A 72,089-nucleotide genomic window follows, 5' to 3' on the forward strand; every position below is an offset into this window, starting at 1 on the left:
CCGTCTTATAAAAGGGTCGATGGCGTATGCATACAACAGCGGGCTGAGTGGGCACCCCTGTCGGACCCCTGCCCCTACCTCAAACCCCTGCCCTCTCCACCCGTTAACCAGGGGAAAACACCCCGCATGCCGATAGAGTAGCTGTAATTGCTCTATCCAACCCTTCGGAAACCCATAGCGCTCCAGAATGCTCCATAGGACACCCCACTGCACTCTATCAAACGCTTTTTCCTGGTCGAGTGTTACCAACAGCCTACCATGCCCTCCCACTCTACTGCGTTCTACCCCCTCCCGCACCCACGCTGCAGCTTCCAAGACCCCTCTCCCTTTAACCCCACATGCTTGCGAGGCTGCTAGCAAATCCCCAGACACCTGCCTCATTCTCTGGAATAGCATTCGCGCAAAGATTTTTCGATCCGTATTAAGCAGTGCTATAGGCCGCCAGTTGGCCAGCATCGCCGGGTCCTTCCCCTTACTTAGTAGGATAAGAGCCGCCTCTGTCAAGGAACTAGGCAAGGAACCCTCCAACTGGGCTGCCCCCCATACCCTCACCAGGATCGGCACCAGCTGCTCCTTAAAGGCCTGGTAGAACTCAGTTGTTAGCCCATCCGGCCCCGGCGAGGTCTTCCTGTGGAGCGCCCCGATGGCTTCCTCCACCTCCTGTTCTGTCCACGGGTTCAAGAGGGCCTGAAGCTGGGGTCCCCCGTGACCTATCCCCGGGGTTCCTTCCACATAACACTCCATCTGCTCCATATCAATCTGCTGGGCTGAAAGGAACGCCGCAAAGTGGTCCCTCACTGCCCCCAGAATCCCCTCCTTGGTGTCCTGCAGGACCCCCTGTGCATCCCGCACCCCCTCCATCACCCTGCGCGCCCTCCGCTCCCGGCAGCATGCGAAGGGGTCCGGGCTACACATTTTCCCGAAGTCCCGCTCATACACCAAGGAGGTGTAGCGGTTGTACTGTACCTGCTCCAGGAGTGCTTGGAGATCATGTATTTCTTCCTCCCTCCCCCCTTGTGAAATCAATGTGTCCCTCTTTTTCTTTATTGCCATGCCCAACTTTGTCCTTTCCCTCCCCTCCCTTCTCGCCTGTCTGAGAAAGAATCCCCGCGTTCGTCTTTTCACTGTATCCCACCACTCCCCCAATGACTGAAATGCCCCCTGCACTGACACCTGATCTTCCAAAAACCGGCGGTACTCCTCCCGCACCTGCTCGCTACCTAACCACTTTAAATTTAGTCGCCATAACCCCCTCCCTGGCCTCTGCGCTGCCGCCCCCCCCACCTGAAGGAGGACCATGTGGTGGTCTGAAAAGTCCACGTCCACGGTTCGTGGACCCCCCAGACAAACCCCCTTCTTTACCAGGAATCTATCGATTCTACTTTTACACTGCCCTCGAAAGAACGTGAACCCCTCCTGTTCCTCACAGAAGGCCACATGCGCGTCTACCAGCTCCGCCTCCCGCATGATCCCTGCCAGCCTCACCCCGTCATAGCCCACCTGTACCAATCGTCCCCCACTATCCTTTTTCCGCAATATGGTGTTAAAATCTCCCCCCCAGACTACTTGGCGCGAAGTGTATAGGTAGGGCTTGATCTTCCCAAAGAGGAGCACCCTTTCCTTCTTGCTTTGGGGCCCGTACACATTCACCACCCTCAGTGCTCTATCCTCCCAAATCGCATCCACAACAAGACATCTCCCCACCCCCAGCTCCACCACTCGCTGAATATTCACCCGGTGGGACTTAAATAAGATCCCCACCCCACCATACCTCTCCCCCGCCAACCCCCACACCGAGGGACCCCACTTCCAGGCCCGCCTTGCCCGCCTGATCACCTCAATGGACCGCAGCCGAGTCTCCTGGAGCAGGAAGCAATCTGCTTGGACCCTCGCGAACCAGTCATACGCTAAACCCTGCTTCTTCGGAGAGGCGATGCTGGCCACATTCAGCGTGGCAAATGTCAACACTAAGCCTGCCATCCTCATTGCGAGTCACGGGTCTGCTCACTCCCAACTTCTTTCCTTATCTCCTGGGATACCCCCTTCTTACCCTGAAGCAGGTCCTCTGCTATGCGGTCTACATCATCCCCTGCCAGATCCCCCTCCCCCCCCCCGCAGCCGTCCTGTCTGCACCTTACCCCCCCCTCCCCCTTTCTTCCTTCCTTTCTTCTTTGCTCTATCCGGACCCACCCCCTGATCCCTCCCTCTCCCCTCTTCACCCCCGCCCCCTACCTCCTCCTCCGAGTCCTCCACCTCCCCCAAGTCCTCCAAGTCCTCCAGATCCTCCTCTAGCTCCACTCTGTCCCCCCAAGCCTGCACTTGGGCCTTCACCACCTGCCCGGCCCCCTCAGCTTTCCTCTTACTCCCCTTTCCCCTCCCTCCCTCCCTTCCCTCTTCCTCCTCCCTCACCCCTCCCCCTCCCCCCAGAGCCTTCCCGCCCTTCTTCCTACCACCAGTACCCTCCTCCAGTGCTTCCTCATATTTCCGTTTGCCCTCTCCAATCCCCCCTGCCGCCCCCTCTTCCTCCATTAACTCCACCTCTTCTCCTTCCCCCTGTTCTTCCTCCTCCCTCCCAACCTCCCTATCCTCCTCCTCCTCCTCCAACACCTGAAATCTGTTCCTCCCCCTCTTCCCCTGCAGCGACCCCTCCCTGCCCACCCCTACTTTCCCCCCCCTCCGAAACTTCCCTTTCCTCTGTGGCACTTGTACCCACTCCCCCTCTCCCCCCTGCTCCACTCCTGACCCAGCCCCCTGCCGCCCCCCCTCCTGCATCCCCTCCTTCTCCCCCCCTTGCCCCTCCCTGCCTATCACCCCCTGCCCTATCCCCTCCTCCATTACCCCCCCTCCCCGTCCCTTCCCCCACATATCCCACTCGTTATGGGCCGCCCTAGGGCAGTTCCGATATGCATGGCCTAACCCGCCGCAGAGGTTGCACCTGATCGCGGTGCAGTCCTCTGTGGCATGCTGATCCCCGCATCTTCCACACTTTACCACTGGGCATGACATGCTGAAGTGCCTAAACGAACCACATCTGAAGCACTGCCGCGGCTGCCCCTTGTAAAAGCACAGTATCCTGTCACGACCGATAAAGGCAGCCGAAGGAATGTGCTGGACCACATGGCTCTCCTGTCTCAATTTGACCAGGGCTCCCCAACCTCCTGCCCAAACCCTGCTTGGATCCGGTAACTTTGTAAGTGGGGATCTCAGCTCCGCGTACCTCTGTAGCCAGTAGGCTAAATCTGCCCCAGAGATAGACTCATTTCTCACGAGCAGGGTGATCTGCACCAGGTCCGGCTTGCTGACTGGAATGGCCCTGAGGTCCCGCCACTCCCCCTTTCCCCTCACCCCCTCGTACCTTTCCCAGAATATTTCCATCCCCCTCTGGGTCATGAAGCTCAAGTCATATTCTGGGATGTTGATGGGGTGTATACACGCGTAAAAGTCCTCGGGTATAAACCCCATCCCCATCACCAGCCTCAAGACCCGATCCCTGGAGGGCATTGCCCCCTCCCCTATCCATTTGAGCTGTACCACATTTCGCCGCTTAGGCAGCTGTCCACCCCCTGTCCCCGCTCCCCCCCAACCCCTCCCTGGGCCCTCAAAACCACCCGATCTCCCCCCCTCCCTCCTTCCCCCTCCCTGGACTACTGCCGCAAAGGACTTGGACCCCAGCCCCCACCGCCCCCCCTCCACACTTGTTCCAGCCCTTCCCTCTGCCTCCCCCCCCTTCTGTCCCTCTGCCCCTCCCCTCATCCCTCTCCCTTCCTCAATATCCACCGCCCCCTCCCCCTCCCGTTGTCCCCCGTCCCCTTCCCTCTCAGACAAACATCCAGCAACGTCCATAGTCAGTTCTGCGGCTTGGGCTGCCTCCAACTGATTGTCCTGCCCATCACCACTTCCTGGAACGTCCCTGCTCGTCCCTGCCACTGCAGGCTCCAGCCTCTGGGCTAATCGCCTCCTCTCCTCTGTCTCCTGGCGATACTCTGGCACCTGCCCAGTCAGGTCTGCAGCTGGCGATACCAGACTCCCTGCTCGCTCTGCCCCCGAACTCCCTCCAACCTCCGGCACCAGGGGCGAAGCCTCCGGAACTCCGCCGCTCCCCTTGGCTCCTCGCTCCCAGCCGTCCTGCTGGCAGGTCTGCTCCACCACCCGCTGCACATCTGTTAGACTTGCCATGTCCACTTCTGTAGTCAACGAAAGTCTCTCAACAATCGGGTTACTTCCCTCTTGCTTCTGGTGCAGTCCCTCCTGCGTTCTCCCAATGGCTGGCGCTTCCCGGGGGCATGGCTTGTCTGTTCCTGATTCCGCCACAGGCTGGCTGTTAGCACCCCCCGATTTCACCTCTTGTAATGGACAGCTGGTCAAATGAGCTCCCAGCTGCTGCCCGCTCCTATTCCTCTCTCTCCGACCCCTCTCCTGTAAACCGCCAGCTACTCCATGCTCAGGGAAGACATCCCCTGCTCCCGGACTTCGTGGGCGGGGCTTCTCCAGATGCCATGCTGCTTCGGTTTCCACTTCAGTCATTGCAGACCCGGCCAAAAATACCGGAGTCTGCCTCTGCTGACCCTTTTCCAACAGGGCCTCCTTCACGGCAACTGTCTCTGCTGTTTGCACAACTGCAGGTAAGCCCTCTGAGACTTCGACCACCACCTCTGTAGAAAACAGGCTGCTACCTGCGTCTCCCTCTGCTGCCTCCATTATCTGGAGTTTTGAAAAGTTACTGAGTTCTGTCCTCCCCTCCACAGGTAGGATCTCTACTCCAGCCCCCACCTCAGAGCCATGTCCTGCCGCTGCCTCCTTATCCTCTGGCTGCTGGGTAAGTGCTCTAGACTGTGTTGCCAACTGTCTCATGTATTTTAAAGTGGGGTCACCTCTGAACCCAGACAACTCTTTTGAGTCTAATGCTGCTGAAGACACTGAAGCTTGCTGCAACTGTAGTGTTCCTGAACCCCCAGACTGTGGTATTGAAGCCATCCTTTCTCGGTTAACATAGAGCTCCCTCAAAGGATTCACAGAGCCCTTTTTTAAACAGTTCAACAAGTGTTCTTTTTTCCCCAACAACTTTGATATCCGGGCTTCCTCTTTAACATACATTTGTCTGTGCTCCGCTGGGGCAAATTTACACATAGTTCTTGCCATTTTCAGACGTTTTCCTAGCTCCACTACTTCTTTTTCCACCAGCTTAATTCGTCTTACAATATTTACCACACTACTTGCTGGATCATCAGGGTCATAGCTCACTTCAAGGAACTCCTCATCTGACGATCCACTCTCCTCACTCTCACTCTCAGCTGCCTCCAGCAAAGGCTTCTGGCAAACTTCCATCGCCTCTTCCTTCTCCCTTCCTTGGAAGCGCCCTTCTGGGGCCTGTACTATCTTCCTCCCCCCTCCACTGTCTTCTCGCTTACCTTCCGCAAGCTGGGCCATGGAGGGGGAAATGCTCTGGTGGCCTCCACTGGGCTGCTTCTCCCTTCGGTCCACTGGACTCCTTTCCCTTCTCCCGGTAGTCAAACCAGGGAGAGAGCCACTCCTTTCGGCCTTCTGGTCCCGGGCCCCAGGAGGCCCCATAGCCTGGGACTTTCCTGAGGCCTTCTCCCCAGGGACCCTCCTCATCTTTGGGGAGGGAGCTAGGTCTCACTCCCTTTCCACTGGAAGTCAGCAGAGCTCTCTAAAACACCTCCTTCCTCCTCAGCAGACTGGATGGACCGTACAGGTCTTTATCTGCTGTCATTTACTATGTTCACGTTACACTTGTAATCTAAGCAATGATTTTATTAATCGATTCCGTTCAATGTAAGTCTCATAGAACCTGAACTTATTTTAGGATAATGTGGGATATAAATGACATAAATCAATCAATCAATCAATCAATCAAATACAAAGGTATTTTCTAACGCTCTAATCGCCAGTGTACAGCGACACGACGACACGGCTACCGCCGCTTCATTAAAGGGCCCCTTAATTTTCTTAAATTTGCCGACTTTTGCTCATTTGTTTTGACCCAAAAGTGCTTAGTTAGTCCAAAAACGTATCACCTTATATTTGTTTTGCTTTTCTGAGCATGCTACTTCATGCATCTGTTAGAAGACCTGAGAATCCAGGTATCCTTTGCCAGTGCCCAATTAAGGAATAGGTATAATAGGTACGTGCCTAGGCCCCAATAGTTTAAAGAGGTCCTATCAGATATGCTGAGGACTCAGGAACCCTGGATTGCCAACTGTCTGGATTTTTTCAGAATTCTACAAATCTGTGAATTACCAGCCTCAAAATCAGAATGATGGCTAAAGTGTCTGGATAATTTTCATAGTTTAGCCCTCTGTAGCCAGGGTTGCCAAGAGACTGAGCTGGGCCCGGGGCATGACCGCCACTGCGCGACCCCCACTCCCCCCGGATTACTGCTGCAGCTGCAATGTTACCTTGGCTGAGGCCCCGCCAGCAAAAGAGGTCCTTCTCCAGCGCTGCTTTTCTCTCTGCCGATTGCCTACTCCTGTGGCTGCTTTTTCTCTCAGCGCATGCTTGGTTTCAAAACTGAGCGTGCACGCCCTGAGAGGAAACCAGTCGCTTAGCAAGCAATGGGCAGAGTGATGAGCAGTGCTGGAGGAAGACCTGGGTCCTCCCCAGCTTCCAAGGGGGGACCGGCGTTGGAGTTTGCTCTCTCCTGCTCCTGTTGGGACGCGATCACCCAGGTCCCATCATGAGCAGGAGAGAGAGAGAGAGAGACACTCCGGCACCAGGGAATTTTGCCCCACCCTGCAGCTATCCAATCCTTTCCCCTTCCAGTGCAGAGACTGTGGTTGGATCTAGCCAATGGTGAGGCTTCTAGTCACAGGAAGGAGGGGTCTGAGCTGCAAGAACTGGAGTAGGTAGAATCCACCTGCTGGTGCTTTGGAGAGAGCAGTGGAACCAGTGAGTATTGTGTGTGTGTGTGTGTGTGTGTGTGTGTGTGTGTGTGTGTGTGTGGAGGGGGGGGGGGGATCGTTGAAAGGGAATATAAATCTAAGAATGGGGAAAAGTGTGAAGGATCTGCTGCAAGGAAAAGAACTGGCAGCAAACACAGGAACTTTGCGTGATGATTTGGAGATGGGAATACTGCCTGAGAGAGTGCATGTCTCCTATAAATAGAGCCTCCCTTTGAAAATCTTCCCTTTGAAAGGCCAGTGCTAGAAACGAACCTGTGCGCATACAAAATGAAGGGAAGTTTTCAGCCTGGGGAATTTAACCAGCAAGCTATTAATTTTCCTGGGCAAATTCCTTTGAACACTGTCGTAATACTGCCTTCTCTCTGTCTATATCCTTTCATAAGCACAAAGAAAGTGACTTTTTTTTTAGTTTGCTTTTTCCATTTGAGAAGCTTTTTTCACACAGAAAACTATGGTTTTAAAGCGTTTCAGACGGCCGCTGACCTGTTAAAATTGTTTGGTCAGGGCTAGCGGTTAACATCCTGCAGCACTTAACTGGCTAAAAGTTCTGCTGAATATCGCGCTCAGCGCCGAACTCAAAGCCAGCCAAGTTGGGGGTGTACCAGGGGCGGAGCCAGTAGTTGGCCACTTGAATGCTGACATTCAGTCCTTAATCCCCGGATTCTATATAGTATGCCTAGCGTTCTGCGCCGAAATCGAAGCGGATTCTATAAAGCATGTGTGACTTAATTAGTTTAACAAGCCAATCAACATTGTTAACAGCACTTAACAAGCAACAATGAATACTGATGAGCTCATTTTCGAAAGAGGACGTCCATCTTTCGACACAAATCGGAAGATGGATGTCCTTCTCTCAGAGACGTCCAAATCGGTATAATCGAAACCCAATTTGGACGTCTCCAACTGCAGTCAGTCGCAAGGACGTCCGAATTTCAAGGGGGCATTTGGAGGCGTAGCGAAGGCGGGACTTGAGCTTGCCTAACACTTGGACGTCTTTGACCCATAATCGAAAAAAACAAGGACGTCCCTGACGAACACTTGAACGTTTTCACCCGGACGTGTTTTTATTAAGAATAAGGCACAAAAAGGTGCCCAAAATGATCAGATGACAACAAAATATGTCGTGCCAGCCTCAGATATCATACTCAGGTCCACGATAGCGCATGCAGGTCCCAGGAGCAGTTTTAGTGGGTACTGCAGTGCACTTCAGACAGGCGGACCCAGGCCCATACCCCCCCCTACCTGTTACATTTGTGGAGAAAACAGTGAGCTCTCCAAAACCCACCACAAACCCATTGTACCCATATTTCTCCGAGGACAAGCAGGCTGCTTGTTCTCACGACTGGGTTGACGTCCGCGGCAGCCCCCACCAACCGGAAGAAGCTTCGCGGGACAGTCGGCACGCAGGCCACGCCCACCGCGCATGCGCGGCCGCCTTCCCGCCCGTGCGCGACCGCTCCCGCCAGTTACTTTTTTTCCGCGACTGAGAGAGTGGTGCGTTTGCCTCTCTCTCTGTTCAGCCGCCGGATTTTCGACCGCGTTTACGCGGATCGTCGCTTGGACCGTTCGGTCCCTCTGTTTTGTTTGTATTGTTTTAAAGAAAAAAAAAAAAAAAAAAAAAAAGAATTTTTTTGCGCGTGTGGAGCACGCGCTCCCCTTTTTTCCCTCGCTTTCTAGCAGGGACGCCACGTTGCGGCCTAGTGGCCGCTCGGTCGGTTGATTTTTCCGTGGTGTGATTTTAGCCACCATTGCCGACTTTGACTTCGCCGACGCGATTTTTCCGTCGATGTCCTCGAAGGTCCCGAGTGGATTTAAGAAGTGTGGTCGCTGCGGCCGGCCGATCTCGCAGACCGACACCCACACTTGGTGCCTCCAGTGCCTCGGGCCGGAGCACAATCTCAAGTCGTGCGCTTTGTGTCTCGGTCTCCGGAAACGGACTCAGGTTGCGAGGCAAGTTCTGCGGGACCGTCTTTTTGGAACTTGCGCCGGCCCCTCGACGTCGACCTCGACGGCATCGGTATCGAAGGCCGGTTCTTCGGTACCGGTATCGATGCCCGAGACATCGGCACCGATGGCAGCGACCCCAGGAGAACAGGTCCCGTTGGCCCGCCGGTCCGCCGGTGAGAGTGGGGTTGAGAGGCCGCGTGGGCAGTCGGCCCCGGTCACTCCCTCAACTCGTGAGCCACGGGACCGAACCCTGTCGGACCCGGTACCTCGAGACCGAGGGGGATCGACCTCCTCCTCCTCCATGCCCTCCGGCGCCGGTGACGTGCACCGGAAAAAAGATAAGAAGCGCCGTCACCGGGAGCCCTCGGTGCACCCTGAAGAGGAGTCGACGCCGAAGCGTCATCGCAGAGAGGAGAGATCTCCGTCGGTGGTGGAGGTACCGACGCGTCGGGGTTCCGGCACCTCGGTGCCGTCTCCTGGCCCCCAGCAGCTTCTGGCACCGACACCCTTACCGGCCCCACCGCCTTTCCCGGCAGCGGGCCTGGACGAGTGCCTCAGAGCCATCCTTCCGGGGATCCTGGAAGGGCTGATGCGCCAGGCTGTGCCGGCGTCGGGGGTGCTTGCGCCCCCGGCGCCGATGACTGTGGCGCCGGCGAGCTCTAGCCCGGCGCCGGGGCTGTCGACACCGCCGCCGCTTGCGGTGCCGGTCTCGACCGCCACGCAGGTGGAGTCTCCGTCGACGTCGATGGAGGGAGCTCCGTCCCCGCCGGCGCGGGAGTCCACCGCTCGACGACACCGAGACCTTGGTGCCTCGACGTCGAGCCGGGCCCGGTACCGGACTCAGCTACATGAGCTAATGTCCGATACCGAGGATGAGGACTCGTGGGGGGAAGAGGAGGACCCGAGATATTTCTCCTCAGAGGAGTCTACGGGCCTTCCCTCGGACCCCACGCCGTCACCGGAGAGGAAGCTCTCACCTCCTGAGAGTCTCTCCTTTGCCTCCTTTGTGCGGGATATGTCTATAAGCATTCCCTTTCCCGTGGTCTCTGTGGAAGAGCCGAGGGCCGAGATGCTCGAGGTCCTCGACTATCCATCACCACCTAGAGAGTCCTCCACGGTACCGCTGCACAATGTCCTGAAGGAGACGCTGCTTCGGAACTGGGTGCGACCACTAACTAACCCCACCATTCCCAAGAAAGCAGAGTCCCAGTACAGGATCCACTCTGACCCAGAGCTCATGCGGCCCCAGTTGCCCCATGACTCAGCGGTCGTGGATTCTGCTCTCAAGAGGGCACGGAGTTCGAGGGATACCGCCTCGGCGCCCCCGGGGCGGGAGTCTCGCACTCTGGACTCATTTGGGAGGAAGGCCTACCAATCCTCCATGCTCGTGACCCGCATCCAATCTTACCTGCTCTATATGAGCATCCACATGCGGACCAATGTGCAACAGCTGGCGGACCTGGTCGATAAGCTCCCGCCGGAGCAGTCCAGGCCTTATCAGGAGGTGGTCAGGCAGCTGAAGGCGTGCAGAAAGTTCCTGTCCAGGGGGATTTTTGACACCTGTGACGTGGCATCTCGTGCTGCGGCCCAAGGTATAGTGATGCGCAGGCTCTCATGGCTGCGTGCCTCTGACCTGGACAACCGCACCCAGCAGAGACTGGCTGACGTCCCTTGCCGGGGGGATAATATTTTTGGCGAGAAGGTCGAGCAGATGGTTGACCAACTGCATCAGCGGGAAACCGCTCTCGACAAGCTCTCCCACCGGGCGCCTTCAGCACCCGCCCCCGCGGGCGGGCGTTTTTCCCGGGCTCGGCAGGCTGCACCCTATTCTTTTGCGAAGCGTAGGTACAACCAGCCGGCCCGAAGGCCTCGTCAGGCACAGGGACAGCCCCAGCGCGCTCGTTCCCGTCAACAGCGTGCGCCTAAGCAGCCCCCTGCGCCTCCACAGCAAAAGCCGGGGACGGGCTTTTGACTGGATCCATGGGAACATAGCCGCCCTACAAGTGTCCGTACCGGACGACCTGCCGGTCGGAGGGAGGTTAAAATTCTTTCACCAAAGGTGGCCTCTCATAACCTCCGACCAGTGGGTTCTCCAAATAGTGCGGTACGGATACGCCCTGAATTTGGCCTCCCTGCCTCCAAATTGTCCTCCGGGAGCTCAGTCTTTCAGCTCCCATCACAAGCAGGTACTTGCAGAGGAACTCTCCGCCCTTCTCAGCGTCAATGCGGTCGAGCCCGTACCACCCGGGCAGGAAGGGCAGGGATTCTATTCCAGGTACTTCCTTGTGGAAAAGAAAACAGGGGGGATGCGTCCCATCCTAGACCTGAGAGGCCTGAACAAATTCCTGGTCAAAGAAAAGTTCAGGATGCTTTCTTTGGGCACCCTTCTGCCAATGATTCAGAAAAACGATTGGCTATGTTCCCTGGATTTAAAGGACGCATACACTCACATCCCGATACTGCCAGCTCACAGACAGTATCTCAGATTCCGCCTGGGCGCACGGCACTTTCAGTATTGTGTGCTGCCCTTTGGGCTCGCCTCTGCCCCACGAGTGTTTACAAAGTGCCTCGTGGTGGTAGCGGCCTACCTACGCAAGCTGGGAGTGCACGTGTTCCCATATCTCGACGATTGGCTGGTCAAGAACACCTCGGAGGCCGGAGCCCTCCGGTCCATGCAGTGCACTATTCAACTTCTGGAGCTGCTGGGGTTTGTGATAAATTACCCAAAGTCCCATCTCCAGCCAACTCAGTCTCTGGAATTCATAGGAGCGCTGCTGAATTCCCAGACGGCTCAGGCCTACCTTCCCGAAGCGAGGGCCACCAATCTCTTGGCCCTGGCTTCGCAGACCAGAGCGTCTCAGCAGATCACAGCTCGGCAGATGTTGAGACTTCTGGGTCATATGGCCTCCACAGTTCATGTGACTCCCATGGCTCGTCTTCACATGCGATCTGCTCAATGGACCCTAGCTTCCCAGTGGTTCCAAGCCACCGGGAATCTAGAGGATGTCATCCGCCTCTCCACCAGTTGCCGCACTTCACTGCTCTGGTGGACCATACGGACCAATTTGACCCTGGGACGTCCATTCCAAATTCCGCAGCCCACGAAAGTGCTGACGACGGATGCATCTCGCCTGGGGTGGGGAGCCCATGTCGATGGGCTTCACACCCAGGGTCTGTGGTCCCTCCAGGAAAAGGATCTGCAGATCAACCTCCTGGAGCTCCGAGCGATCTGGAACGCACTGAAGGCTTTCAGAGATCGGCTGTCCTGCCAAATTATCCAAATTCGGACAGACAATCAGGTTGCAATGTATTACGTCAACAAGCAGGGGGGCACCGGATCTCGCCCCCTGTGTCAGGAAGCCGTCGGTATGTGGCGTTGGGCGTGTCGGTTCGGCATGCTTCTCCAAGCCACGTACCTGGCAGGCGTAAACAACAGTCTGGCCGACAGACTGAGCAGAGTCATGCAACCGCACGAGTGGTCGCTCCATTCCAGAGTGGTACGCAAGATCTTCCGAGAGTGGGGCACCCCCTCGGTGGATCTTTTCGCCTCTCAGACCAACCACAAGCTGCCTCTGTTCTGTTCCAGACTTCAGACACACGGCAGGCTAGCGTCAGATGCCTTTCTCCTTCATTGGGGGACCGGCCTCCTGTATGCTTATCCTCCCATACCTTTGGTGGGGAAGACCTTACTGAAGCTCAAGCAAGACCGCGGCACCATGATTCTGATAGCGCCCTTTTGGCCCCGTCAGATCTGGTTCCCTCTTCTTCTGGAGTTGTCCTCCGAAGAACCGTGGAGATTGGAGTGTTTTCCGACTCTCATTTCGCAGAACGACGGAGCGTTGCTGCACCCCAACCTTCAATCCCTGGCTCTCACGGCCTGGATGTTGAGGGCGTAGACTTCACTGCGTTGGGTCTGTCTGAGGGTGTCTCCCCGGTCTTGCTTGCCTCTAGGAAGGATTCCACTAAAAAGAGTTACTTTTTCAAGTGGAGGAGGTTTGTCGTTTGGTGTGAGAGCAAGGCCCTAGAACCTCGTTCTTGCCCTGCACAGAACCTGCTTGAATACCTTCTGCACTTATCAGAGTCTGGCCTCAAGACCAACTCAGTAAGGAATCACCTTAGTGCGATTAGTGCTTACCATTATCGTGTGGAAGGTAAAGCCATCTCTGGAGAGCCTTTAGTCGTTCGATTCATGAGAGGCTTGCTTTTGTCAAAGCCCCCTATCAAGCCTCCTACTGTGTCATGGGATCTCAACGTCGTCCTCACCCAGCTGATGAAACCTCCTTTTGAGCCACTGCATACCTGCCATCTGAAGTACTTGACCTGGAAGGTCATTTTCTTGGTGGCAGTTACTTCAGCTCGTAGGGTCAGTGAGCTTCAAGCCCTAGTAGCTCATGCTCCATATACTAAATTTCATCACAACAGAGTAGTGCTCCGCACTCACCCAAAGTTCCTGCCGAAGGTGGTGTCGGAGTTCCATCTTAACCAGTCAATTGTCTTGCCAACATTCTTCCCCAGGCCGCATACCCGCCCTGCTGAACGTCAGTTGCACACATTGGACTGCAAGAGAGCATTGGCCTTCTACTTGGAGCGGACACAGCCCAACAGACAGTCCGCCCAATTGTTTATTTCTTTCGACCCTAACAGGCTAGGGGTCGCTGTCGGGAAACGCACCATCTCCAATTGGCTAGCAGATTGCATTTCCTTCACTTACGCCCAGGCTGGGCTGGCTCTTGAGGGTCATGTCACGGCTCATAGTGTCAGAGCCATGGCAGCGTCGGTGGCCCACTTGAAGTCAGCCACTATTGAAGAGATCTGCAAGGCTGCGACGTGGTCATCTGTCCACACATTCACATCTCATTACTGCCTCCAGCAGGATACCCGACGCGACAGTCGGTTCGGGCAGTCGGTGTTGCAGAATCTGTTTGGGGTGTAAATCCAACTCCACCCTCCAGGACCCGAATTTATTCTGGTCAGGCTGCACTCTCAGTTAGTTGTTCTTCGTAGGTCAATTTCTGTTGTACCCTCGCCGTTGCGAGGTTCAATTGACCTGGGTTATTGTGTTGAGTGAGCCTGAGAGCTAGGGATACCCCAGTCGTGAGAACAAGCAGCCTGCTTGTCCTCGGAGAAAGGGTATGATACATACCTGTAGCAGTTGTTCTCCGAGGACAGCAGGCTGATTGTTCTCACCTACCCTCCCTCCTCCCCTTTGGAGTTGTGTGTTTCATATTTTATTGCTTGTCATTCAACTGGCGGGAGCGGTCGCGCACGGGCGGGAAGGCGGCCGCGCATGCGCGGTGGGCGTGGCCTGCGTGCCGACCGTCCCGCGAAGCTTCTTCCGGTTGGTGGGGGCTGCCGCGGACGTCAACCCAGTCGTGAGAACAATCAGCCTGCTGTCCTCGGAGAACAACTGCTACAGGTATGTATCATACCCTATAGGTGCCCCCCTTCACCCCGAAGGGCTATGGTAGTGGTGTACAGTTGGGAGTAGTGGGTTTGGGGGGGGGGGGGTTGGGGGGCTCAGCACGCAAGGTAAGGGAGCTATGTTCCTGGGAGCAATTTATGAAGTCCACTGCAGTGCCCCCTAGGGTGCCCGGTTGGTGTCCTGGCATGTCAGAGGGACCAGTGCAGTACAAATGCTGGCTTCTCCCACGCCCAAATGGCTTGCATTTGGACGCTTTTGACATGGACGTCTTTGGTTTTGAAAATCGCCGAAAGTCAGAAACGTCCACGTCTACGGACGTCCAAATCTAGGGATGTCCAAATTTAAGGATTTGGACGTCTCAGACGGTATTTTCAAAACGAAAGATGGACGCCATCTTGTTTCCAAAATACGGGTTTCCCCGCCCCTGGATTTCCCCATTTTGAAAGGACGTCCAAATCGCAACTTGGACGTTTCTTTCGAAAATGCCCCTCCATGTAACCATAATTTGAATTTGCATGCACAAATTGCTGAGTGCATTCTGTAATGCGGAGCGCCTAAATATGAATGTGTGCAGGCAAGAAGTGGCATGGTTATGGGTGGGGAAATGAGTATTTCATGGGTGTTTTAAAATTTATGGTGGTAGATATAGAGTATGGCTCAGTGTGTGTAAATCTACGTGCCGGGATTTTTGCCATTTGTTGGTGTAAATGGACGCACATAGTTTTAGGTGTTGGCATATCGACTAAGTGTATTCTCTATACTGCACCTAAATCTAGACACCCGCTTATAGAATACTAAAATATAGAATACTAAAAAATCAACACGCACATTCCTGAATCTCCACTTCCCCAGCTGCAAAGGACTAAAGTATAAATTAACACATTGCGTCCAGCTTTTCCTACATGAGTTCGCAGTTGTGGAATGCACTACCATTTGATGTGAAAACAATACGCGATCTAATCAACTTTCGGAAATCACTGAAGACTTATCTCTTCAACAAAGCATACTCCAACGATCCATCATAAGAACTGTAACGCATTAACGCTTTATCTGTTATTTCGAATATGACCTCTTCATACCGATTGCTTAATTGAATTATGTCACCCGTGTTCTTTATGTAATACTAATTGTATCTTTTACTCTGGAATGGTGACTGCCATGACGGAACAATGTAAGCCTCATTGAGCCTGCAAATTGGTGGGAAAATGTGGGATACAAATGCAATAAATAAATACACTGAGGTGGAAATGTTTTCCATATGGATTTTGTTAGGCGCCATAGGGACACTTTCCCTGCTACTTCTTGAGGAGTGAAATGTTTGGGGGGGGGGGGGGAAGAGGGCGATGATGAGTATAGAAGTAAATTGGGGAGGGGTCCCGGTAGGTGGGCCCATGAACATATGTTCGCCTAGGGGCAATATAGTGTTAATCCAGCCCTACCCTTAGCTATATTAGCGCATAGAGTGCTGGTCGGGTCTCACTAGAAAGCTATGAACCTAGAAACTCTCGTTCTGTTCCCTTGTCTGATACTCGCTCTGTGACTTTGAACAAGTCACTTTCTCTCTGTACTAAAGCCTCTATTGTAAACGCTTTGTGACAGCGGATGGGAGCCATTGTGAGGATGTAAATTATCTTTACCGATTTATCTACTCTTCTGGTTCCATTTAAATAGAAAAAAAAAAACGTATTCAGTAAAATATTCAACCTTCATTTAAAATGAGAAGAATTATAAATGCATTTTAAAAAGACGTAACTTCTGTTCTCAGCTTTCCAGAAATACAGGCTTCTTTCTGACCTTGTTTTGAAGAGACAATCCAACGCTTACTCTCATCCAGCATTTTTTCCTTTACCATTGTCTCCGGGATAAAAGTTAGCCTTATGAACTATGAATAGGGAATTATGAATAAACTTCAAAGCAACCGAAAGATATTTTTAAATTTCCAATCACAATAGAGCCGTCTCCGCTTTAATAATGAAGATAAGTGCAGCACCATTTCGAATCAACTGCTAATTAAAAGACCCCTTTCCCTCCTTCAAAAGGGGAAGTCGTAATGAACCTGGCATCCTAGCTTCCATTCCTAATGAGGAAGGCAAAGCCAGGTTAAGAACGAGCATAGAAAAAATAAGAGAAAGATTCTTAGTGGTCCGTTTACAATGCTGTGCTGAAAAGTGGACTTACTGTGCCCCTTAAACAGGTCTTTCTACTAAAGCCATTTTTTGCACAGCCGGGAAGTGGCCAATTTTCCATATTCTGAATTAATGATCGTGCGCTAATATTAAGAAACATAGAGGGGCATAATCGAACGGCGCCGGCCATCTATTTGGCCGGTGCCATAAAGCGGCGCCTCGATCGTATCATTGAAAAAAGATAGCCGGCTATCTTTCGTTTCGATAATACGGTTGGAGCCGGCCAAATCTCAGCATTTGGGCCGGCTTTAGAGATGGCCGGCATTGGTTTCCGGCGATAATGGAAACTAATGCCGGCGATCTCAAACCCGGCCAAATCCAAGGTATTTGGTCGTGGGAGGAGTCAGCATTTGTAGTGCACTGGTCCCCCTGATATGCCAGGACACCAACCGGGCACCCTAGGGGGCACTGCAGTGGACATCACAAATAGCTCCCAGGTGCATAGCTCCCTTACCTTGGGTGCTGAGCCCCCCCAAATCCCCCCAAAACCCTCTCTCCACAACTCTACACCACTACCATAGCCCTACGGGGTGAAGGGGGGCATCTATATGTGGGTACAGTGGGTTTTGGGGGGGTTTGGAGGGCTCCCATTTACCACCACAAGTGTAACAGGTGGGGGGGATGGGCCTGGGTCCACCTGCCTGAAGTGTACTGCACCCACAAAAAATTACTCCAGGGACCTGCATATTGCTGTCATGGAGCTGGGTATGACATTTGAGGCTAGCATAGAGGCTGGCAAAAAAATGTTTTTTAATTTTTTTTTTTGCATGGAAGGGGGTTGGTGACCACTGGGGGGAGTAAAGGGAGGTGATCCCCGATTCCCTCTGGTGGTCATCTGGTCAATTGGGGCACTTTTTTGAGGCTTGGTCCTAAAAATAAATGGACCAAATGAAGCCGGCCATATGCTCGTTAGAGCCGGCCATCTTTTTTCCATTATCAGCCGAAGCCGGCCATCTCATAAACATGCCCCCATCCCGCCTTCCATACCTTTCTGAAATACCCCCTTTAACTTTGGCCGGTTCTATGATGGAAAGCAGTTGGGGCCGGCCAAAATCGGCTTTCCATTATACCGATTTGGCTGGGTTCGGGAAATGGCTGGCCATCTCTCGATTTGTATTGGAAGATGGCCGGCGATCTCTTTCGAAAATAAGCAGGATAGGGATCCTTTTACTAAGCAGTGGTAAGTCCAATATGGGCTTACCACTCGCTATACCGGAAGTACCGCAGGGCTGCTGCAGCAGCCTGGTGGTACTTCCTGTTTATTTATTTTTGGTACATTTATACCCCACATTTTCCCACTAGAGCGAGCTCAATGTGGCTTACAATATTACAAAAGGTTACAATGCAAGGAGGGTAATGACACAAAAGTCAGAAGGACGGGAAAGAACATAACGATAGTACACGTTGGATAAACGGGTATAGGCAATGTGAGGAAGGTGGAGACTGAGCATTATTTGGAAGGATAAGCTTTCTCGAATAAAAATGTTTTTAAGGATTTCTTGAATAGCTGGTGGTCTTCAATCACTTTTAGATGTCTTGGTAGGACGTTCCAAGACTTTGGGCTGACGTAGGAGAAAGAAGATGAAAAGAGCAGTTTGGGTAATGTAGATTAAGGTAGGATCGAGCAGTCTCCGAAGCATTTTTTGATGGTAGATCTATCAAATCTAGCATGTAGGCAGGGGCTTCCCCATATATTATCTTGTGAGTCAATGAGCAGATTTTGTAGGTAATACGGTCTACAATGGGGAGCCAGTAAGGAGGAGTGGCCTAGTGGTTAGGGTGGTGGACTTTGGTCCTGGGGAACTGAGGAACTGAGTTCGATTCCCAGCACAGGCAGCTCCTTGTGACTCTGGGCAAGTCACTTAACCCTCCATTGCCCCATGTAAGCTGCATTGAGCCTGCCATGAGTGGGAAAGCGCAGGGTACAAATGTAACAAAAATAAAATAGATACTATTGGAGATTCTACATGGAATGTTGCTACTATTGGAGATTCTACATGGAATGTTCCACTAGCAACATTCCATTCCATGTAGAAGGCTGTGCAGGCTTCTGTTTCTGTGAGTCTGACATCCTGCACGTACGTGCAGGACGTCAGACTCACAGAAGCAGAAGCCTGTGCGGCCACATTGGTGATGTACAAGGGCCGACTTCTACATGGAATGTTGCTAGTGGAATAGCAACATTCCATGTAGAATCTCAAATAGTAGCAACAGTGGAGGAGTGGCCTAAGAGTGGTTAGGGTGGTGGACTTTGGTCCTGGGGAACTGAGGAACTGAGTTTGATTCCCACTTCAGGCACAGGCAGCTCCTTGTGACTCTGGGCAAGTCACTTAACCCTCCATTGCCTGCCGCATTGAGCCTGCCATGAGTGGGAAAGCGTGGGGTTCAAATGTAACAAAAATAAATAAATAAAATTAAAAATTAACAGCATAACAATAGTAAAATAACCAAGAATAAACCAAATACAATAAATGAGGTAAACTTGAAAACAGTAAATTGAAACCTAATACTAGAACTACCGTGAAACAGTATAAAAAATACACACATTTAACAGCACTGAGATTCAAATACCAGAGATATAACACAATGTTAGCATAATACTAATGATACACCTAATAAACATACATTGGAACATTCAACTAACATAGATATGATGCTGAAGATTTGCTACAATATGGCTTACCATATAGCTGAGGAACCATGAGCAGATATATGATGGGAATAAGATGTGTAGTACAGAGTCAGTTGTGATAATTTGATGGTTGGCTATACTCAAGGCAATTTCTTTGTATAGTTAAGCAAGAGATAAGGAACTGATCTAAATTACAGTGTGTGTAGCAGTGGCGTAGCAAGGGCGGGGCGGTGGGGGCGGTCCGCCCCGGGTGTCAATGGGTGGGGGGGTGCTCCGCTGGCGAGTCCCTACCAGCTCCATCCACCCCCCCCCCCGACACAGTCCCCACCTGCCTACCAGTTCTGTCCACCCGGCACTGTGCAGCGTGGCGCCTCACATCTGCAGCACTGCTGTAAAAGAAGAAAATCGCCTCGTCGTCGGCCCTTCTCTCACTGTGTCCCGCCCTCTGATGTAACTTCCTATTTCCTCAAGGGCGGGACACAGTGAGAGAAGGGCCGATGACGAGGCGCTTTTCTTCTTTTACAGCAGTGCTGCAGATGCGAGGCGCCACGCTGCACAGTGCCGGGTGCACGGAGCTGGTAGGGACTGTGTCGTCAGGGGGGGGGGGTGCGCCGTGTTGCCCTGCACCCGGGGAGGGGGGGTGCGCTGCAGCGATCCGCCCCGGGTGTCAGCCAACCACAGAACGCCACTGGTGTGTAGCAAGCTAGTCCAGGTACAGAATGAGTGTATAGTTGGTCACCCTATGTATTAAAGGCTTAGGAGAAGAGCCAGGCTTTCGCCTGCTTCCTGAAGTAGAGGTAGTCTCGAGTTACACGTAGCCACTCTTGGGAGTAAATTCCAGAGCATGGGGGCTACTCCTGAAAAGGCTCGCTGGCGGGTATCACATCGTACAATTTGTTTTGACGAGGGTAGAAATAGTGATGATCCTTGAGAGGTCCATAGAGGTCTTAAAGATGTGTAAAGGGTTAACTTATTCTTTAAGTACTCTGGCCCATTTTGTCTGAGGGCCTTGAAAATCAAACATATAGATTTTAAATTTAGCCTCTAAGGTACTGGTAGCCAGTGTAGTTTTTGCAGGAAGGGTGTGATGTGGTCACGCCACTTGCAGCCTTCTATCAGTCGTGCTGCAGCATTCTGAGTTAGTTGGAGCTGATGCAAACTCTTTTTGATTTGACCGTGGGATTGGAGACAAGGGAATGTGGTTCCTTTTCACGAAAGCGGGGGTCAGGGAAGAAGTGGGAAACTATAGCTAGTAAGTCTCACATCAGTGGTAGGAAAAATAATGGAGTTGCTGCTGAAGGAATCTGTTCTACAATCCAACAGGTTGCAGGATCCGAGGCAACATGGCTTTTACCAAAGAAAAATCCTGCCATCGAATGTGATTGATTTCTTTGACTGGGTGATCAAAGAACTGGATAAAGGGCATGCGCTAGATGTAATCTACTTAGATTTCAGCAAAACCTTTGGTACGGTTCCTCACAGAAGACACTGAGAGGGCTGAACTTAGGACCCAAAGTAGTGAGCTGGATTGGAAACTGGTTGACCGACAGGCGACAGAAGGTGGTGGTAAATGAAATCTGCTCGGAGGAAAGGAAGGTGAGTAGTGGAGTGCCTCAGGGGTCGGTACTGGGGCCAATTCTGTTTAATATATTTGTGAAGGGTTAGAAGGAAAAGTTTGCTTTTTGCAGATGATATGAAGATAGCCGATAGAGTGGATACCCCAGAGGGAGTAGAAACCGTGAGAAAATATCTCCAAAAATTAGAATGGTCAAAGATCTGTCAGTTAAAATTGTCATACTTAACAATCACAACTAAATGGAACTCTCTGCTGATCTAGACAGGCTTGCCATGAAATCTTTCATCTGCCTCCAAGGATGCTGCTGAAATTTGTGATACCCGATCTGTCAAGGCTACAGCAACATGGCTGGACATAAAACTAAGCGACTGTGGAAAAAAAAAACAACAGACTGAAACTACCTTATGTGGCTGCTTTGACACATTTCAAATGCAAGAATCAAGGCTAATGTACTGAAAACCAATCGGGGCATAAACCAGATTCCAGGATCAGTTGCATCATTCCCTAGTTAGCATTTCAAGCTTAGACTCCAAAGGCAAGCGATAAATTAACAAAACAGTGCTTTGTTGTGCAAAAGATCAAATCATATTGAAATGATTGTTATTCTGAAATTTTGTCCTTTTCCTCCTTAGAAGTATAATATCCTGCTCCCTTCCCAAGTCACATTATCTGGGGGAACTCAGGAGGATTCGTGCCGCCTCAAGGGTTGGAGGGGCTTCTCCTCTGATGTACACTGGCAGCATCTCATATTATCAATTTCATTCATTTATTGTTCTTATATACTACTACTACTACTACTACTACTACTATTAAACATTTCTATAGCGCTACTAGACTTACGCAGCGCTGTACAAATCAACATGAAAAGACAGTCCCTGCTCAACAGAGCTTACAATCTAAATTGGACAGACGAACAGACAGCTAGGGGTGGGGAAATTGCAGTGGTGGGGGTGATAAGTGAGGGTGTTGAGTAAGAGAGTCATGGCTAGTAGTCGAAAGCAGTAGCAAAGAGGTGGGCTTTAAGCCTAGAAGACAGCCAGAGACTGAGCCTGATGGACCGGCTCAGGGAGTCTATTCCAGGCATAGGGAGCAGCGAGATAGAAGGAACGGAGCCGGGAGTTAGCAGTGGGGGAGAAGGGGGACGACAGGAGACATTTACCCAGCGAACGGAGTTCACGGGGAGGAGTGTAGGGAGAGATGAGAGCGGAAAGGTACTGAGGAGCTGCGGTGATTTAACCAGAGCTGACATTGTGATGTCATAATGCCTCAGTCCACCAATGCCTAAGAGCCAACCTCATCAGTGATGTCACAATGGCTTGACTGTCCTATACTTGGCTCATACTACTACTACTATTAAACATTTCTATAGCGCTACTAGACTTACGCAGCGCTGTACAAATCAACATGAAAAGACAGTCCCTGCTCAACAGAGCTTACAATCTAAATTGGACAGACGAACAGACAGCTAGGGGTGGGGAAATTGCAGTGGTGGGGGTGATAAGTGAGGGTGTTGAGTAAGAGAGTCATGGCTAGGAGTCGAAAGCAGTAGCAAAGAGGTGGGCTTTAAGCCTAGAAGACAGCCAGAGACTGAGCCTGATGGACCGGCTCAGGGAGTCTATTCCAGGCATAGGGAGCAGCGAGATAGAAGGAACGGAGCCGGGAGTTAGCAGTGGGGGAGAAGGGGGACGACAGGAGACATTTACCCAGCGAACGGAGTTCACGGGGAGGAGTGTAGGGAGAGATGAGAGCGGAAAGGTACTGAGGAGCTGCGGTGATTTAACCAGAGCTGACATTGTGATGTCATAATGCCTCAGTCCACCAATGCCTAAGAGCCAACCTCATCAGTGATGTCACAATGGCTTGACTGTCCTATACTTGGCTCATACTACTACTACTACTATTAAACATTTCTATAGCGCTACTAGACTTAAGCAGCGCTGTACAAATGAACATGAAAAGACAGTCCCTGCTCAACAGAGCTTACAATCTAAATTGGACAGACGAACAGACAGCTAGGGGTGGGGAACTTGCAGTGGTGGGGGTGATAAGTGAGGGTGTTGAGTAAGAGAGTCATGGTTAGGAGTCGAAAGCAGTAGCAAAGAGGTGGGCTTTAAGCCTAGACTTGAAGACAGCCAGAGACTGAGCCTGACGTACCGGCTCAGGGAGTCTATTCCAGGCATGGGGAGCAGTGAGATAGAAGGAACGGAGCCGGGAGTTAGCAGTGGGGGAGAAGGGGGACGACAGGAGACATTTACCCAGCGAACGGAGTTCACGGGGAGGAGTGTAGGGAGAGATGAGAGCGGAAAGGTACTGAGGAGCTGCGGAGTGGATGCACTTGTAGGTCAAAAGGAGAAGTTTGGACCGTATGCGGAAGCGGATATACTGCTGATTATATACATATATATATATATATATATATTTAAGTGCTCTTTCTGGCTATAGTGACAATTATCTTCCTTCCCTTCACAATTCACAGCAGATCACAAATAAGAAATTGTCAAACAATAACTTCATAAAGACTTTATCAATCAGTGAAAATAAAATATGCAGCAGTATAGCATCACCCCCAGAGCCAGCTGTGTGCATGGGCAGGAATATATTTTGCACAGAGACGTGCAATCTTGCTCCCTCTGCTGCTGTTCATTGGAGGGAGTTTGTTAGCAAAGGGCACACATTTTATTTATTTTTGTTACATTTGTACCCCGCACTTTCCCACTCATGGCAGGCTCAATGTGGCTTACATATTGTATACAGGTACTTATTTGTACCTGGGGCAATGAAGGGTTAAGTGACTTGCCCAGAGTCACAGGGAGCTGCCTGTGCCTGAACTGGGAATTGAACTCAGTTCCTCAATTCCCCAGGACCAAAGTCCACCACCCTAACCACTAGGCCACTCCTCCACTGTTGCCACTAGCAACATTCCATGTAGAAGTCAGCCCTTGCAGATCACCAATGTGGCCGCGTAGGCTTCTGCTTCTGTGAGTCTGACGTCCTGCACGTACGTGCAGGATGTCAGACTCACAGAAACAGAAGCCTGCGCAGTCTTCTACATGGAATGTTGCTAGTGGAATCTCCAATAGTAGCAACATTCCATGTAGAATCTCCAATAGTATCTATTTTATTTTTGTTACATTTGTACCCTGCGCTTTCCCACTCATGGCAGGCTCAATGCGGCTTACATGGGGCAATGGAGAGTTTAGTGACTTGCCTAGAGTCACAGGGAGCTGCCTGTGCCTGAAGTGGAAATTGAACTCAGTTCCTCAGTTCCCCAGGCCCAAAGTCCACCAACCTAACCACTAGGCCACTCTTCCACTGTTGCTACTATTTGAGATTCTACATGGAATGTTGCTATTCCAACATTCCATGTAGAAGTCGGCCCTTGCTGATCACCAATGTGGCCGCGCAGGCTTCTGCTTCTGTGAGTCTGACGTCCTGCACATACGTGCAGGACGTCAGACTCACAGAAACAGAAACCTGTGCAGCCTTCTACATGGAATGTTGCTAGTGGAATAGCAACATTCCATGTAGAATCTCCAATAGTATCTATTTTATTTTTGTTACATTTGTACCCTGCGCTTTCCCACTCATGGCAGGCTCAATGTGGCTTACATGGGGCTTACATGGGGCAATGGAGGGTTAAGTGACTTGCCCAGAGTCACAAGGAGCTGCCTGTGCCTGAAGTGGGAATCAAACTCAGTTCCTCAGGACCAAAGTCCACCACCCTAACCACTAGGCCACTCCAGTAACACCAGTCCACCCCATAGCTCAGTTTCTGGAAGCGTTTTTCAAAGGAGACACTCATATGTTGTCTTCCCTGAGCAAGAACAGCAGCAACATGAAACTGTGAGAGAAATGTATGAACTGATGCTCTTCTTCTCTGTGTTTGGAGCGATTGATTATATGCACATAGCTATCAGGCTACCTGCGGGTAAACAGGCCATATTTCAGAACTGAAAATCTTTTCATTCCCTGAACATGCAGGTGGTCTGCAGTGAGTCACACATAATTGATGTGTCTGCCTGCTACCCAGGCTTTGCGCTGCATTGCCTACATTCTATTATAATAAGATCCTACATGAACATTTTGAGAATAACCAGATCACTGTGAGATGGCTTTTAGGTGAGTACACACCACCCACTCACATTCTCTACTAACAAGCCAACTCTTTCTCTCCCCACAGAACTCTTTCTGAATGCGTACAAAACATCCCTGGAAGCATCATGACTCAATTGTGTATTGATGTGATAACTCTCCCACCATCGAGCACACACTCACTCATTTCTCTTCTGCTTATACTCCTGTAGGTGATAGATGCTATCCCATCAAGACCTGGCTTATGACCCCCATAGCCAACCTCAAGGGGTAAGCAGAAGAGAACTATAATAAGCCCACAGGCAGATCAAAGCTGTAATAGATAGAACTTTTGCTCCAGGTACAAAATAAATACCTGAATATATGTAAACCGCTTTGAATGTAGTTGCAAAAACCTCAGAAAGGCAGTATATCAAGTCCCATTTCCCTTTCCTTATTTGAGATTCTACATGGAATGTTGCTGTTGCTACTATTTGAGATTCTTGAATGTTGCTACTATTTGAAGATTCTACATGGAATGTTGCTACTATTGAGATTTTGAAAACTAACTTCAGGTGCCTGGACCTACAGTATCATGTCTGGACACCAGCATTCAATATCTGGGTTTATGCGGCTAAGGGGAGAATTGCTCTACACCCTTGGCAAAGCATGCGGCATTATTCTAGCCTGCTGCATGCTCCACAACCTTGCCGTCACCCACAGGAAGCGCGCAAAGCCCTGAAAACACTGCAAAACCCTGACAATGATGAGGAAGGGGATTCAGCCAAGACTTCTTACCTCTGAGATCTGTATGGCTTTTCCATGGAAGCTGAGGCAGATCCTACACTGCTAGTTGACCCTAGGGTGGGCAGATTCAGGATGGGGGTAGAAGAACTAAACATGAGAGGTGATCGGTGAGGTGTTGGCAAATGGTGGGAGGTGTTCAATAATCTGTCCCAAGCAGGAGGCCAAGGTATTTGTCAGAGTCTGGAGCTTGGAATGCAGGCGAGCACACATATATCAGCCCGGAGTCTTGAGACGCACTCCTTAAGCTTCAGATTCTGTGGTCTCATATCATGGGCCCCCTGCAGTAAAGGGTCTTCTTTTTTCCTAGGGGTAATGACATCCAGTTCTATGAGATTCTCCTTCTCCTCATTAGATGAAATAAATCTCTTCATCTGCCCCCTTATCAAGAGCCTCCTGGTCCTGGTCCTCCTGGTCTTCCACCTCCTGTTTCTGGGTCTCCGTTTTACTGGCCATTTCTGATACCTCATGCTTTGATATGTTCTTGGTTGGTTGTTGAACAGTGTAGGCTCAGGTCTTCGGTCTTCATGACCATGGGAAGGACCTCCTTGCTTATCCTTCCTGGGCTCTGCATGCTGGTACGTGTAGTCTTGCTTTTCTCAGGCAATGCAACGAGGACATCAGAACTACAAGTCCCTGCATGCAATGGGGTAAACCCATGATTGGATCAACTCTGTCCTTCAAATCTGGATCCAGTCAGTAGCCTTAGCTTTGAATATCAACCCTCTATATTTATACTAAGCCAAGATCAAAGTGCTGTTTCTTTAATTTATTTGTTGTTTTGGCAAATTTTGGAGGAATTGTTTTGTATGCTATTCATTTTACTACGCTACTGGACTACCCCTGTTGCCTCTGAGTCAGTGACATTCTAACTGGAATACTGTGAGTTAAATATGGGCAGACTCAGGAGTAATGTCAGGAAGTATTTTTTCACGGAGAGGGTGGTGGATACGTGGAATATCCTCTCGTGGGAGGTGGTGGAGATGAAAACGGTAATGGAATTCAAACATGCATGGGATAAACACAAAGGAATCCTGGGCAGACTTCTACGGTCTACGCCCTGATCATGACCGAATAGATATGGATGGGCTGGAGTATAAATTTTAAGGGGGTTTTGATGTTAGCTTCAGAACTTTTTGTACAAGAACAGTGCTGGGTAGACTTCTACAGTCTGTCTGTGCCGTGAGAAAGGCAAGGACAAATCAAACTCAGGTATACATATAAAGTATCACATACCATGTAAAATGAGTTTATCTTGTTGGGCAGGCACACTGGATGGGCCATACAGGTCTTTGTCTGCCGTCATTTACTATGTAACTCTTTGGAGTTCTACATGGAATGTTGCTACTAATTGGAATTCCAGAATCTTGTAACTCTTTAGGATTCCAGAATCTTCAGAACATTTAGTACAAGAACAGTGCTGGGCAGACGTCTACGGTCTGTGCCCTGATCGTGACTGAATAGATATGGATGGGCTGGAGTGTAAATTTTAAGGGGCTTCGATGTTAGCTTCAGAGCTTTTAGTACAAGAACAGTGCTGGGTAGACTTCTACGGTCTGTGCCCTGAAAAAGGCAAGGACAAATCAAACTCGGGTATACATATAAAGTATCACATACCATGTAAAATGAGTTTATCTTGTTGGGCAGACTGGATGGACCGTTCAGGTCTTTATCTGCCGTCATTTACTATGTAACTCTTTGGGGTTCTACATGGAATGTTGCTACTAATTGGAATTCCAGAATCTTGTAACTCTTTAGGATTCCAGAATCTTCAGAACTTTTAGTACAAGAACAGTGCTGGGCAGACGTCTATGGTCTGTGCCCTGAGAATGGCAAGGACAAATCAAACTCAGGTATAAAGTATCACATACCATGTAAAATGAGTTTATCTTGTTGGGCAGACTGGATGGACCATTCAGGTCTTTATCTGCCGTCATTTACTATGTTACTCTTTGGGGTTCTACGTGGAATGTTGCTACTAACTGGGATTCCGGAATCTTGTAACTCTTTAGGATTCCAGAATCTTCAGAACTTTTAGTACAAGAACAGTGCTGGGCAGACTTCTATGGTCTGTGCCCTGAGAAAGGCAAGTACAAATCAAACTGGGGTATATATATAAAGTATCACATACCATGTAAAATGAGTTTATCTTGTTGGGCAGACTGGATGGACCGTTCAGGTCTTTTATCTGCCGTCATTTACTATGTTACTACGTCATTTCATTTACTATGGGATGACTTTATGGGAGAAATGGGATTTTTAATGCATTTTTCTACCACAATATTTATTTTCTATCTACGCAGTCGATTATTTACCTTCTCCCTTGGCACATTTACATATAGACTGTGGCTACCCTGCTAATAAAGTGCAGATGGCTTTTCTTTTTCTATAATCCCCTAAAGTGCATCAAACTGATGTTTCTCTATTATCTGTTTCTGTAATTAGGAATGGCTTCCAAGTGAATGCTACATCCCAGATCTAATTACCTGAGCTTTATGCTCCAGTCAACTCCAAATTAAGGAAATGTTCTCCTTTTAAATGTTTTTTTTTTTTTTTGAACAGTTGCGGTGACTTGGAAAGTTTAAACCTGGGGAAAAAGGAAAAAAAGATTCTGGTGAAAAGATTTTGCAAAAGGGTTTAGTTTTTTTTTCTGTTGAATGATGATCGACGTGGGTCTTCTTGTACAGACAAATACACTTGGAGAAAAAAAATGTAAACAACGCTACTGTATGTATTTAATTTTATTCCAAGAGAATGATGTTGTTAATGTAGTGTAACATTTAATAACACTTCTGTGCTTTCATTAGTTTAAAACAAAACAGCACTTGTTTTCCTTCTCACTTGCTTGATGGAACCCCCCCCCCCCCCATTTTTTGGGTGCCCTTCTCTGCCTAGCGTTGGAATTTAATTTGCTGGTTACATCCGAAAAAGAAAGTTATCAAACGCAGGCTAAGGAGAAGTGATCTGAGCAGGCCGCATGACCGAATAGCTGTTAAGCGTGTCAAGGGACGGAGGATTCATGAGAGTGAATGTTTCCTTTCTACGTGTAATCAAATATTTATGTTTAGTGATATCCGCTGGGAACGACTAATTAATTGTGCTGAAGAAACATTCTAGATGCTGCATAAAGGGACCATAACAATAGAATTTGAGTCATGGGCATGGAAGACATAGCTTTGCAATTATTTCTGTAATTGTTAGACTAAAAATAAGTTTATAAGTTTTTTTTTTTTATTCTGTTTTCTTTTGCTTACTTTGGTTGTCAGTGTTTTCAGGTTGGAGAAGGGGGATACACGTGCTGGCAGGGGATGTCACACTGTTTAGGGGTGGCTCACAGGGGGCTGATATGCCTGCTAAAGTTGTGTGGACGCAGCGATGTTAAACTCTACGGGATTCTTAGGGCAGCGAGGGTTCTACTGGGCAAGAGTTACATTTACATAGTAAATGACGGCAAATAAAGACCAGCCAGTCTGCCCAACAAGATAAACTCATTTTTACATGGTATGTGATACTTTAAATGTATTCCCAAGTTTGATTTGTCCCTGCCTTTCTCAGGGCACAGACTGTAAAAGTCTGCCCATCACTGTTCCTCTACTAAAAGTTCTGAAGCTAACGTCGAAGCCCCTTAAAATTTACACTCCAGCCCCTCCATATCTATTCAGTCACGATCAGGGCACAGACCATAGAAGTCCGCCAAGCACTGGTTTTACTCTCCAATTACCAGCGTTGCCACCCAATTACCAGCATTGCCGCTAAGATTCTGTAGATCCATTCCTTCTAAACAGGATACCTTTGAGTTTATCCCACGCATGTTTGAATTCCATTACCGTTTTCATCTCCACCACCTCCCGCAGGAGGATGTTCCATGTATCCGCCACCCTTTCAGTGAAAAAATACTTCCTGACATTACTCCTGAGTGTGCCTCCCTTCAACCTCAATTCATGTCCTCTAGTTCTACCGCCTTCCTGTCTCTGGAAAAGGTTTGTTTGTGGATTAATACCTTTCAAATATTTGAATGTCTGTATCATGTCACCCCTGTTTCTCCTTTCCTCCAAGGTATACATGGTCAGGTCAGCAAGTCTCTCCTCGTACGGCTTGCAACGCAAATCCCTGAAAGTAGAACTGCACTGGCTTTCTGCCACTGGATTGGCCACTGTTGGAAGCAGGATATTGGGCTAAATGGACCATTGGTCTGACCCAGTGGTTCATCATTCCTGAAGTGAGAGTGTCTGACTATACAGATGTGCACTCGATAAAAGGATTCTGATAGGAATTTAAAGTAAGCCTGGGTTCAAGTGCCCTGCATAGGGGAGTGCCTAATACTTGCCCTGTGGAGTGGGAACTGGGTACACAAAGACATTTATTGATTTAGTGGGACCAAGGCTGGGGCTGGCTTATGCCAGAAGGCCAAATAAGCTAGGATTTACTTAGAAGTTATCAAGGTACGGTAAAAGGTGTGTTTTCACCATACCTTCATGTACCACAGTGGTCACCAACTTGGAGTTCCTTAGTACCAGAGGTTGCTGACTAATATGGTAAATGAACAATGCTGTTTGCAAGCCATCCCATAAGCAGTGTTATTCCCGCAGCCTGGAAGCATCAGGCCTCAAAGCCATGGCCCTATGGTCTTGGGCTGTAACTTAATGGGGTCTTGGTGTTTTCCTGCCTAATCCTGGTCCTATACCCCTGATCACAAGCCCCTACCCTCCTTGAACATACTCCAACTGCCCCGAAGGGCCCTCACCCCTTAATCAGAAGCTCCACCCCCCAAAGAACACCCAATCCCCTGTTCTTACCCCCAAAAGGTGCTCTGTTCTTTCTGGCCCTCCAAGTATTTTCCCTGGTAGTCCAGTGGTCTTAAGTCAGGACTGATCCACAGCCCTATTGGCACTGTCTATAAAACGGCACCCCTAGTGGTAGTCTCACTCTATTACCACTACAAGTTATGTTTCATGCCTACTTGTGTTCCCCCACTCCCTACCCAGACATTGCCCAGATTTTTTATGTCAGGATATTCAATGTTGGGCTGTAAGTGGCTACTATGCTGATCTGGGTATAAATGAAGCCATTGGAACTTATATGGTTTTAAAACATCCAGGGAGAACCTACTACAGTACAAGGAAAAGAAAGCCACAGACAGAATCCCCCTTGTAGTGACATACAACCCAGAGCTAGAAGTGGAGGAGTGGCCTAGTGGTTAGAGCACTAGTCTTGCAATCCAAAGGTGGCTGGTTCAAACCCCACTGCTGCTCCTTGTGATCTTGGGCAAGTCACTTAACCCTCCATTGCCTCAGGTACAAACTTAGATTGTCAGCCCTCTTGGGACAGAGAAATATCCAGTGTACCTGAATGTAACTCACCTTGAGCTATTACTGAAAAAGGTGTGAGCAAAATCTAAATAAATAAATAGAAAAAAGTGAGAAAAAAGATCTACAGCCACTACTCCAGAGGATGAACTCAGGGCTGTGCTAACACAGTAAGCGAGGTAAGCACCGCAGAGGGGTGCTGACCTCTGGAGGGCACCTACTGTTTCCTGAGGTCAGCTCACTTGCAAAATGTTTTACCTGAAGCTGTGATTCTCCTCTCTCCCCTGCCCTCCCCTCTTCGACCACAGTGCTCACTGAGGCAGGCAGGCTCTGCTGAAGCTGTTTGAAAGAATACAGCCAGTGCTATTTATGTCTTTGGTGTGGGATGAACTCCTCATTCAGGGTGAGCTTGAACAACATTCAAATTAAGGAGAACAGCCAGGTTTGGAGGGAGGTGTGCAAGTGAGACTGGGGAGAAATAAAAACTAAACAGTGTAATTGTTAAAATCTGTAAGTGGTTCAAAGTTTTTGTTTTTTTTTCTCTGAGCTTGTACACCGAGAGGAGGGCATGACTGCAATGATGTTTGCATAATTATCAGTAACCCGATAGCTACAGCTAAAAGCCATTTAATTGGCTTATGGTTCCAACAGTAGTTTCAGAGGAAGGGTAGTGTAGAAGAGCTGGTAAGTGAAAATCTGATTGGTTTTTTTTGGTGTTTGTTTTTATATAAAAAATTCTCCTTGGATAGGGAAGAGTCTGTGATATGTGAAAATATATTTTGCTTTAATGAAATTGCTAAACTTTAGGGTCAGAGACTTATCAATGATCAGAAAAAGAAAGTCACCAGACAAAAAAGGTAGAGAAAAATCATTTTATTTTCATTTTAGTGTTTGGAATATGTCCACTTTGAGAATTTACATCTGCTATCTTATTTTGCAATGTATAGCAATTTGTTTCTAAGAATATTGCTGACAATTCCTGTCAGTGTGGCAAGTGGTGAGCGATCATTTTCACGGTTAAAAATCATAAAAAATCTAGTAAAAAATGCCCGTTTCAAAAGGGAAGGAAACAGGCGCTAGCAAGGCCATCCCCCACCCTCCCTCCCTCGCTGTTCCAGACTCTGCCGTCCCTCCGTTTTCAACCCCCCTTTCCGCAACCCAGTGTACCCCCCTTCTCGGCGAAAACCGTCCCCCGCCGCCGTCCAGTACCTGTGCTGACGGGGGACCCCAACCCCCGTCAGCAGAAGTCCTGTGCTGGCCTTCGAGGCGTTGCTTCTTCAATGATTTTGTGTCCAAGTTGCTCTGCGTGCATCTGACATTGACTTAACATTAACTGTGCAGTAATCGCCTACACGTGTCAAGTCGGAGTTACCACCTGATTTTAGCCGCACGCAAAAAAAATAAAATATATTTTCTGGGACGCATAGCGGACACATGTGAAAAATGAAATTACCGCGCGGGCCGTGTGGTAGCCGGGCGGTAACTCCGAATTGACGCATGTTGGGCGCACACGGCTTAGCAAAAGGGCCCCTAAATGTTGAAGACATTACTATTCTCTGAAAATTCCAGGTGAGAAAATGAAGGCACATAACTACATAAAAATGTCTTTGGCCCTGAATGCTCATTGTGTCAAGGATTTGGCAGGAGAGTCGATGAGAAACTCATTATGAGTAGTGTCAACAGATTGTATAGGAATTCCCATCAATTTTCCTGCCAAATCTTGTCTAAGATGAATGACTTGTGGCTGCTTCCAGTCATTCACGCGCTGCCACTTCCATGGGACTTTGAGGCTGAAAATATACTCTTAATATAGCACTGGAAGACAATATCAGCTGGAATGTGTTCAGAGAGAAGTTGCCGCCAGCGTTGGACATACCAAGCAGATCACTGATCCAAGACATCTGATGTTTGATTCTGCCGTAGCAGAATCCTGCCTGATATCATGGCAGTATTTGCTGGCAAAAGTTAAGACATTAGAAATGCCACCAAAAACTAATCAGAGCTGAATTGCACAAAGTAAAGAGCGCCTGGAAGTTCTAGCTTCCATTGGAAGAGCATCTACCACTTTGCTGCTGAACAGCCCTGTATTTTATGGCGTTTCCTGGGATTTCTCCTATCTCGAACTAAACTGGGCGTATCCAGTGAGAAAGTGAACGGACAGAGCTTGGCCATTCGGTCTTTTGCCTGCGTCTACAGAAGACAAATTCAGACCAGGGACTCGTACCATGATTTTGGCTGCTGGAGTTCTAGTAGGCGTCTGGTAGATTGTGAATACTTGACTATGTATGGACGTGGTGAGTGAAATGATGACCGGACTATACAAAATGTCAGCCCTTTTACTAAGACGCATTAAGCTGTTAATGTTAAGATGTAAATTAGCACAAGTTAATGTGTAAGTTAGCATGAGTGAACTGCTACCGCACAAGTGTGGCAAATGTTAGTGCACCGTAATGCTGGTTAGCACACGCAAGTTAACACATTAACTACATATTATACAGGGCAGAAACTAGGTGGAGAATGGTCAGAGATTGCATATTACAATTAACGTGTAGTATATATCGTGAGCTTAATTTTGCTGTTAGTGTGGATTTACTTAGCACCTCCTCAGTAGGAAACACTAACTCCCAGATTCTGTATAGGTTGCCCAGATGTGGGCATGGATCCCAGATCTGCACATAAACTAATTAGTCAGTTAGGTGCTAATAATCAATGATTGCATTTAACAAGCTCTTAATTGGCAGACGTTAGAAGTTATGCACGGATCTGTGCTACATCCTACTCTTTAACATAGGCATCTAAATTTCATCGCCCACAATTCTAAAGGGGGCATGACCATGGGCAGGTTGGAGCATTCCCAAAAATTAGATGCAATGTTATAGAATACCTGCATTTGTGTGCTTAACTTCCATCAGTTGGGTGCAGACATTTATACCAGCTTTTGTTGAGACCTGGCTGTTTGTGCTGTTACCTGCTGCAAGCATTCTGAGAGGTGCCCCGGAACATCTTTATTGGAGAGGCCCCCAGTGGAATAAAGTGGAGTCCTTGCTACCAGGTACTTCTTAGCCAGGATCAGGTGACCCTCAGGGGGAGGAATGCTGGCTTCGGCCTAACCCCTGGTAAGCCTTTTCTTGGTTGAGAGGTGCCCAGCTCTCCCACCGGTTGCCTTCTCAGGTGCCGTGGAGGACTTGCAGCTCATCTGCATATCCTCGGAGCCTTCGCCAGAGTGACTCCCAGGTCCGTTCCGATCCACTCGGGGCCTCTGCTCAAGGTGCCGCGCGAAAGCTTTCCTTCTAATAAGTTCTGGGAGAAGAGGATATTTCTCTGGTAAGTGAACAAATTTTGCTTGTGCTTTCGGAACTTGAAGATTGGGGTTTAAAGGAGGAACTGTAAGTTAGTGATAGGCTGATATCCTTAATACTTTAGCAAGTTTTAAATTACAGAAAAACTCAAAAAACACTAAGATGGAGTCAGCAGTCCAGCAGCGAGAGGGGTGCTATCCAGTCTTTTGCATTGAGTGTCACATGTATGATTATCTCCCAATTGGTGAGGTGTCATATGTGTGTGCCCGATGCAAAGAGCTCCTAGCTCTCAGAGAACGTGTCCGTTCCCTTGAGGCTAGAGTAGCAGACTTGATGGAGCTGAGGGAGACAGAGAGGTACATAGAGGAGACCTACAGGGATGTTGTAGAGAAGTCCCACCTCCAGTCAGGTAGCCCCTGTGCTACCTTGGAGGAGGGAGGTCTCCTAGAAGGAGAGCATCACCCTGGTGAAGTAGGAAGTACTCCTGTAGCCAGGACCTGCCCACCAGGGGATGTATTATCCTTTCGCACCGAGGATATATCTCCAAATGTTGCCCGGGAGGGAAAGGTTAGGACAGCTGTTGTACTTGGTGATTCGATCATTAGGCTTATAGATAGCTGGGTGGCTGGTGGACGTGAGGATCGCCTGGTGACTTGCCTGCCTGGTGCGAAGGTGGCGGACCTCACGTGTCACCTAGATAGGATTCTAGATAGTGCTGGGGAGGAGTCCGCTGTCTTGGTACATGTGGGTACCAATGACATAGGAAAATGTGGGAGAGAGGTTCTGGAAGCAAAATTTAGGCTCTTAGGTAGAAAGCTGAAATCCAGATCCTCCAGGGTAGCATTTTCTGAAATGCTACCTGTGCCACGCGCAGGGCCCAAGAGACAGGCAGAGCTCCAGAGTCTCAATGCGTGGATGAGACGATGGTGCAGGGAGGAGGGCTTTAGATTTGTTAGGAACTGGGCAACATTCTGGGGAAGGGGGAGCCTATTCCGAAAGGATGGGCTCTATCTTAACCAGAGTGGGACCAGGCTGCTGGCATCGGCGTTTAAGAAGGAGATAGAGCAGCTTTTAAACTAGAAATGGGGGGAAGGCCGACAGTCGCTCAAAAGAGCATGGTTCGGGATAAGGTATCTTTCAAAGATATCACCATAACAGGGAAGATAGAGTATCCTGATAGTGAGGTTGCAAAAGAGATTGTAGTAGATCGGGTATCTTTAAATAACAATAAAAATCAGACAAAAGATTGCCAATTAATACTGTCAAGTACTAAGCATGATGTACTTAGGAACAACAAACATAGTTTGAAATGTCTATATGCGAATGCCAGGAGCCTAAGAAATAAGATGGGGGAGTTAGAATATATTGCACTAAATGAAAAATTAGATATAATAGGCATCTCTGAGACCTGGTGGAAGGAGGATAACCAGTGGGACACTGTCATACCGGGGTACAAATTATATCGTAGTGATAGGGTGAATCGGATTGGTGGAGGGGTAGCATTGTATATTAACGAGAGCCTTGAATCAAATAGATTGAAAATTCTGCAGGAAGCAAAACACTCCTTGGAATCACTGTGGATTGAAATTCCATGTGCAAAGGGGAAAAGGATAGTGATAGGAGTGTACTACCGTCCGCCTGGCCAGGACGAACAGACGGATGCGGAAATGTTAAAGGAAATCAGGGACGCAAACAAACTGGGCAACACAATAATAATGGGGGATTTCAATTACCCGCATATAGACTGGGGTAATGTAACATCTGTACACGCAAGGGACATAAGATTTCTTGATGAAATCAAGGACAGCTTCATGGAACAGCTAGTTCAGGAGCCGACAAGAGAAGGAAAAATACTAGACTTAGTCCTTAGTGGTGCTCATGATCTAGTGCAGGGGGTAACGATACGAGGGCCGCTTGATAACAGTGATCATAATATGATCGGTTTTGATATTGGCATTGAAGGAAGTGAAACTAGGAAATCAAGTACGCTAGCGTTTAACTATAGAAAAGGTGATTACGACAAAATGAGAAAAATGGTGAAAAAAAGACTGAAAGGAGCAGCTCGCAGAGTAAAAAACTTGCATCAGGCGTGGATGCTGTTTAAAAACACCATCCTGGAGGTTCAGGACAAATATATTCCACGTATTAGAAAAAAGGGAAAAAAGACTAAACGTCAGCCGGCGTGGCTAAACAGTAAGATAAAGGAAATCATTAGAGCCAAAAAACAATCCTTCAGAAAGTGGAGAAGAGAACCAACTGAAAGTAACAGGATAGATCATAAGGAATGCCAAGCCAAATGCAAAGCGGAGATAAGGAGGGCAAAAAAGGACTTTGAGAAGAAATTAGCGTTGGAAGCAAAAATACATAGTAAAAACTTTTTTAGATACATTAAAAGCAGGAAACCGGCCAAAGAGTCGGTTGGGCCGCTGGACGAAAATGGTGTTAAAGGGGCGATCAAGGAGGACAAAGCCGTAGCGGAGAAATTAAATGAATTCTTTGCTTCGGTCTTCACCGAGGAGGATTTGGGGGGGACACCGGTGCCGGAAAGAATATTTGAAGCGGGGGAGTCGGAGAAACTAAACAAATTCTCTGTAACCTTGGAGGATGTAATGGGTCAGTTCAGCAAGCTGAAGAGTAGTAAATCACCGGGACCTGATGGTATTCATCCCAGAGTATTAATAGAACTAAAAAATGAACTTGCGGAGCTACTGTTAGAAATATGCAATCTGTCCCTAAAATCGAGTGTAATACCGGAAGACTGGAGGGTAGCCAATGTTACTCCGATTTTTAAGAAAGGTTCCAGAGGAGATCCGGGAAATTATAGACCGGTGAGTCTGACGTCGGTGCCGGGCAAGATGGTGGAGGCTATTATTAAGAATAAAATTGCAGAGCATATACAAAAACATGGACTGATGAGACAAAGTCAGCACGGATTTAGTGAAGGGAAGTCTTGCCTCACCAATCTAATGCATTTTTTTGAGGGGGTAAGCAAACATGTGGACAATGGGGAGCCGGTTGATATTGTATATCTGGATTTTCAGAAGGCGTTTGACAAAGTGCCGCACGAAAGACTCCTGAAGAAATTGCAGAGTCATGGAATCGGAGGTAGGGTATTATTATGGATTAAGAACTGGTTGAAAGATAGGAAGCAGAGAGTAGGATTGCGTGGCCAGTATTCTCAGTGGAGGAGGGTAGTTAGTGGGGTCCCGCAGGGGTCTGTGCTGGGTCCGTTGCTTTTTAATGTATTTATAAATGACCTAGAGATGGGAATAACTAGTGAGGTAATTAAATTCGCCGATGACACAAAATTATTCAGGGTCGTCAAGTCGCAGGAGGAATGTGAACGATTACAGGAGGACCTTGCGAGACTGGGAGAATGGGCATGCAAGTGGCAGATGAAGTTCAATGTTGACAAGTGCAAAGTGATGCATGTGGGTAAGAGGAACCCGAATTATAGCTACGTCTTGCAAGGTTCCACGTTAGGAGTTACGGATCAAGAAAGGGATCTGGGTGTCGTCGTCGATGATACGCTGAAACCTTCTGCTCAGTGTGCTGCTGCGGCTAGGAAAGCGAATAGAATGTTGGGTGTTATTAAGAAGGGTATGGAGTCCAGGTGTGCGGATGTTATAATGCCGTTGTATCGCTCCATGGTGCGACCGCACCTGGAGTATTGTGTTCAGTACTGGTCTCCGTATCTCAAAAAAGATATAGTAGAATTGGAAAAGGTACAGCGAAGGGCGACGAAAATGATAGTGGGGATGGGACGACTTTCCTATGAAGAGAGGCTGAGAAGGCTAGGGCTTTTCAGCTTGGAGAAGAGACGGCTGAGGGGAGATATGATAGAAGTGTATAAAATAATGAGTGGAATGGATCGGGTGGATGTGAAGCGATTGTTCACGCTATCCAAAAATACTAGGACTAGAGGGCATGAGTTGAAGCTACAGTGTGGTAAATTTAAAACGAATCGGAGAAAATTTTTCTTCACCCAACGTGTAATTAGACTCTGGAATTCATTGCCGGAGAACGTGGTACGGGCGGTTAGCTTGACGGAGTTTAAAAAGGGGTTAGATAGATTCCTAAAGGACAAGTCCATAGACCGCTATTAAATGGACTGGAAAAATTCCTCATTTTTAGGTATAACTTGTCTGGAATGTTTTTACGTTTGGGGAGCGTGCCAGGTGCCCTTGACCTGGATTGGCCACTGTCGGTGACAGGATGCTGGGCTAGATGGACCTTTGGTCTTTCCCAGTATGGCACTACTTATGTACTTATGTACTTATGCCGCGGCATGTGGCCTGCTGCACATGCTGTTCCTTTTAATGGGGAAACACGAAGGAGTATGAAAGGATCTACACAGCCTGCTCTCATTCAGGGACCTATGGACTTCCATCTTCAGCAGGCCATGGAAGTTCAACCCGTACTGACTGTGAGTACCTCTTCCTTATATGGGGCATCTCTTCTACTACTACTACTTATCACTTCTATAGTGCTACAAGGCATACGCAGCGCTGTACATCATACACGAAAAGACAGTCCCTGCTCAAAGAGCTCACAATCTAAATAAGACAGACAAACAGACAGAACAACTAAGAGGTAAGGGAATTAAAGAGGTGGGGATAAAAGGGTACAGGGCAAGTGAGTAGTGGTTAGGAGTCAAAAGCAGCGTCAAAGAGGTGGGCTTTCAGCCTGGATTTGAAAACGGCCAAAGACGGGGCTAGACGTACAAGCTTGGGAAGTCTATTTCAGGTGTGAGCTGCAGCGAGATAAAAGGAATGGAGTCTGGAATTAGCAGTAGAGGAGAAGGGGACAGACAGGAGAGATTTATCCACAGAACGGAGTACCTGAGGGGGGACGTAGGGAGAGACAAGAGCGGAGAGGTACTGGGGAATCCCCCAGGAATCCTGCCCTGTCCCCTCAACCTGCTCTTCTTGTAGGTGAAGGTAGTCCTATAGTAGCTACTGTTTTAGAACCACGGCGGGGGAGGGGGTATTATTGTAGACTCTATCTCCTCGGGTCATCAGGTACCAAGTATTGGATCTCAGGGAGTAGGTAAAGATACCTTCTCCGGTTTCTCTTTCACTTCCTTCAGCTTCTTCATCTGCTCGTAGTCCTTTGCAGGAAGGTTCTTTGAGAGATGTTTGTCTGCCATAAATAGAGTGGAGAAGCCTCTTCAAGATAATCTCTCTAGATTTACAGAAGAAATGGTTATTAAGTTGACTGACCATGATTCCAGAATTAATGATTTAGATATGCGGCTTGTGAAACTTGAACCTCAAATTAGTACTGTTAATGCTACAGCTGCTACAATGATTAAGGATACTTTGTCCACTCATCTTCAGCTGGAATCACTTGAAAATGTTTTAAGAGCTAAGAATTTGTGAATTCTTAAATTTCCAAAGACGCATTTTATGGCACCCTTGGAACTCTTTAAGATTTATTTATTTATTTATTGCATTTGTATCCCACATTTTCCCGCCTATTTGCAGGCTCAATGTATATGAAAGATGTTTTATAATGATTCAGTGGTTGCAAGTTGCATTATTTACCTTCTGGAATTCAGAGACCTGGTGATGAGGAAGAAGGATGTGATGTAATTGCGTCACCAGATAGTTTTGGACTTATCCGGAATCTTCTCAGGAACCAATTACTAAAAGAGCAAACCTTTTGGTGTGTTTCTATAAAGAAGAACATAAGATAACATAGAGGGGCATAATTGAACGAAAACGTCTATCTCCATGGGCGTTTATCTCCGAGAACGGGTCCGTGAAGGGGCGGACCGAACCGTATTTTCGAAAAAAATAGACGTCCATGTTTTATTCGACAATTTGTGAGCTGGGCGTTTTTGTTTTTCAGCGATAATGGGAAATGAAAGCGCCCAGCTCAAAAACGAATAAATCCAAGGCATTTGTTCGTGGGAGGGGCCAGGAGTCGTAGTGCACTGGTCCCCCTCACATGCCAGGACACCAACCGGGCACCCTAGGGGGCACTTTTACAAAAACAAAAAAAAAAAGGTAAAAGAGCTCCCAGGTGCATAGCACCCTTCCCTTGTGTGTTGAGCCCCCCAAATCCCCCTCAAAACCCACTGCCCACAAGTCTACACCATTACTATAGCCCTAAGGGGTGAAGGGGGGCACCTACATGTGGGTACAGTGGGTTTGGGGGGCGGTTTGGAGAGCTCCCATTTACCAGCACAAGTGTAACAGGTGGGGGGGTGGGGATGGGCCTGGGTCCACCTGCCTGAAGTCCACTGCACCCCCTAACAACTTCTCCAGGGACCTGCATACTGCTGCCAGGGAGGTGGGTATGACATTTGAAGGTGAAAATAAAAAGTTGTGAAACATCATGTTTTGTGGTGGGAGGGGGTTAGTGACCACTGGGGGAGTCAGGGGAGGTCATCCCTGATTCCCTCTGGTGGTAATCTGGTCATTTAGGGCACTTTTGGGGGCCTTATTCGTGAAAAAACAGGGTCCAGGAAAAGTGCCCTAAATTCTTGCTACAAACGCATACTTTTTTTCCATTATCGCCGAAAGGCGCCCATCTCTCGCCGGCCGATAACTACGCCCCCAGTTCCACCTTTGCCATGCCTCCGACATGCCCCCGTCAACTTTGTACGCTTCCGCGATGGAGTGCAGTTGAAAACGTCCAAAATCGGCTTTCCATTATACCGATTTATTCGTTTTTGTGAGATAAACGTCTGTCTCCCGATTTGGGTCGAAATCTAGGCGGTTTTCTCTTTCAATTATAAGGTGGATAGTAACATAGTAGATGACGGCAGAAAAAGACCTGCATGGTCCATCCAGTCTGCCAAACAAGATAAACTCATATGTGCTACTTTTTGTGTATACCTTACCTTGATTTGTACCTGTCCTTTTCCGGGCACAGACCGTGTAAGTCTGCCCAGCACTATTCCCGCCTCCCAACCACCGGCCCCTCCTCCCACCACTGGCTCTGGCACAGACCGTATAAGTCTGCCCAGCACTATCCCCGCCTCCCAACCACCAGCCCCTCCTCCCACCACTGGCTCTGGCATAGACCGTATAAGTCTGCCCAGCACTATCCCCGCCTCCTGCCACCTGCTCTGCCACCCAATCTCGGCTAAACTCCTTAGGATCCATTCCTTCTGAACAGGATTCCTTTATGTTTGTCCCACGCGTGTTTGAATGCTTGTTTAACTAAAAAAGATTGTTGTTCTTTGGTCAGAAAATTACTATATTCCCTGATGTGGCCAGACTTAATTACATTGTAAGGTGTTCCTGCTTCTTAGACCCCAGGTCTTGGATGTGGGAGTTACTTTCTATCTTAAATTTCTCTGCAAGTCACGTCACTTCAGGGGATAATTTGTACGTATTCCTGGACCCTTCTTCACATGGAACATTTTTTTGTTGGAGAAAGAGAAAACTAAGACTGTTTGATGTATTTCCTGGTTAGTTAGCAGGTTGTTTAGGGCATAGGGCATTTCGTCCTTTAGATTGTAAGCTCCTTCGAGCAGGGACTGTCCTTCTTTGTTAAACTGTACAGCGCTGCGTAACCCTAGTAGCACTCTAGAAATGTTAAGTAGTAGTAGTAGTATTACATATAGCAGTGATTTAACCAGAGCTGTGATGTCATAATGCCTCATTCCACCAATGCCTAAGAGCCAACCTCATCAGTGATGTCACAATGGCTCGACTGTCCTATACTTGGCCCACTTCCCCCCTTAGTGTGAAGAGTTTCAGTCTCTGGTATCCAGAGCTGAGATTGTGATGTCATAATGCCTCATTCCACCAATGCCTAAGAGCCAACCTCATCAGTGATGTCACAATGGCTTGATTGTCCTATACTTGGCCCACTTCCCCCCTTAGTGTGAGACTGAAACTCTTCACACTAAGGGGGGAAGAGTTTCAGTCTCTGGTATCCAGAGCTGAGATTGTGATGTCATAATGCCTCATTCCACCAATGCCTACGAGCCAACCTCATCAGTGATGTCACAATGGCTTGACTGTCTACATAGGCTTACTTTTATTACATATAGCAGTGATTTAACCAGAGCTGAGATTGTGATGTCATAATGTCTCATTCCACCAATGCCTAAGAGCCAACCTCATCAGTGATGTCACAATGGCTTGATTGTCCTATATTTGTCTCACTCTTATCTATTAGATTGTAAGCTCTTTGAGCAGGGACTGTCCTTCTTTGTTAAACTGTACAGCGCTGCGTAACCCTAGTAGCGCTCTAGAAATGTTAAGTAGTAGTAGTAGTAGTAATATATTGCCTGTGGCAGTTAGTGTGAAAGATTTTTTTTTCCTATTTTCCTTTTTTTCTTTCTGCTTTTGTTAAGCTTAGGTTTATTCTTTTCTTTTGAATTTGCTGTAATTGTAATGATTTCCATATTTCTGCAATTCTGTAACTGTACGTAAAGTATAAAGTTCAAATAAAAAAAGAAAATACCAGCCTTTGGCGGATGTCAAGCACAAATTATTAAAAAACTCCAAACAGCCCAAAACACTGCAGCTAGTCTCATATTTGGAAAAGCGAAATACGAAAGTGCTAAACCCCTCAGAGAAAAATTACATTGGCTTCCACTAAGAGATCGTATTACATTCAAGACCTGTACCCTGGTTCACAAAATTATTCATGGCGAAGCCCCAATATATATGTCAGATCTCATAGACTTACCGGCAAGAAACATAAAAAGTTCATCGCGCACATTCTGGAACCTCCATTACCCCAATTGTAAAGGACTTAAATATAAGTCAATATATGCATCTAGCTTCCCCTACATCTGCACACAACTATGGAACGCACTACCGAACGCCATAAAAACAACGCATGATCTGACACCCTTCCGGAAACTACTAAAGACTAAATTGTTTAAAAAGACTTATCAAAAGGATCCTTCATAAATGACCTGACATCTAAACTCAATCAGAACAAGTTAACAGTGAATTCTTCTATTTGATTACTTTAATTTCTTTTTCTTTACTGAACGTTATACATTACCCTTGATTTCAAACTCCTGAAATGTATTATATATCCATTTACTTCTAATGTACCTCATATTTTTGTACTTCATTGTTAATTAATAATAATATGTATTTCTCAATCCGGAAATGGCTACCGCCATTTCGGCATAATGTAAGCCACATTGAGCCTGCAAAGAGGTGGGAAAATGTGGGATAGTAACATAGTAACATAGTAGATGACGGCAGAAAAAGACCTGCATGGTCCATCCAGTCTGCCCAACAAGATAAACTCATATGTGTATACCTTACCTTGATTTGTACCTGTCCTTTTCAGGGCACAGACCGTATAAGTCTGCCCAGCACTAGCCCCGCCTCCCAACCACCAGCCCCACCTCCCAACCACCGGCTCTGGCACAGACCGTATAAGTCTGCCCAGCACTAGCCCCGCCTCCCAACCACCAGCCCCGCCTCCCAACCATCGGCTCTGGCACAGACCGTATAAGTCTGCCCAGCACTATCCCCGCCTCCCACCACCGGCTCTGGCACAGACCGTATAAGTCTGCCCAGCGCTATCCCTGCCTCCCAACCTCCAGCCCCGCCTCCCACTACCGGCTCTGCTATCCAATCTCGGTTAAGCTCCAAATGCAGAAAATAAATAAATAAATAAATATAAATGCTTGTCCTTGAAGCTATTATCTTATGCATTTAAGCCAAGCAGGATAGTAAATGAAATAAACTATAAACAAAGCACGGAATGCTGGCTACGCTAGTATTCTGTAAAGGATGCCCCGTGCAAAGCACTCTTTACAGAAATCAAACTTAGTGCAAATCATCCCAGTATTTTACTTTGGGTGCCATTTCTTGAATGAAGCCCTTAGAATCTCGATGCCAATTGCAACCAGGTTTAGGCATGCTGATGAAATTATCAGTGCAGTAATTGCAGGAGACCTGCTGAGCAAGCCCAGAACAATTACCATACAGCTTTTTCATTTAGGGGATCTTTGGCAAAGCGTCAGAAAGGACAACGTGGCCTTACCGAATTCTAAATCGGAACTACCCCGATGCGGCTGCCGGTGGTAGTTCCGCCCCGAGAGTGTGACATTTCTTGGGGGGGGGGGGGGGGGAAGAAAACCCACAAAAATGGCTTGCGTGGCAGTAACCCGGCATTAGTCGGGCATCGCCATGCGCTGCCCAGTTACCGCCAGAGCCCTGATTCCACCTCAGTGGATGGCGGTAAGGGCTCCCCTCCGCCAGCGGCGTAGCAAGGGCGGGGCGGTGGGGGAGATCCGCCCCGGGTGCACGCTGCTGGAGGGTGCAGAGAGCAGCTGTGCGCCTGTCGGCTCTCTGGTTCCCTGCTCCCTCTGCCCTGGAACAGGTTACTTTCTGTTCCAGGGCAGAGGGAGCAGGGAGCCAGTGGAGCCGACAGGCACGTGGCTGCTCTCTGCACCCTCCAGCAGCCGAGAATGCACCGGGGGGGGGGGGGCTTGATGCGCCGGGGAGGGTGTGTCATTGCACCGGGGGGGGGGGGTGTCGTGCTGCACCCTGGGGGGACGGACACCACTGCACCCTGGGGGGGGGGGTGCGCAGCTTCGATCCGCCCCGGGTGACAGCCGACCTAGGATTGCCACTGCCCGCCACATTGCCATGCAGGGGCTTTTTACCTGCGGCGGTAAAAAGGGCCCTGGTATGAAAAAACTAGCGCAGGGCCTTTTTTTTCGCAGCTTTGTAAAAGGACACCTTAGTGTGTTGCTAAGGCGTGAAAAGTGCAAAAACTTTGTGCACTTTAGTAAAAAGACCTCTAAGTATTAACATTAAGAATCTAATTTTCAAAAGGTTTTTCCATGTCTAAAGCCTGTGTCATACGCAGAGAAGGGTTTTGTTAAAATTGTATTGCTGAATGCTTCTGTATAATCATATTTATTTGTTTATTTATTCATTTAGGGGTCTTTTTACCAAGCTGCAGTAAAAAGGGCTCTGCGGTAGCGGCGGGGGCCGTTTGTCTCCCACGCCAGTGCCTTTTTTTCCTGCAGCGTGCAAAAAGTCCCTAAAAAATGGCATGCGGTAAGATTACTCTTACCACGTGACCATGTGGCAGGGAGCTCTTACCACCACCCATTATTACCGCTGGGTTAGCGCCGCGGTAAAAATAACAAAAAATATTTTCTGACGAGCCTGAAATGGCACACGCTCGAGGTGGAACTACCACTGAAGACCATGGTGGGCCGGCAGTAGTTCCTGGTTGCCCTGTGGAAACCCTTTAGTAAAAGGGTCCCTTAGAAATATATATCCTAGGTGGCTAAGAATAGCAATGTAAAATGGAAGAATTACTATTAAAAAAAACCAAATATTTTATTAAAGACTGCATTGTCACATAAAGTGGCCTCAAAAATTAATTGAGGAGGACTCAAAGCTGAAGGTCCACCAAGAACATCCAACACCCTTGCCCCAGCCCTTGAAATAAGATTCAGCATATCTGAATTTTATTCCAGTAGAAATCATTGTTCCAATTGTATGTCAGTGATATTCTGCATTGAATAGATAGGAGATAGGGTTACCATATGTCCGGATTTACCTCTTTTTGAGGACATGTCCAGGCAACCAGGCGGGTTTTGCCAATCTGCCCATTTGTCCGGATTTCTGGACAAATGAGCAGGCTGGCGGGCGGGCCATCCTATAGGACGCCCCACCCACCAGCCTGCCCGTTTGTCCAGAAATCCGTACAAACGGGCAGATTGCTAGCCTCCCCTCCCCTTACTTATTACTTCCCTGGTAGTCTAATGACCTCTTCTGCCTTCGGGGCAGGAAAGAGCCCCCTCTTTCCTACCCGGAGCACTGCCCTGCATGCATTCTTCCTGTTGCTGATCTCGGTGCCGATTCAAAATGGCCGCCGAGAGTTGACCTAACCTCGCGAGACCACCAGGGCAGTAGTAAGGTAAGGGGAGGGGGGTGAAGGGGTGTGTGACAGGGGGTGTGTGGAAAATGTGACGGGTTGGAGTGAAGCGTGAAAGGGGGCGGGGTGGGTGTGACGGGGTGGGGCGTGTGGTGGGGCGTGGCATGTGTCCTCCTTTTTGCGGGACAAAATATGGTAACCCTAATAGGAGATATTATCATCAATACATCTGGAGCAATTATGGCATTGGAGCAAATGTTAGAAAAATCAACCCTCTAGTGTTTACTTCTGTTTTCATGGCTTTGTTAATGGTAGCAGCATCTCAGTTGTTGCTCCATTTCTCATCCTGGCTTTGTAACATAAATTCAGAAAGGTAGGAGATAGGACCCAACATGGAGTTCTTTTGGGATGGGAGTAGGGTTACTATATTTGCGGAGACAAAAAAGAGGACAGAAAAAATTTAAACGGTTGCTTCCTTCGCTAAAGAAATATTTAATCGTAGCCTTTAGTTAATGAACACACATCAGACGGTGACTTCAGCACAGCAGAAGACAATCTACTTTTCAAGAACTTCGGGATTTGAGTTTGACTGAGTCTGAGCTCAAGCGTATTTATCAGGAGCGCGTATATCCCTCAACAACTTTGGTTGGCTTCTGAGATACATGCGAAAGTCTTTGCATGACATATGCTTAAAGTTGCGCTGCACGAACTAATTTCATTTGACAGATTCAACCAGCAGGGGGACAGAGAGGAGATGAGCAATGTCTTTCTCTCTCTTTAGCACCCCCGTAGACTAATAGGCCACTGATGGTTTCTCTCATTATGTGGGTAGGTGTGTTGGTCTTAGGCACATAAAAGAAAAAGAGGACATTTCCCTAAAAATTAAAAATCCTGGAGGACATATCTAAAGAAGTCCAAAAAGAGGACATATGGGCATTTTCGATCAGGGACGCCCATCTCTAAGGGCGCCCATGTCTGAGGACAGCGCCACGAAGGGGCGGGGCCGACCGTACTTTCGAAACGAGATGGGCGTCCATCTTTTGTTTCAATAATACGGTTGGGGGCACCCAAATCTCAACATTTGGGTCGACCTTAGAGATGGTCGACCTAAATGCTGAGATTGCCGGCTGTAGAGATGGGCACCCTCGGTTTTCGGCCATAATGGAAACCGAGGGTGCCCAGCTCAAAAACGAACAACTCCAAGGCACTTGGTCGTGGGAGGGGCTAGGATTCGTAGTGCACTGGTCCCCCTCACATGCCAGGACACTAACCGGGCACCCTAGGGGGCACTGCAGTGGACTTCACAAATTGCTCCCAGGTACATAGCTCCCTTACCTTCAGTGCTGAGCCCCCCAAAACCCACTCCCCACAACTATATACCACTACCATAGCCCTAAAGGGTGAAGGGGGGCACCCGTATATGGGTACAGTGGGTTTCTGGTGGGTTTTGAAGGGCTCCCATTTTTCACCACAAGTGTAACAGGTAGGGGGGGATGGGCCTGGGTCCGCCTGCCTGAGGTGTACTGCACCCACTAAAACTGCTCCAGGGACCTGCATACTGCTGTGAAGGACTGGAGTATGACATTTGAGGGTGGCATAGAGGCTGGCAAAAAAAGTTTTTAAAGTTGTATTTTTTAGGGTGGGAGGGGGTTAGTGACCACTGGGGGAGTCAAGGGAGGTCATTCCCGATTCCCTCCGGTGGTTATCTGGGCAGTTCGGGCACTTTTTTGTGACTTGGCCCTAAAAAAAGGGACCAAATAAAGCGGACAAAATTCTCGCCAGGGATGCCCTTCTTTTTTCCATTATCAGCCAAAGGCGCCCATCTCTCCTCGGCTGATAAACACGCCCCAGTCCTGCCTTCGCTACGCCTCCGACACGCCCCCGTGAACTTTGGTCATCCCCGCGACGGACTGCAGTTGGGGGCGCCCAAAATCGGCTTTCGATTATACCGATCTGGGCGCCCGCGGGAGAAGGACATCCATCTCCCGATTTGTGTCGAAAGATGGGCATCCTTCTCTTTCGAAAATAAGCTGGATGGTAACCCTAGTTGGGAGGCTACATGATGACCCTCAAGTATAGCAGCATTAATATGCTTAAATATATAAAAGTTTGGGAAGCAATTTGAAATAGCACGAGAGATTACAAGACTCACAGTCTTGGTGTATGTGTGTGTGTATAACCCTTCCCACTCTCCTAAAATATGAATTCTATCCAAGCAGTTCATAACTAGATTAAGAACAACTGAGCCAGCTGGGAGTCAGCTTAAATGCTGGCTTTGAGCTTTGCCCTATTCATTAAGTCAGCGGTAAACAAGTTTGAGTGGAGAAACAGATTTTCATGGGTTTAATTCTGTTTCTCAGTTCAGCAGCATCCTGGCTTGGGGGGAGGGAGGGAGGGAATCAGGTTCATGACCTGAACTTATGGACCTGCAAAAAGAAGCCAGGGACTCACAGGTCAGAAACAAATATGAGTTACAGCAAGTATTGGCCAACTACGCATTTGTAAGCAGAAAAATGAGATTTTGAGATTTTGCATTCAAGTGAGTTAGATCAGTGGATTGTAAAAGAATGTCAATTGCGGTCCTTTTACTAAGGTGTGCTGAAAAATGGCCTGCGATGGTGTAGATGCGTGCATTGGACGCGTGTAGGTCCATTTTTCAAAGCACCTGCAAAAAAGGCCTCTTATTTTTTTTTGCTGAAAATGGACGTGCAGCAAAATAAAAATTGGTGCACATCCATTTTGGGCCTGAGATCTTACCGCCACCCATTGACCTAGCGGTAAGGTCTCTCGCATTAACCGGGCGGTAATGGTCTACACGCGTACAATGCCAATTACCGCCCGGTTATCGCCACTGACGCGCCTAGTGGACACGTGTAAAAAATGAAATTACTACCCGGGCCATGCGATAGTTCGATATTGACACAAGTAGGACGTGCGTCGGCACCTACGCGGCTTCGTAAAAGGGCCCCTCAGATTGCAAAAGCTACATGGCAGTCCTAGTGCTTAGTCATTATCTGATAACGATGGCGTGAGCATTGGAGAGCAAGAAGACCAGTGGCGTTCCTAGGGGGGCTGACACCCGGGGCGGATCGCTGATGCGCCCCGCCCCCCCGGGTGCAGCGCCCCCCCCCGGATGCAGCGCGGACCCCCCCTGGCGAAAGGACACCCCCCGTGAAGGAACCCCCCCGAGTGCACGCCGCTGGGGGGGTGCTGCGCACGCCTGTCCTCCGTTCATTCCATGCTTCTTCTCTGCCCGGGGCAGAGAAGAAGCATGGAACGAACGGAGGACAGGTGCGCATGGCACGCCCCCAGCGGCGTGCACCCGGGGCGGACCGCACCCACCGCCCCCCCTAGGAACGCCTCTGAAGAAGACAACGCAAACACATCCAGACCATGGTTTAAAAGTGAAGAGCTCTTTGTGTGGTTCAAAAGGGAAAAACATAACGAAACTACTACTACTTATCATTTCTAAAGCGCTACTAGACGTACGCAGCACTGTACACTTGAACATGAAGAGACAGTCCCTGCTCGACAGAGCTTACAATCTAATTAGGACAGACAAACAGGACAAACAAGAGATAAGGGAATATTAAAATGAGGATGATGAAATAAGGGTTCTGAACAAGTGAATAAGGGTTAGGAGTTAAAAGCAGCACCAAAAAGCTGGGTGTTTAGCTTAGATTTGAAGATGGCCAGAGATGGAGCTTGATGGACCGGCTCAGGAAGTTTATTCCAGGCATATGGTGCAGCAAGATAAAAGGAACGGAGTCCGGAGTTAGCGGTGGAGGAGAAGGGTGCAGATAAGAGAGATTTAGCCAGTGAACGGAGTTCCCGAGGAGGAATGCAGGGAGAGATGAGAGTGGAGAGGTACTGAGGAGCTGCAGAGTGAATGCACTTATAGGTCAATAAGAGGAGTTTGAACTGTATGCGGAAGCGGATAGGAAGCCAGTGAAGTGACTTGAGGAGAGGGCTAATATGAGCATAATGACACTGGCAGAAACCTGTTCCTCTCACAGGCTGTCAGCTCAGGGGTACGTATAAAGTAGCTTGGAGTTCAATAGCGAACAAAATACAGTTGAGTTCCTACCAGAACACAGAAGAATTACAGTGTGCAGAGTTTGCAAGGTAAAAGCTTTACCTCACGGCTATCCCTCTGGTCCTTCAAACATATTTTGTAGGAGTACTACTCTGGGCCTTTCTGTCTTTCCTCAGCCCTGGGCTGGACTACATCTTGCAAGCTGAGCTTCTTAGGCCTAAGCCTCTTAAGGTGACCCTGTGAGGGTGTGTGCCTAAGAGAAACTAGAATATTCCTTGATGTATTTTTTTTTTATTAATGACTGTTGGTATACTGCCAATTGCACATGGGTGCTTACAAAATAAGGAAGTATAAGGAAAAGAAAAAAAGGGGAAAGAACAAAGACAGGTACATTTTCATATATTCCACCTATGCTTTCTAACAAACACTGCAATTGGCAGTATATCAAGAGTCATTAATAAAGAAATACATCTCTCCTTCTCTGCTCATATCTAGCAGATTGCCAAGACCTGTCGATTCTTTCTTTACAATATCTGTAAAATCCCCCCCTTTCTTTCCGAGCACTCTACCAAAACCCTCATCCACACCCTTGTCACCTCTCGTTTAGACTACTGCAATCTGCTTCTTGCTGGCCTCCCACTTAGTCACCTCTCCCCTCTCCAGTCGGTTCAAAACTCTGCTGCCCGTCTCGCCTTCCGCCAGGGTCGCTTTACTCATACTACCCCTCTCCTCAAGACCCTTCACTGGCTCCCTATCCGTTTTCACATCCTGTTCAAACTTCTTCTACTAACCTATAAATGTACTCACTCTGCTGCTCCCCAGTATCTCTCCACACTCGTCCTTCCCTACACCCCTTCCCGTGCACTCCGCTCCATGGATAAATCCTTCTTATCTGTTCCCTTCTCCACTACTGCCAACCCCAGACTTCGCGCCTTCTGCCTCGCTGCACCCTACGCCTGGAATAAACTTCCTGAGCCCCTACGTCTTGCCCCATCCTTGGCCACCTTTAAATCTAGATTGAAAGCCCACCTCTTTAACATTGCTTTTGACTTGTAACCACTCGCCTCCATCTACCCTCCTCTCCTTTTTCCTCTACACATTGATTTACTTGCTTTATTTTTTGTCTACTAGATTGTAAGCTCTTTGAGTAGGGACTGTCTTTCTTCTATGTTTGTGCAGCGCTGCGTAAGCTCTGTAGCGCTATAAAAATGCTAAATAGTAGTAGTAGTAGTAAGGAATATTCTAGTTTCTCTTAGGCACACACCCTCACAGGGTCACTTAAGAGGCTTAGGCCTAAGAAGCTCAGCTTGCAAGATGTAGCTCAGCCCAGGGCTGGGGAAAGACAGAAAGGTCACTTGGTGGCAAGCAAAATCAGAGTTTGAACTTTCTTGTTTAACACTTGAGCTACCTCCTGACTTTTATTATAGAGCGCGGACATTTTGGGTGGCATAATAATGCTTTTTTCCCTTTCTGAATCCTATCGTTATGACATTTTATCTGATTTCTATGCATAATTCTATCTGGCTCAGTATGAGATTTCCTCCATAATCTGTTTGCAACTTCCTATTCAGGTCTTTTATAGTTTGCACATCCTCAGGGAGCCATACAGCATGTTTATTTGATTATATGCATCATCTACTACCTGCCCCCTAAATGCTTCTCAATTATCAAATTATGCCTCCATTGATCCAGCAATGACAGGAATTGGCTCTTTCCAGCATTGTCAGGAATCTTTATGAATCTGAAGAGACCCCTGGCTTGAATGTAATTGTCTACCTGGGACAAACCACGTCAGACGATCTTCCTAATAAGCTGACCCAAGGCCCGAAGCACCTGCAAGGCTACTGTCATCAGTGTTTTTTTAGGACCGATATGCCCATATCACCCCTCTCCTCAAGTCACTTCATTGGCTTCCAATCAGGTACCGCATCCAGTTCAAGCTTCTCCTACTAACCTAAGTAGAGAGGTGTGGTAGCCGTGTTAGTCCACTCTTAAAGGTTATAAATAGAAATCAAACAAAATAAAACTTGGAAAAGAAAATAAGATGTTACCTTTTGTATTGGACATAACTTAATACATTTCTTGATTAGCTTTCGAAGGTTGCCCTTCTTCCTCAGAGGCCTGGGCCCGGGAAAATTTGCCCCTCCTGCCCTCTCTCTTGGCAGCCCTGCTTGCATGGTAGTAATCAGGCATCGCCATGGGTTAGCATGGGAACCCTTATTAATGCCACCTTAATGGGTTATGGTAAGGGCTCCCTGCTGCGTGGCCACACGGTAAGACTTCTGTTACCGCGTGGCCATGTGTGTCTGTGGGGGTTTACCCACTGCAGTGAAAAGAGCCTTGGCACGCAGGAAAAACAGCCCGGGATGCTAGTGCAGGGCCCTTTTCCCCACAACTTTCCAAGCATTTTATGTAAAGTGGTGTGTATAAATTTTAATGAGTGAATCACAGAGGGGCAGGGGGACTTGATATACTGCCTTTCTGAGTTTTGTTTGCAACTACATTCAAAGCGGTTCACATATATTCAGGTACTTATTTTGTACCAGGGGTAATGGAGGGTTAAATGACTTGCCCAGAGTCACAAGGAGCTGCAGTGGGAATTGAACTCAGTTCCCCAGGATCAAAGTCCACTGCACTAACCACTAGGCTACTCCTCCACTAGCAACATTCCATGAAGAAGCCTGCCCTTGCAGATCAGCAATGTGGCTGCGCAGGCTTCTGTTTCTGATCTGCAGGGGCAGGCTTCTCCGTGGAATACCTGTGTTTAGCAGCTAGAATGACTATTTTTTTTTTTTTACCACAGTGGTTTTGACATGGTGTAGACATTAGTGTGGATTTGCATTAATGTCTACCGCATGGTAAATCACTTTACTAGCTGCTTAATGCAGCTTAATAAAAAGACCACCAAGACACCAACATCCAGATTTCCCCCTCCCACCGTCAGACTGTCATAGTAATGCTTGAATGTTTTCACTTATATACACTGTCAGCTAGCACATATGCTTATTTACGATCTGACGAAGAAGGGCAACCTTCGAAAGCTAATCAAGAAATGTATTAAGTTATGTCCAATAAAAAAGGTATCATCTTATTTTCTTTTCCATGTTTTATTTGGTTTGATTTCTATAGATTCTACATGGAATGTTGCTATTCCACTAGCAACATTCCATGTAGAAGTCGGCCCTTGCGGATCACCAATGTGGCCGCGCAGGCTTCTGCTTCTGTGAGTCTGACGTCCTGCACGTACGTGCAGGACGTCAGACTCACAGAAACAGAAGCCTGCGCAGCCTTCTACATGGAATGTTGCTAGTGGAATAGCAACATTCCATGTAGAATCTCCAATAGTAGCAACATTCCATGTATAATCTCCAATAGTATCTATTTTACTGTCATAGTAATGCTTGAATGTTTTCACTTATATACACTGTCAGCTAGCACATATGCTTATTTCCGATCTGACGAAGAAGGGCAACCTTCGAAAGCTAATCAAGAAATGTATTAAGTTATGTCCAATAAAAAAGGTATCATCTTATTTTCTTTTCCATGTTTTATTTTGTTTGATTTCTATTGATAACCTTTAAGAGTGGACTAACACGGCTACCACACTCCCCTCCCCCATGTATTTGAATTTGTCTATTAATCCTGTTCCTATCTCTTCATTTCTACATGTTTCCCAGCATACTAAAGGTCTGGCAGCCTTAGTTTCCTTCACCAGTGCTGGTGGGTCATTTCAGAAAAGAAATATGTCCTCATATTTCCTATTAGTTTCCAGCCTTCCATCTTGAAATTATTCCCCCTTGCACTTGATTTTCTTTTATCATAAATAGTACATAAACTAATGCAAGGGAGGCTGATATTTTTGATTAAAAAATAGAGTGATTGCCACGTCAGTCTCTGCATTGCCTTTATATCAACATAGCTAGGTAGCAGTAATCATGCATTTTCATGCTTATTTACTTCAAATAAATAGTTTCCTTTTCTGTGCAATGTTTTCTCACTGTTTAAGTACTACTACTACTACTTAACATTTCTAGAGCGCTACTAGGGTTACGCAGCGCTGTACAATTTAACAAAGAGAGACAGTCCCTGCTCAAAGAGCTTACAATCTAATAGATAAGAGTGAGACAAATATAGGACAGTCAAGCCATTGTGACATCACTGATGAGGTTGGCTCTTAGGCATTGGTGGAATGAGGCATTATGACATCACAATCTCAGCTCTGGTTAAATCACTGCTATATGTAATACTACTACTACTACTTAACATTTCTAGAGCGCTACTAGGGTTACGCAGCGCTGTACAGATTAACAAAAAAGGACAGTCCCTGCTCCAAGGAGCTTACAATCTAAAGGACAAAATCTCAAGTTGGGGCAGTCAAGATTTCCTGAATAGAGGTGTGGTGGTTAGGTGCCGAAGGCGACATTGAAGAGGTGGGCTCTGAGCAAGGATTTGAAGATGGGCATGGAGGGGGCCTGGCGTATGGGCTCAGGGAGTTTATTCCAGGCATGGGGTGAGGCGAGGCAGAAAGGGCGGAGTCTGGAGTTGGCGGTGGTGGAGAAGGGTACTGACAGGAGGGATTTGTCTTGAGAACGGAGGTTACGGGTAGGAATGTAAGGGGAGATGAGGGTAGAGAGGTAGGGAGGGGCTGTAGATCGAGTGCATTTGTAGGTTAAAAGGAGAAGCTTAAACTGTAAAAAGTAGCAAAAGATGCATTCGTACCACAGGATTTTGAAATGTTCTGCACAGAATTCCTTATGTCTGATGGCAGAATTTATCCTTAGGATCTGTGTCCTGAAAATGGGGCTAGTTCTGGGCAAGACTTCTACGGTCTGTGTCCTGAAAATGGCAGATACAAATCAAGGTAAGGTATACACAAGAAGTAGCACATATGAGTTTATCTTGTTGGGCAGACTGGATGGACCGTGCGGGTCTTTTTCTGCCGTCATCTACTATGTTACTATGCTACTATATATGTTACTATATAGAAGACATGATGAGGCTCATTTTCAAAGCACATAGGCTTACAAAGTTATATAGGTCATTTTTAAAAGAAAAAAACACCCAAAAAGTGTTATAAAGCACCATTTGGGCAGATTTCTTCTCAAAATGTGCAAATCGGTATTTTCAAAGTCTGTTTTGCAGATGTCTACCTATTCATTTCGTCTGCAGTGTGTCCAGATCACAAGGGGACGTGTCGGGAGGGGGGGGGGGGTGTTTTGAAGGCAGGATTAGGGCATCCCTAACACTTGGATATTTTACAGCCATAATGGAACAAAACCAAAATGTCTAGGGTGATAACTTCCATGTTTTGGTCTAGATCTGTTTTTCTAACGAATAAGATATAAAAAGGTGCCCTGAATGCAGTGGCGTACCAAGGGGGGAGGGCGCTTTCCAAAAATACCAGGACTAGGGGGCATGCAATGAAGCTACTAAGTAGTAAATATAAAACAAACTGGAGAAAACAATTCTTCACTCAACATGTAATTGAACTCTAGAATTTATTGCCAAAGAATGTGGTAAAAACAGTTAGCTTAGCAGGGTTTAAAAAAGGTGCATAAGTCCTCATTAAGGTGGACTTGGGAAAATCCACTGCTTATTTCTAAGATAAGCAGTATAAAATCTATTTTACTGTTCTGTGATCTTGCCAGGTACTTGTGACCTGGATTGGCCACTATTGGAAACAGGATACTGGACTTGATGGACCTTTGGTCTGTCCCAGTATGGCAATGCTTATATTCTTACTCTGACCATCAGCCTGAAATATTGTCTGGTACCTCTGTGAGATAAACTGGAGCAAATCTCTCTCTCTCTCTCTCTCTCTCTCTCTCTCTGTATATATATATATATATATATATATATATATATATATATATATATATATATATATATATATATATATATTAGGGCTGGGCATATAGTGCAATATTAATTCAATTAATGTTTTTAAATTTGAACTATGATTTAATTTTTTAATCCTGATCAAAGCTTTTTACACCCCTCTGTTGTCCGTCATTGCATTCTCTCCCCTGCCTATCCTATTTCACCTTGGCATAGCATGGCAGAGGGAAGGTATTTGTGTCAGTTACAAGTAGCACATGGGAAATGCTGCCGGAGACCATATGAAGAGCCAGATAAACGTTAATTGTTAAAAGAAATTGAAAAGCTTTTGCAGGATAATCAGCCACGCTGAGCATTTATTCAAAAGGATATTTAGGTCAACTTTTAAAAACTGAAAAGCATGTGCTCAAATGTATGCTGTGATTAAGTGCGATTAATCGTGCAATCAAAATTTGCGGCCGCGCAGTTAATCGCGATTAACATTTTTAAGCGGGAGGTGCCGGTGCTGCTTGCTGGGAAGGAGAAGGAGGCTTGGATGCAGTTCCCTCTTCTCTGACTCAAAAATTGGAAGCAATTTGGATCTACCCAGACACAGCTGTTCTGTTATGATTTTCTGGTTCAGATTTAATGCTCAACAGTTATCTCCAAATTAAATTCTTTGCTAGCGCATATGTGAGAACTAACAACATCAAAAGATATCAGCAAGGGAAAAAAACAGAGAAAGCACAGACGCAATGTGCTAGCAGGACCACCTCAGCATAGTCACAGAAGCAGAGCACAGAAAGACCCTCACCAAATAAAGACGAAGGAGCTGCAAAGTACAGAAAATGGAAACCCAAATAAGCCAGACTGCGAGCAGACCAATGATGGAGAGAGAGCAACAGAAGTACATTTTCTCCTTTGCTGTGCAAAATCCAACAGATACCAGGAAATGCATATATCCCAAAGCTGATAGAGAACACTGAACCTACAAACGTAGTACAGCTGACTTGAGATCCCTCCGATTTGAGCATATGAATTTCTTAAAGCGACCCAACACCGACTCTCATCTCCTCATCACCAAAAGCCAAGAATCATCAGGGTAGAGCAATGAATCATATCACTTATCAAGCCAGAAATTTAATATAAGTACAAAAAGTAATGCCATACTGGGAAAAGACCAAGGGTCCATCGAGCCCAGCATCCTGTCCACAATAGCGGCCAATCCAGGCCAAGGGCACCCGGCGAGCTTCCCAAACGTACAAACATTCTATACAATGTTATTCCTGGAATTGTGGATTTTTCCAAAGTCCATTTAGTAGTGGTTTATGGACTTGTCCTTTAGGAAACTGTCTAACCCCTTTTTAAACTCTGTCAAGCTAACCGCCTTCACCTACAATATAAGAAGGAATAAATACCAGACATCACTGGAATGCTATAATTCTCTCTCTCTCTCTCTCTTTTGTAATTTGTAGTATTTATTTATTAGGATTTATTTACTGCCTTTCTGAAGGAATTCACTCAAGGCAGTGTATAGTAAGAATGGATCAAACATGAGCGCTAGGTAATTACAACAGTAAAAATATTCAGTGGCCTAGTGGTTAGAGTGGTGGACTTTGGTCCTGGGGAACTGGGTTTGATTCCCACTGCAGGCACAGGCAGCTCCTTGTGACTCTAGGCAAGTCATTTAACCCTCCATTGCCCCAGGTACAAATAAGTACCTGTATATACTATGTAAACCCCACAGAAAGGCGGTATATCAAGTCCCAGTTCCCTTTCCCTATTTCAGATTCTACATGGAATGTTGCTACTATTGGAGATTCTAGATGGAATGTTGCTACTATTGAGATTCTGTTGCTACTATTGGAGATTCTACATGGAATGTTGATGTTGCTATTCCACTAGCAACATTCCATGTAGAACCCTGCCCTTGCAGATCAGCAAAGCGGCCGCGCAGGCTTCTGTTTCTGAGTCTGACGTCCTGCACGTACGTGCAGGACGTCAGACTCACAGAAACAGAAGCCTGAGTGGCCTAGTAGTTAGAGTGGTGGACTTTGGTCCTGGGGAACTGGGTTCGATTCCCATTGCAGGCACAGGCAGCTCCTTGTGACTCTGGGCAAGTCACTTAACCCTCCATTGCCCCAGGTACAAATAAGTACCTGTATATAATATGTAAGCCACATTGAACCTGCTATGAGTGGAAAAGCGCGGGGTACAAATGTAATAAAATAAAATAATAGTGTACTACTTACAATGTCAACATAGTACGTAATAGAACATTTTAATCGATAGTGAAGGGTAAAGCAAAGATGGAATATATAGATAGGTAAGAGAGTACGAAGAGTTAGAAAGTAAGGGGGTCCTTTTACTAAGGTGAGCTGAAAAATGGCTTGTGGTAGTGTAGGTGCGGGTTTTGGGCATGCTCCAATCCATTTTTTAGCGCGCCTGTAAAAAGGCCATTTTGCTTTTGCCGAAAATGGATGTGCGGCAAAATCAAAATAGCTGCACGCCCATTTTGGGTCTGAGACCTTACCGCCAGCCATTGAGCTAGCGGTAAAAAATCTGGTCGGTAATGACCTACGCGCATCCAATGCCACTTGGTGCGTGTCCGTTACGCATGCCCGAAAATTCTTTTTCACATGCGTGTATTGGATGCGCGCCAAAAATGAAATTACTGCAAGAGCCACGCGGTCGTCGGGCGGTAACTCCATTTTGGCACGCGTTGGGCACACGTAGACGCTTACGCGGCTTAGCAAAAGGGCCCCCGAGGTGACTAATTTAAAGAAAGTTGCACATGAGGTCAGAGAGATTGTTAAATGTGATCTCGGCTAGGGTAGGAGTGGATACACTTTCCTTTAAACTGTTTGCCGGGTTAGTCTAGTATCACGTGCAAATTTGTCATGTCTGCAAAGCTTTTCTTGGACCCTTCAATGAGAATCTTTGTGGACTGAGATACCTTTTATTGAACCAACAACAAAAAAAGATGTTGTCATTCACTGGTTTTCCAGACCACATAAGATCTTTTCTTCAGATTTGTTAGGCCAGCCAAAGGTAACACAATCGACAAAGATTTCAGTTATCTCGCAGACCGGTTTGGCGATGGGAACTCTGTACACAGACAGAGAAAAATGGAATAGTAAATATTCACAGCTGGACTCTTTCTCATGTAAATGCACCACGGTCTCGAATCTGCGTTTCCATTTGAATTGGTCAACACAGATGCAAAGTACAAGAAGCATTCACTTTTCTCTCTTATATCTGACAAACTATACTCTGGCAGCTATAGCGCACAATCAATCTTTCCCGGAAAATTACAGTGGAAATCTGATTTTTTTTCTATAGAGAATGATTGCGGTTAAGAAAGCAGCTATCACGGTCTCATAATCATTCTTCCTTTGTCTTTAGTTTCTTCATGCATGACAGAAAGCCAAAGCGTTCCCTATAGCAACATGCCCTTGTGGAGTCAATGGCTCAGCTATTGTGCAGAGATTTTATAGGTTAGTTTTTCGGGGTTTTTTTTTTTTAATACAGTGACAAGGCTTTTAAACATTTACAGACCTCGGTAGACTCCTCATTCAAATTTCTTCCAATGTATCTCCATAGCACATTAAAGAAAGATATTAAAGCTCCATGGTGCGACCGCACCTTGAATATAGTGTGCAATTCTGGTCGCCGTATCTCAAAAAAGATATAGTGGAAATAGAAAAGGTACAGAGAAGGGCGACGAAACCTTCCCTATGAGGAAAGTCTAAAGCTTGGAGAAAAGACAGCTGAGGAGCAGTATGATAGAGGTCTATAAAATAATGAGCGGAGTGGAACCGGTAGACGTGAATCATCTGTTTACTCATTCCAAAAATACTAGGACTAGGGGGGCACGCAATGAAGCTACAAAGCAGTAAATTTAAAACAAATCGGAGAAAATATTTCTTCACTCAATGTGTAATTAAACTCTGGAATATCGTTGCCAGGGAATGTGATAAAAGCAGTTAGCTTAGCAGGGTTTAAAAAAAGGTTTGGCTAGCTTCCTAAAAGAAAAGTTCATAAGCCATTATTAAAATGGACTTGGGGAAAATCCGCTGCTTATTTCTAGGATGAGCAGCTTAAAATGTACTATTTTGGGATCTTGCCAGGTACTTGTAACCTGGATTGGCCACTGTTGGCATACTTATGTACTTATGTAAAGTCTAGTAGGACTCATATGACCCCCTTTTGACATACCCCCTCCCAAGACCCCTAGTGTTAGTCTACTACCCACCTGCTCACGCCATTTAAAAAGTATCACAGAAACATAGAAAATGATTGCAGATAAAGACTATACAGCCTATCTGATCTGCCCATTCTTACAACCTAACAATCTCTGCAATCCTTTCCTTTCCTTTGAGATCCTTTGTGATTGTGTCTTGCTTTCTTGAATTCATATACAATCCTTGTATCTACCACTTCCATTGAGAGTCCATTGCATGCATTCAACACTCTTTCCATAAAAGGCTTACCCCACCAATCCAATGTAAATCCCTACACCAGGCAACACAGCAATACCAACGGTAGTACTGGACAATATATAATCTCCACTCCCCTCGACCCTAGTGATGTCTGATACACATCTTCCTCATTCGACCACAACATAACCTTGTATTTGTTTCTCAACCGGACTTGGCGAACGCCTTTACTGTACTCTGTAAGCCACATTGAGCCTGCAAATAGGTGGGAAAATGTGGGGTACAAATGTAACAAATAAATAAATAAAGGTTCCACATTAGGAATCTCCACCCAGGAAAAGGATCTAGGTGCCCTCGTTGAATCCCTCTGTTCAGTGTGCAGCGGTGGCTAAGAAAGCAAACGGAATGCTAGGAATTATTAGGAAAGGAAAGGAAAACAAAAGTGAGAATGTTATAATGCCGCTGTATTGCTCCATGGTGTAACCACATCTTGAATACTGTGTGCAATTCTGCTCACCACATCTCAAAAAAGATTTAGCGGGATTAGAAAAGGTACAGAGAATGGCAACAGAAATGATAAAGGGGATTGGACGACTTCCTTATGAGAAAGGGCTAAAGTGGCTAGGACTCTTCAGCCTGGAGAAGAGATGGCTGAGGGGAGATGTGCTAGAGGTCTAGAAAGTACTGAGTGGAGTGGAATGGGTAGATGTGAATTGTAAGTTTATTCTTTCCAAAAATACTAGGACTAAGGGGCACGCAACGAAGCTACTAAGTTGTAAATTTAAAGCAAACCAGAATAAATATTTTTCACTCAGCGTGTAATTAAACTCTGGAATTCATTGCCAGAGAATCTGGTAAAAGCAGTTAGCTTAGCAGGATTTTAAAAAGGTTTGCATAATTTCCTAAAAGAAAAGTCCATAAGCTATAACATTGGCATTCACATCCACTTCCATACTCACTCACAAATTAAACCATACAAATACCATCTTTCTTGGAAGAAAATTTGGCCACAGCTTTATTTCAATATCAATCAATCAAAAAATAATTGCAAGCTACTAATTAACAAGCGACCTACAAATGACCTCACCATCTCTTTTGGTAGTCAATTCCGAACTAACTGCTCAAATTCCATCAAATATATTTAGTTATTCATCGTATGTATTCCAGTGAAATCTGTGGTATCGACAAGGCCTAACCTCGGCTTGTGGAGGTCTCGTACAAAAGTATCTCAAACCACAAGGAACATAGTAATTCAAGTCATAAATGCAGGCAGCTTGCCAATTGTTCATTGTCTTTTCCCACTGCTGCGACCCCCTACCCCCAACCCAAATGAAACAGTCCCACCAATACAAGTAAAAGACCCCCTTGGTCTCCTTCTATTAAAATTGGACCTGTGCTAAAATAGAACAAGTTAGTTGTAAAATGACACATCTTAACACTAGCCCCCATTGATTATTTCCTGTGGAGAGTTTCCGTTTCTGATAACCAAAACTGATATTGTGATGTCATAATGCCTCATTCCGCCAATGCCTAAGAGCCAACCTCTAATGTGATGTCACAATGGCTTGAGTCACCTATTCTTGGCTCACTTTTATTGCATACAGCAGTGATTTTCTTTTCTCTTTAATCAAGAGGGGAAGTTTTCAAGGTGGCGTTAAGACATGGTATGTCGCTCACTGAATAAAATAGTAACATAGTAGATGACGGCAGAAAAAGACCTGCACGGTCCATCCAGTCTGCCCAACAAGACAAACATATGTGTATACCTTACCTTGATTTGTACCTGCCTTATTCAGGGCACAGACCGTACAAGTCTGCCCTCCACTATCCTCGCCTCCCAACCACCAACCCCTCTTCCCCCCACCTGCTCCGCCACCCAATTTCGGCTAAGCTTCTGAGGATCCATTCCTTCTGCACAGGATTCCTTTATGCATATCCCAGGCATTTTTGAATTCCGTTACCGTTTTCATCTCCACCACCTCCCGCGGGAGGGCATTCCACGTATCCACCACCCTCTCTGTGAAAAAATACTTCCTGACATCTTTCCTGAGGCTGCCCCCCTTCAACCTCATTTCATGACCTGTGCTAAAATAGCATGAGTTAGTGGTAAAATAACACGTCTTAACGGTAACCCATGTTGATAATTACCTCCCATATTGTTCACTCATATGTATGCTTTAAAAAAAAAAAGCTTTTTTTTGTGGAATGTTCTGCTATTTCTTTAATGGACTAGTATGCAACAGCTGCCTAAAAACTAAGATCAGTTCATCTTCATTAGCGCTGTGGGTATGATGATAGTTCATGGGAATGATAACAATCATCTTTCTTGCCAAAATTGTTTATCATATTGCTTACTTGTAAATGCATATTAATTTCCCTTTTTAATGATTGCTTCTTTAGAGTGTTGTCCATCACTATAAAAGATAAATTGGAATCCTAATTAGATGAGCATTGATTGAATATTGTTATTATGTTTTTGTACCCTTGATTCTAGTACACAGGAGCTCTTGACTGAAATCTTATCCATCTGCATCTATACAATTAGATATTATAGATTTTATTTCCACCATTTGCAGTCTCACGGAGGAGGGGCCAAACGGCAATAGTATCACGAGAAGGTCCCGCGGCAAAGTTGATTGAGATTCCAGAATCTCAAAGTATCTGGTGAAAATTGGGATGTAGTAGGGGATTGCAACGGAGGAGGGCAGCTGAAAGGAGGAAAATGAGGGAAAGAAGCACGAGGAAACAGAAGAACAGAGATAGGCAAAAGTACAAAAAAATTTTGAAAAGTGAAATAAGTTAAAAAAAAGAATAAATAAACTGGACAAAAATGAAAAAAAAAATAAAACCCCTTCCTCAAAATAGACAAAAAAATAATACAAGCCTAAAATATAGTAAGGCATTTTTTTCTTTTGCTTCTTGTTGTAGACCTGCATGGGGACCACTGGTTAAGCGATGATCTATCTCCACGGAGTAGGTTGACAAGAGGGGGAGAGTAGGGACCCACCTGGGTTGTCAAAACACAAACCCAGGGGGGGACATCGGGGATAGGGGCTTGACGGGGGGAGGGGAGGAAGGGTGGAGATACAGGGAGGAGGAGGGGAGGAATGAGGGGGGAGGATAAAGGGGGGAGGGGGATTCCATAAGGGTTGGCAACACGTTATGACTTGCAAATATCGATGGGGAGGGAGTTTGAATTTGATCCTTGCAAGAAGCTCGGAAGATAATAAAAAGAGGTGGGTTGGGGATAAAAAGCTGAAAGATTGGCGCCGGTAAGCAATGACACATAATTGCGCAGTGTACTTTAATATAGGAATTTTTCTTGTGTATCCTCAGAATGTGGACCTTGCGAATCTCAGTATGACACCAATAAAAATGTTGAAACGTCAAATTGTTGCCCAAATGTTCTAAACATTTATGTAGAATGAAATGTCCTCTCATGATATCATTGTCCTGTGGTGGTTGTTGGTGAGCCCTTAGGTTCCCGGAGGCCTGGTAAGACCTCCGAGGACCGCCGCGCACCCCGAATCTTCACCCGCGGCGACCGCCGTTCACCGAGGGTTGAGCCCTCAGCTGCAGGCGGTCAGCAGGACTGCTGGAACCGCGGGGTGACGGTCGGCCTGGCTGGTAGTCAGCAACTCAGTCTCTAGAGGGCGGCTAGCAAGGGCGGTTAGCTGAAGAAGAAACAGTCTCTGAAGGTGGCTAGCAAGGACGGCTAGCTGAAGAGGACACAGTCTTTGAAGGTGGCTAGCAAGGATGGCTAGCTGAAGAAGAAACAGTCTCTGAAGGTGGCTAGCAAGGACGGCTAGCTGAAGAGGACACAGTCTCTGAAGGTGGCTAGCAAGGACGGCTAGCTGAAGAGGACACAGTCTCTGAAGGTGGCTAGCAAGGACGGCTAGCTGAAGAGGACACAGTCTTTGAAGGTGGCTAGCAAGGACGGCTAGCTGAAGAAGACACAGTCTCTGAAGGTGGCTAGCAAGGACGGCTAGCTGAGGACACAGTCTCTGAAGGTGGCTAGCAAGGACGGCTAGCTGAAAAGGACACAGTCTCTGAAGGTGGCTAGCAAGGACGGCTAGCTGAAGACACAGTCTCCGAAGGTGGCTAGCAAGGACGGCTAGCTGAAGAAGACACAGTCTCTGAAGGTGGCTAGCAAGGACGGCTAGCTGAAGAGGACACAGTCTTTGAAGGTGGCTAGCAAGGACGGCTAGCTGAAGACACAGTCTCCGATCCACTGTGTGGGCTCCTGACGAACGAAACGGAAGCACTGAACTCCTTCCGTTTCGTGGTTTAAATCCCCCGCCCGTCCTTCCCCTGCCAGCAGCTGGAACCAATCCCCCTGGCCCAGACAGGCACAGGAGGCCTGGATTGGCCAGCCTGCTCGGCGGGCGGGGTCTCCTTATTGATGCGCCAATCCGGCATGAGTAGGCGGGGCTGGCTCGCGGGTCCGCTCCAGCGAGGAGGACGACGACGCCGGCGCCGCCATCTTGGCCGGCGAATCTCCTTCTCCGAGGCCGGCGCTTGCCCCAGCGGATCGCCGGCCTCGGAGCGGTCCGCGGCAGCGCCGGCCCCGTCGGCGGCTCGTCCCCGCCGCCCCGGATCCCGCGGCCTCCGTTGGTCCTCGCCCCCTACTGCGGGCCGCCAGGTAAGAGCCCGGGACGGGACAATCATCACCTCAGATTATAGGTAGATAAGGCAATTTATTTATTACATTTGTACCTCGCGATTTCCCACACATAGCAGGTTCAATGCGGCTTACGTAGTAAAAAAAAACAATTACAAAGTCTTGAAGGAGAATATTACAAGTTGTAGTAAACGTGGTAATAATGGGGTTTTGAGGATATGTGAATTGAATATGGACAGGTAGACAAAGATTGGATGAGTGTGGGGAAATCTTGCCTGACCAATTTACTTCAGTTCTTTGAAGGAGTAAACAAACATGTGGACAAAGGGGAACCAGTTGATATTGTGTATCTGGATTTTCAAAAGGCGTTTGACGAGGTACCTCATGAAAGGCTACAGAGGAAATTGGAGGGTCATGGGATAGGAGGAAATGTCCTATTGTGGATTAAAAACTGGTTGAAGGATAGGAAACAGAGAGTCGGGTTAAATGGGCAGTATTCACAATGGAGAAGGGTAGTTAATGGGGTTCCTCAGGGGTCTAAGCTAGGACCACTGCTTTTTAATATATTTATAAATGATTTAGAGATGGGAGTAACTAGCGAGGTAATTAAGTTTGCTGATGACACAAAGTTATTCAAAGTCGTTAACTCGCGAGAGGATTGTGAAAAATTACAGAAGGACCTTACGAGACTGGGAGACTGGGCGGCTAAATGGCAGATGATGTTTAATGTGAGCAAGTGCAAGGTGATGCACGTGGGAAAAAAGAACCCGAATTATAGCTACGTCATGCAAGGTTCCACGTTAGGAGTTACGGACCAAGAAAGGGATCTGGGTGTCGTCGTCGATAACACACTGAAACCTTCTGCTCAGTGTGCTGCTGCGGCTAAGAAAGCAAATAGAATGTTGGGTATTATTAGGAAAGGTATGGAAAACAGGTGTGAGGATGTTATAATGCCGTTGTATCGCTCCATGGTGCGACCGCACCTTGAGTATTGTGTTCAATTCTGGTCGCCGCATCTCAAGAAAGATATAGTAGAATTGGAAAAGGTGCAGCGAAGGGCGACTAAAATGATAGCGGGGATGGGACGACTTCCCTATGAAGAAAGACTAAGGAGGCTAGGGCTATACAGCTTGGAGAAGAGACGGCTGAGGGGAGACATGATAGAGGTATATAAAATAATGAGAGGAGTGGAACAGGTGGATGTGAAGCGTCTGTTCACGCTTTCCAAAAATACTAGGACTAGGGGGCATGCGATGAAACTACAGTGTAGCAAATTTAAAACAAATCGGAGAAAATGTTTCTTCACCCACTGCATAATTAAACTCTGGAATTCATTACCGGAGAATGTGGTGAAGGTGGTTAGCTTGGCAGAGTTTAAAAAGGGGTTGGACATTTTCCTAAAGGACAAAGTCCATAAACCGCTACTAAATGGACTTGGGAAAAATCCACAATTCCAGGAATAACATGTATAGAATGTTTGTACGCTTGGGAAGCTTTCCAGGTGCCCTTGGCCTGGATGGCCGCTGTCATGGACAGGATGCTGGGCTCGATGGACCCTTGGTCTTTTCCCAGTGTGGCATTACTTATGTACTTATGTAAAAATGGCCTAACGCAGGACTGGCCGCTGTCGTGGACAGGATGCTGGGCTCGATGGACCCTTGGTCTTTTCCCAGTGTGGCATTACTTATGTACTCTTTAAGATGGTAAACTATTACTGGCAGATGACATTCATTTCAAACAGTAGCCCATCCCTACTGCTAACTGGCCAAAATGTCAAAAAGCAGTGAGCACTGGCATTTCTACTGATTGCACAAGCTACATCGTTTCTTTGGTTTCCTTGTATGCTGCCACTCTAACATTGCTTTTGCTTATCGACCATTAGAGTTTCCTACTGACTGTGCAACAGGCTTACGTTAACATTGATCCATTTTCCTCTAGAACAGACTATATTTCAGTGCATTTGACACACACTCTACAATACCTCTTAAGAAAAAGCATCTCGAAAATATAACATGCAGTATAGGTGAAAATCCATTTCACATTATGTTCAGTTCTCAGACTCTTTAACTTTACGTGGAGGGGCATTTTCGATATGATGTCTGTCCGACTTTGGGCGTTTTTGCAAAAAAACGTCCAAAATCTGAACAGGAAAGAAGGTCATTTTTAAAACAGAAAAATGTCTATCTTTTGTTTTCGAAAATACAAGGTTTTGTGAATTGGATGTTTTGGGTTTTTTGGGTCCATTTTCAAACAAAAAATGTCCCAGTGCAAAACATGCCAAATCAAGCCATTGGGATGTAGGAGGAGCCAGCATTTTTAGTAGACTGGTCCCCCTGATATCCCAGGAAAGCCAATAGGGCACCCTAGGGGGCACTGCATTGGATTTCATAAAATGCACCCAGGTACACATGTCACCATTGTTCTCTTATCTTATCTGCTGAGCCCCCCAATACCCCCTAAAACCTACTACCCCCAACTGTACACCACTACCATAGCCCTTAAAGGTGAAGGGGGCACCTATATGTGGGTACAGTGGGTTTCTGGTGAGTTTTGGAGGGCTCACAGTTTCCTCCACAAGCGTAATATTTAGGGAGAGGAACGGGCTTGGGTCCACCTGTCTGCAGTGCACTGCACCCACCACTAGACTACTCCAGGGACCTGTATGCTGTTCTAATGGACCTGAGTATAACATTTGAGGTTGGCGTAGACGCTGGCAAGTAATGTTTTTAATCACATGTTTTGGGGGGTGGGAGGGAATTAGTGACCACTGGGGGAGTAAGGGGAAGTCATCTCTGATTTCCTCCAGTGGTCATCTGTTCATTTAGGGCACCTTTTTGTGCCTTATTCGTTATAAAAACAGGTCTTAGTGTTAGTCTTGGAGGGTTTTGTTCTGTTCCATTATGGCTGGAAAATGTCTAAGCGTTAGGAACGCCTAAATCCCAACCTCAACACACCCCTGACACATCCCCTTGTGGTTTGAACGCACTTCTGATGGTCTTCATAGAAAAACAAAAAAAAAGAAAAAAGTGGAAAAACACAACTTCAAGAGATCAATCCAAGACAAGGGGTGAGATGCTCCAGGATTGATCTCTTGAAGTTGTGTTTTTCCACTTTTTTCTTTTTTGTTGATCTTTTGTGGAAACTTCGAACCCCTTTTTGTTTCTGCGGTCTTCATAGAAAAACATCTAAAAATTGGTTTTGAAAATACCAATTTGGATGTTTTTGGTGAGAAAAACGTTCAAATCCAGATTTATGCCACTTTTGTGGACGTTTTTCTCTTTTGAAAACGAGCCCAATAACCACAGTCACACTTTCAATGGTCGACACACACATACATTCATAAACCCTTTACGGACTAGGCTAACGGGAAACGACTTCAGAGTTTTGGCTGTGTCTGGAAACATCAGAGCTGTGCAAAGGAAATTCATTCTTGCATGAGGTCCATCAAGTTTTCACAGCTAAATTAACATAATTGGGGATAAGGAAGAAAATTTAAACTGCAGCCATTCATAACACTAATGACTCCAAAGGGAATCACCCAAAATCTGCAGCAAATGTAAAACCACGTCCCTGCTTCCAGTAACTGATTCTGCAGGCCATTTATCACCATCTCAATATAGCTTCATAATTAATTGTCTTCCTAATTAAAACTCTCAAATGACACATGCTACCTATTAGTGCATCAACAATGCCGACAAAGAAGTGTCCAGTGCTTTTGTCAAGCATTTCAGTGCAGATTCTGATACTGCTCGTTGGAATGATGGTGATTTACGACTCTGGAGTTCCCTATAGACAAAAAAAAAAAATCTAATCGCTGTGCTAAAAAGATCCTGTACGTAAAGTAGGGAAATTATATGAAGTGGAATCGAGTGATTTCTGTTATATTCATGCATCCGGTGTATATTTGAGATGATGACAAGACCAACGTGATTCTTTTCAAATGGTCACCAGGTTTGTCTTCGTTGCCATTAGTCCTTATCTACTGTATAATCAAATAGCCTAAATGATGAATTTTCTGTACCATGTCCCATCATAAAGACCCTCTGTGCCATGGATTTTTGGTTACCCTATCCTTCCTGGAAGCCATACCTAGTGTGATAGAGTCACATCCAGGATAGTTGGGTTAAGGCAGTTTCAGTCTGGTCCTTTGGCTCCTCACAGTCCATGGGCACTTGCTCTCCCCACGCCTCTCCCTCCCCTGGGTTACCAAGCCCTTCTTCTAGGACTTCCATCCAATCAGATACCTCTCCACCCTGCTCCCTTGATTCCCCACTCCTCACAGCTGGGATATCTCTATCCTCCCTCTCCTCACAGGTGGGTGGAATGCTGTACTGATTCTGTACCCATGGAAACGAGGTTTTAACATTGTCGCTCCCTCTACTGGCCATTCTCTGGTATTGCTTCTTCTCTCCCTGAACCCTTCCCTTCCTTCTGCCAGGTAAACTCCATGTCTGGGTTTTAAGAGGACTGACCTTCCCTTTTCTCCCAGGGCCTTGTGGGTAGGGTAGTTCTGCACCATCTTGGCTGTCGGCCAGCCTGAATTGATCTTCCTCATTACACTAGGCATCCACCAACGGAGAGAAAGGAAAAAGGTCGGTTTTCTCACTTCATATCACACTCCTTGGTCTTGTTTCTTGAGAATTATTCATACCTTTTCAGGTATTTGAATATTGAGAATACAAATATAAAAGTTATTTATGTGTGTAAATAGCAATTTATGTGCTCAGATTACCTGCCTTCAAAGTGTTTTTCCTCAATACATCTAGAAATTTGCACACTGCTGTACCATGTCTTTTAGAAGAGGTGTTTTTGAGGCCATGTGTAGGCCAGGAAGGAGAGCTCAGAGATGGATTTCTAAACTTCAGGAAATGATTGATTCAGCTGTAGGAACATGCAGTGGTGTGCTGGTAAATTTTTAACAACAGGCTCTCTCCGCGGTCCACCTCGGCGCCCCCCCCCCCCCCCCCCGTCCACCACTGCGCCCCCCACCCACCTCTGCGCCTTCCCAGAGCTGGCTATAGCCGGGGGGGGGGGGGGGGCAATGTATTACTCTCTCCAATCTAATTCACGTTTAATATGGGATAAAATGCCATAAATAAGTAAATAAATATAAATATAAACTTTTAACGTTCAGCACCTGATTCTCAAAGTGGACATATTCCAAACACTATAATGAAAATAAAATGATTTTTTTCTACCTTTGTTGTCTGGTGACTGTTTTTAAAAATACATTATATAAAAGCTGTCGAGACATGACATTAACAAGCTTTTTTCTGTGATTTTCATTTTAATTCTGATGGAGCCAGAAAAGCTATACTTGCCCTACCTCCTCCACACACCTGTTTAAAGACATGTCCAGGCTCTTCCACAGCACTGCGGGATGTACACCATATTCCACATCCATTCCTGCCGAAGAAGGATCCAGAAGCACTTGCCAGCTGATGGCAACAGGCATGCAAGTGATAGCAACAGGCTGCCAGTGCTGACTCTCCCTCGCTGGCGCTGCCGGTTCGTGCTTCAAAATGGCCGCCAAAGTCTCGCGAGGCCACCTCTGGAACTCTCGGTGGCCATTTTTAAAGGGCGAACCGGCAGCGCCAGCGGGGAGAGTCAGCGCTGGAGAATTCGAAGAGTCGGTAACGTGAGGGATCCGGAGGGAGGGAGGGAGGGAGGAGAGCTGGCTTGCGCGTTCTAACAACCGGCTCGCAAGTCGGTTGAAAAGTTAACAACCGGCTCTTGCGAGCCGGTGCGAGCCGGCTCCAGCACACCACTGGATGTATTAGTGGGCATATGTTTGGTTCCTATAGTGTGTGTGCAAATGACCTCATGTACAATTGATTTTCAAGAGCAAAAAAAAGTTATTGTGTGCACGAGGAGGGTCGGTCTTTAATGGGGTGCCTAGATTTAGGTGCTAGGAAACAGTGGCAGCCGTACCATTAGGCCAACTGAGGCAGGGGCTTCAGGCAGCACTGTTCATGGAACAGCATCTTGCCACCACCGCCGGCCATCCAGCGTAATTGCTTGCATCTCTCCTTCCTCCCGGGCTGGCATTGTTCCTTTCCACCCACCACACCGTTACGGACACAAGACAGTGAGCCCTTGGACTGGCACAAGGCAGCAGTCAAGGCAAAGTGAATCAAGGCAGGAACTGAAGCCAGACAGGAACTGTGGCAGGGGTAAAACTTGGCTAGAAAGGCAGAACTAGTCAGGAGAAGGCAAATACGACTAAGCAGGACAACAGGACAAGAACTGGATCAGAACAATTCAAGGCAAGACAGGAACCAGAGCAGACTGGACAGACAGACTAGGCAGGACAAGGTGGACAAGGCAAGAGCAGGGCAGGACAAAACAGACAGGTCTAGGTAGGACAAGGCAAGACCTGGAACTGGACAAGTCAAGGCAAGACAGGAACCGTATCCAGACGAGGCAAGGTGATGCAAGAAAACAGGGCTAGAACTGGACCAAGACTGGACAAGACAAGGCAAGGAAACAAGGCTAGAACTGGATCCAGACAAGGCAAGGCTAGGCAGGGCAAGAACTGGATCCGGACACAACAAAGCACAACACAAGACAAGGCAGGACTGGAGTTTGGCAGGAACTCAAAGACAAGGCAGGACTGAAGCTTGGCAAGGCAGGAACTTGAAGATAAGGCAGGGCTTGAGCTTGGCAGGAACTCAGAGACAAGGCAAAACTGGAGCTTGGCAGGAACTCAGATACAAGGCAGGGTTAGAGCTTGGCAGGAACTCGGAGACAAGCCAGGACTGGAGCTTGGCAGGAACTTGGAGACAAGGCAGGACTGGAGCTTGGCAGGAACTCGGAGACAAGGCAGGGCTGGAGCTTGGCAGGAACTCAGATACAAGGCAGGGTTAGAGCTTGGCAGGAACTCGGAGACAAGCCAGGACTGGAGCTTGGCAGGAACTTGGAGACAAGGCAGGACTGGAGCTTGGCAGGAACTCGGAGACAAGGCAGGGCTGGAGCTTCAAAGCAAGGCAAGGCTAGGTTCATGGCAAGGCAAGGCTAGGTTCAAGGCAGGCATGGCTGGAACAGGAACAAAGCAGAAATTGGAACAAGGAACAAATTTGTGCTGCCCTAGGCAGATACCTAGTCCTAGGCAGATATTATGTTAAAGGCCATCATATTAACTAAAATGTTGCTTTCTCTGCTCCTTTCTCAGCAGCAGAAAA

The sequence above is a fragment of the Microcaecilia unicolor genome, chromosome 3, assembly GCF_901765095.1.
Source record: "Microcaecilia unicolor chromosome 3, aMicUni1.1, whole genome shotgun sequence".
NCBI lineage: Eukaryota > Metazoa > Chordata > Amphibia > Gymnophiona > Siphonopidae > Microcaecilia > Microcaecilia unicolor.